Source organism: Mustela putorius, unplaced genomic scaffold, assembly GCF_011764305.1.
Source record: "Mustela putorius furo isolate JIRA1106 unplaced genomic scaffold, ASM1176430v1.1 tig00003863_pilon_pilon_pilon, whole genome shotgun sequence".
Lineage (NCBI taxonomy): Eukaryota > Metazoa > Chordata > Mammalia > Carnivora > Mustelidae > Mustela > Mustela putorius.
This window is the reverse complement of record NW_025422015.1, coordinates 15,007,519-15,079,607: the sequence shown is the minus strand read 5'-3', so window position 1 is coordinate 15,079,607 and position 72,089 is coordinate 15,007,519. Positions and strand designations below refer to the sequence as shown.

Genomic DNA, 72,089 nt, shown 5'->3' with positions numbered 1-72,089 from the left:
TCAAGGCTCGCTCATATGCTCCACTGAATGAGCCAACCAATAGACCCAGCCTTTTTTTTTTTGGCCAGAACTAGTGCTTACCTTAGCTTTCATTCACTCCCCATGCTACTATTAGAGACACATTGAATATGCAAACTCAATATCTCTCTAGTCTCAAGGTCTTAAAGTAATCCCCCCCCTTTTTTTAAAAAGATTTTATTTATTTATTTGACAGAGAGAGAGGTCACAAGTAGGCAGAGAGGCGGGGGAGAGAGAGGAAGAAGCAGGCTCCCCGCTGAGCAGAGAGCCCGATGTGGAGCTCGATCCCAGGATCCTGAGATCATGACCTGAGCCGAAGACAGAGGCTTAACCCACTGAGCCACCCAGGCCCCTTAAAAGTAACCCTTTTGTATGACAAACAGGACCCATTGTGAGCACTACTCCTTATGCCCATCTCTGACTATTACTTAATGACGTCACCACCTAACTATATGGAGATACATATAGTTCTCCAAACATGCCAAAATGCAGAGTCTGATTCAGAAGGTCTGCTTCAGATGCAGCTGAGAGTCTGTACTTCTAATGAGATCCCAGCTGCTGCTACTGATTCACCGACCACACGTTAGGAGCAAGGCTACAGGATCTATTCTTACTCAATTCCTTAATTACCAACTGAGTCACAGCTATTCCTTCCCATTGCCATTCATTCAGGGTTCGCTGCTGCATAGCTTTAGCCATTTTCATTCACATAACCAGTCAATCTCTCTCCAAATCACCTACGTGGCCAGATTCTTCTTACCCTTCAAGTCTCAGCTCAAATACAACTTTCATTTGGAAAACCATTCTGACTCTCCCAGGAAGATCTGGACACCTCTCGTCCTATGTGCATTCTTCTTATCTTCTTCTTACCTTCTTCTTTGATGGCCTTAACGTTACATCGTACATTCTTGTTTGTCTATTTCCTGGTTCAAAGTGTTCTCAGCATCACTCACAGTGCCAAGCACATGGGAGAAACATAGAAAATCTTTGTCGAAAAATGGAGAGATGACCCCCTTGATGACTTTATGATTGTTTTTTGATATCCTTGCAGCATTGCCAGTACTGTCTGAGGAACAAATAGTTCTAAAGAGTCCTGAAAGTTTCATGGATCACAGACCTTAGAGATGAATCATAATCCTATGTTAATAATGATGCAGTCGTCAGAAGCTAAGGGTCTGGGACTGTCTGTTGTCAAGCTTATTAGAGCAGGTGCTGGGCGTTAAGCTAGCATGGTGTTTCCTGCCGCCCACCCCCCCCCCCGCCCCCCGCGCCAAGGCTTGTAGCCCAGGAAGATGATTGAGTGCATCTTGGTTGAGTGCCTGTTTCCCATGGAGAGACTCACACTGAACCAGGTTTTAAGGGGCACCTGAGTGGCTCAGTGGGTTAAGCCTCTGCCTTCAGCTCAGGTCATGAATCCAGGGTCCTGGGATTGAGCCCTGCATTGGGCTCTCTGTTCAGCGGGAGCCTGCTTCCTCCTCTCTCTCTGCCTGCCTCTCTGCCTACTTGTGATCTATGTCTGTCCAATAAATGAATAAATAATCTTAAAAAAAAAACACAGGTTTTTAAGACTGATATATATTTTGACAGTCTATTCATTGTGAAAAGACATGGCATTAAGAACCAGAATATTGGAATCCACATGATTAGCCCTTTCCTTGCTGGTACTAAGTTTTAAGGACAGTGAGCTTTTAATTCAGTTATATATATATATGTATATATATATATGTATATATGTATATGTACATATACATATATATATTTATATGTATATATATATATATTTATTTTAGGATGGAATCTGAAAAGTAGGATTTAGATAAACTGGATGAGCAGCAGCATTTGGTTAAGATACCTTGAAACCTCCAAACCATAATAGGAAAGATCTTGTGAATGGGACCAGAGAGAGTCTGTGTGTATCCATTTCCACTGTAAGGATGAACTCTCAGTGGGACTGGAAATGCACAAACTTACAGTCTGATGAGGAAGAGATAGGGAGTGCCTTCCCCAGAGTACTTGGATGGGCCCTACCACTCTTCGTCGCTGGGACTCTTCCTTTCCCTGGCCATGAACCCCTTTTCAGATTGACTTCTTTTCCATAGAGCAATTCTCCCCTTTTAAAGATGACTTTGTGTAACTCTGTCCCGTTCACCTCACTTGTTGCTTTCCGTTACTACCAAGTCCTAGACCAATAAATCCCCACGTGATGTAAAAGCAAACAAAGAAACAAACCACTCTTCTCTCTGGAGTGAGGACAGACTGGTCTTACTGATGAAGGGAGTTGATGTCTATAAGATGTGATACAGGGGTTCTTGAACATCTTTCAGCCGAACTTCGTAGCATAAAAAGGGAAGAAAAATTAATCTTCTTTACCGAATAGTATGCATTCAGTAATTTCTTTTAAGTTGAATGCAAATGCCTCTGGGAGAGGTAGCACTACTCCCTGTCTCCGGGAGTGGATTTTGTGCGTGGATTTCCCGGACAGAGGTGAAGAGTGGAGTACTCATCAGACTATTACAGATCCGAGTGGGTAAGCGGTCTGGAGGGGGTTAAGTTTCTGTTCCAAAGCCTACATGTTAGACTACTTTTCTTATATTGCCTTGAAGCTGCTGGGAGAAAGAGAGCCTGCCTGTACAGCAAAGACAGTCCTAGTACGTTCTGAAAAAAGTAGTAAGGGAGAGTCTGAGGACGGAAACTGCACCTTGATGCTAGGGCATTCTTGAAATCTGTTATCATGGCAAGTTGAAATTTCCCTCTGTTGGATATAAATGTTCACGCCTCTGACAGCTTTCTTTCCTTTCCTGGTAGTAGGGGAGCGACACAGTGACGTGTTTCTCTCTCCTCTGTGTGCATCTCCGTTATCCAGGAGTCTGGCTAAAATGCAGATTCTGATTCAGGAGGTCTGAGTCAGAGTGGGCACCAAGTTTCTGTATTTTTTTTTTAGAAGATTTTATTTTTAAGTAAGCTCTCTACCCAATGTTGGACTCGAACTTCAAACTCTGAGATCCAGAGTCACATGCTCCATGGAGTTTCTGTATTTCCTGCACAATCCCAGCTGATGCTGCTGGTCCACACAACTGGGGGTGAACAGCAGAGGTGGCACTGTCCCTTGAGGCCACTCCCACCGCCCCCTCCCCACCCTTAAAGATCAGCTGAAGGAAAAGCTGTCCTTTTCCTTGCCATTTGGTTTGTTTTCCTGCTCTCTGGCTGCAGCCATTTCCTTTTGCAGAATGAACCAGGTCACATGGTAGGAACCTTTCTCTGTCCTGTAGGTTTGCATGGTCTTAGACACAGTGAGTAACTGGGAAGTGTTAAACAAAAGGGATTAGGGGAAAATGAGTGGAGGGAGAAGGTACTCTGTGGGGGAGAAAGAGAGTGGTGCATGTGTGTGTGTGTGTGTGTGTGTGTGTGTGTGTGTGGCGGGGGGTGTTGTAGGGAGGAAAAAGATATAATAGGTCTCATTGGAATGTGGAAATGTGCGTCTGTGAGAGACCTGTTAACTCATGTCTAAAACAGCACAACACCCCAGCATGGTTGGGCAAGTATGGTAGCAAAATGGAAAAAAAATCTAGGGAATGTTAAAAAATACTTGGGGATAATATAACATCCCCCTGTCATGGTTTCTTTTCTCTTTGCTGGAGCAGGTTGGATATAGTTCTCTGCTGTTCAAAGTTTGTTCTGTTCCCTCTCCTGCCTTGCAGAGATGAAGGGGAAAGCATTACAAAGGGAGAAATTTCTACTGTTTGTGGCCAAACAGTATTGAGGATGTCATTATTCCAGTTTCACTTAAGTCTTCTTTCCAAAGTATTATTATGTAATTTCTCTGCAGAAATCCCACTTAACACCCAACCGACCTTCCTGACTTTGCTCTTTCGCTTATTTTAAAACCTCATCTTGGTACAAATTACACATCAATGGTGGAGAATTATTTTTTTCCCTTAAAAATAAAACTGTCCCAGATTTCAGTTGTTAACTTTTTATGTTAAGGACAGCCTTGCCACTTCAATTTTCTTCAGCCAGGAATTCCAAATGCATTTCACATTGTTCTTTTGATAGCGTTCTCTTATTTATCAAAGTGTCTCCCACAATTATACCTCCTATTATCAGGCTTTAGAAAATGAAGATATCTTAAAATAATTTAAATAGGGGCACCTGGGTGGCTCAGTGGGTTGTGCATCTGACTCTTGATTTCCGCTCAGGTCATGATCTCAGGGTCATGGCATCAAGGCTCTACTCTCAGAGCAGAGTCTGCGTGGATTCTCTTTCTGCCCCCCCCCCACCTTTTGGGCTCTAAATCAATCAGGGAATAAACATTTAAAAAATAAAATGACATAATGCAAATAATCAAAATCTCCAATGATCACATGGCAGTAGAAACACTTCAAAGAGTTTTCTCTTAGAGAAGTTTTTTTGAAAAACCTAATCTTCCACCAGCCAAAAGACTCAAAGTGTTTGGTAATCTGTCTATAAACTAGTTTTCTGTGATATTTTTTCTTTGTGATGGTGGGAAAAACAATATGCAGCAGCAGCAGCAACAACAAAAATAAGAACGTTAAGATGTCTTGTGACTGTGATACATTTCCAATTTTCAAACCCAGATTTAGCTATGTTTTTCTGTTTTTCTATTGGGTTTACATTGCAAGTCTATTTGTGCAGTGTTGGAGGTTAGACATCTCTGTGGAAAGTTTGTATTTGTTCAGAAGAAAGTGGCTTCCATGGAGATGTCACTGGGAAATGTTACTTTCTATTGCTGGGACTATTTAGAATTTTATATGTGTAAAGTGCTATACAATCCCATTAGTGGTTACATGCATAAATAACTTAATGACTTGGTTTATTATTGCTATATCCATTTTATAGATGGTAATATAGAGGAATGGATGACAGGGGAGTTGAAATGAGAACCTACAATCACAAAAAGGTTCCAAGACCGTTGTTTTTTAACTGTTGACTGCAAATGTGTCTCTGCGTGTCAAGTATCTGATTTAAAAAATGAAATATCTAAGGACTTAGTGTCCCTGGGCCGTGTCTGGGTTTGTGAAGGAAAAATGAGGAGGTGTGAATCAATTACATAATATTACATAGAGAAAAATCGCTGTAGTAAGAAACGTGTATTAGCTCAATGGTCTTCTCTAGTGGGAGGAGCTCTGATGGATCATTGCTTGGCCTATTTGTTTTCATAAATATCACTATCCTGCCTGTTATGGTGCCAGGAACAGCTACCTTCCACATTCTTCTTATAATTAGGATTCTAATCCTGAAAAATGTATCTATCGGATTCTTTTTTTTTTTTTTTTTAAATCATTGTGGGTTGTTTTTTCTTTCCCTTTTCTTTCTGTTCATTAAATTTTTTTTTAAAGATTATTTATTTATTTATTTGACAGAGAGAGAGATCACAAGTAGGCAGAGAGGCAGGCAGAGCGAGAGGAGGAAGCAGGCTCCCTGCTGAGCAGAGAGCCCAATGCGGACCCGATCCCAGGACCCTGAGATCATGACCTGAGCCGAAGGCAGCAGCTCAACCCACTGAGCCACCCAGGTGCCCTATCTATCGGATTCTTAATGATCATCTTAAGATCACACTGCCATGACCTCGGAGAACCAGTTTTGGAACAAGAGAGTCTATCAGTAGAAAACTTCCAATGAACTGAGTGGAGGTATCTTGACAATTGTGTTCCATTTGCTGAAGGCTGTTTGCACTGGCTTTAGGAAATTTAATCTAAAGTGAATGTTCTGATGGGAGCAGTGTGTCTTCATGTGCAGAAGGTGGGTGGGGTTCCTCATCCCTCTACCAGATGGTACAGTACCAGGGGTTCCCAATAACAGCTGGCCTCTAACTTCAATAGGACTCTTGCCGTGGCCTAGTAGAATGTAGACCCTCAATTATTCCTCTCTATGGGGAACAAGCAATCCTGTTGACACCTGAATTGTAGTCCTGTGACACAGTTTTGGACTTCTGACCACCAGAACGGTAAGAAAATGATGTCACTAAATTTGTCCTAGTTTGTTACAGCAGCGATAGGAAATCAGTATGGGTAACTTTTACCTTCACGGGCTCTTTCCTCCATTAAAAAATATTAAAAACTGTATTTTATGATTATGTTGGTACAAAGACATATTAATATCATATAGTAAAACACTCTTTGGCCTAAAGTTCACCCTTTTTTTTTTTCTGATTTTAAAAGAAATTAGAACATTTTTGTGGGTACCTAAAAGTATCATAGGCCAAGTATGCCTGATGAATAGGTTGGTTCTGCCAATGGACATGTCAATCTAATCTTTCCCATCGTTCACCACACTGGATTCAGTGAGCCAAGTACATGCCAACTGGGGAATTTCAGAGATAAAGGCTACTTGTTGGTTTTTTTGTGTTTTTTTTTTGGTCTAATCTCTTTCTGTTTGAATGGGGGAAACTTTTACATTAGATATATATTTTGAACAGGAAGAAATTATTCAAAGTGTCTCAAGTTACATGATTTCAGTATAGCCCCACACTCACTGTATCCACAATAAACCCACAATATATCCTGGTTGAATGAAGACCCTTGTCAGTCCTGTTTCTTGGAATATTATGCCTGATCAATATATCTTTATCTATGTTTGTTGCAAATAGATGATAAAATGGATTATGATTAAAATTTGAAGACAGATGAAATAATATAAATATTCCTTATGTTTAAAGAGCATCTACAGTTTGTGAAACACATAGAGGTACATCATCTCTTTTGATGACATACAAAATCACTTACAATCTTAGGAGGAAAAATATTATATAACACATAAGAAATAGTAATAATAAGTAGTTTTATTTCAAGATAAGTTATTTGTCATTTATAATACTAAGAATGAGTAGTTATATCTGACTTCTGTCACTTTGGCCTATGCTCTCATGTGGAGGCAAAAATGTAAACCATGGTTTGTACTCCTTAGTCATATATATTGCTTTCCGTACTTGGCCTCTATGAATAATGATATATTTCAAGCTTATGACCATAAGCGTTAATGCTGTGAGTTGGAAATTACAACATACCTCATTAACTGTTTCCATTTCTCTGACAATTAGAAGCCAGAAAGGCATAATTTCTAGGTAAAAAGCAAAATTAGGTGAAGGGAAGTTTTGGAGACATGACAAAAAGCTTGTGGCCACAGGGCCTTGCTACTTAGAGAGCTGGAGAAGGTAAAAATAGCCACACTCCTGAATTCTGATCCTAATTCAGGCTTTGCAGAGTCTACTCTAATTTGGCACCATTCTGCATAAGGCTACATCGAAAAGGATTTGTTTCTAGAGATTTTCAGGAAAGTAGCCAATTCAAACCGCTCAACTCTGTGAGATCATTCCTGGCTGGTAGTAAGTTCTTTCTATCACCGTGGAGCTTGCTTGAGAGCAAAGAATGTCTTCAAACCTACTGCTTCTGAATCATACATGTGCTATCTACATGTGCTTACGTCCATCGACACCAGCACCCAGGTCTCTACACCTGCCTTTCACTCCAAGTCCATGAATTTACTCATAAGCCGGCAAGTGTCCCAGTCAGACCTGTTTAGTCCAGCTCTGAGAAGACAGAGAGGAAAGGCAGACTGATACATTCCATCAAATTAATTCCTCATTTCACATTTGAAGTTTTGACAGGGTGCCTGACCTCCAATGGCAAGGAGGAGGTCTTTTAGTCAGCTCAAGGGCAACCTCAGCTGCTGATTCTGTCATTCAGAAAAGTGACTTGCCCTTCAGAGATTCTCTTCCATTGTTCTTCCATCTTGAGATCTTCCCTGCCTGGCCCTGGTGAGGTGCCTTTTAAAAAGTTGCCTTCATTCATGCTACACCCCGCCACACCTCCAGGCCCCAGGATACTTGCATCTGAGTTCCCAGCAGTCTTAAAGCCTTGCCAACAACAGACAGAGGCATCCCGCTGAGCCCTGCGTGGTGAGAAAGCCGCGCCTTGCGCAAGAGTGACCCACTTGGCACAGGGGCAGAGCCATCCTGACGGGCTCCAGAGATTCTTGCATGGGTCCCCTGGGATCGGCCCGTGGAGAACGATTGCAAACAGTCACCCTGCCACAGAGCAGGGTCATCAGCAGAAACCCCAGGAAACAGGGCCCTGTCCCTTGGCATAGGGACTCATTCCTGTAAAGTGATTTAGCAGCTGTCAGAAAAGAGAGAATACTGCTAGGACCTGAGCTGGGACCATGAGGTGTAAAGAGGTCAAGTTGAAAACACAGGGGTGGGGGAGGGGCACCTCCAAGGCAGAGTCCGTGATAAGCTGCTGACTCTTGGCTTGGCTCAGATTGTGATCTCATGGGTCCTGAGATACTGCCCTGAGTGGGTCTGCACGCTCAGCGGGGAGTCTCCTGTCTAGATGTTCTCCCTTTAGTAATCCCCCCACAGTCACAAGCACCCTCTCTTCCTCTCTTCTGCTCCCCTTACAAATAGATAAACCAATCTCCAAAAAATAAAGAAAGAAAGAAAAGAAAGAAAAAAACAAAACCTCCCCCCTCTCCCGCTCCCCCCTTCTCGCCCTGAGAAAATTATTCCAGCGTAAACTTTTCCTTTTAAATTTAGGATATCTTTGTGCAAGAAAAACTACCTTATTACTCAACATTAATAACCCTCACTTTGAACCTTAATTCTGAAAACCACAGAATTTAAAAAATGCCGTAAATAGCTGACATGGGCGTTCTTCCCCTGCTTTCAAAGGAATTGTTTTTGTAATTACTGTGCAGGGTGAAGTTGAATTGTCCCCCACCCCCTGCAGTAAGCAGGACAGTGTAATGAGATATCTCAACTCAAAACATCCCTCATATTCAGATTATTTAATTATGGAAAAGTTTCAGTGCATTCCTAATGCTTTTCTCAATCTTTTATTTTTTAAAGTCGTTGGGTCTCTATTCTAGTTTGGAGTACAAGTAAATGCCTGACATATGGTCTAAGCCAAATTCCAAAATGAAGCAAAAACAGTGCCTGCATATTTGGCAGGAATTTAAACCAGTTCAGGTCAGTGTCTGTTTCTGCCCAAAGAAGAGTTTCTGCATTTACACTGGGCTAGAAAAATAACACAGGAAAACATGAGGAACAACAAGTAATTTTGTAAGTTGCAGTGCCTGGCTGCCCGAAGGATAATGTTTAGAGCAACTCAGGGAATTATGGCCCAAGCTGCAATTTGGGTTTGCATAACATTTTGGGGGGCAGCGAGCAAGAGAAACAAGAGTGCGACTGCATTGTCGTAGGGAAATTGCCTTCTCCCTTCTGAGGCTCTCACCTTGCAAATCACCCTCTCTTAGCAAAAGCACATCTTACTTGTTAACTCCTCCCCTGCTCGCTAACCTTTTCAATCATCCCCCTTCTTCATTTCAGAATGGCCTTCGGAACAAAGCAGCGTTTTAAAGCCTTTCCCACTAAAAGTTCGCCCCTCCCCCCGCTTTAAAGAGGCAGTGTGGGGGTAATTTTCTCTTTTTGTAAATTTGTTTTTCTGCAATCTACTCTTCTGAAGCTGTCATTGTTTGGGGGTTGATGGATATTTCTTCGGAGATACCATCATATCGCTTGTTATTGTAACACTTATTGGTGATAAAGTTCAGACTAAAAATTAAGCAGCTGCAATGTAGCAGCACAAATTAGTTTAATGTAAGCAGTCAGGAGCAGCTGGCTGGCTCAGGACTCGAATTTAGCTGTGGGGGGAAGGGTTCTGTGACGCTGACAGTGTTTTTTTCCTCTACATAAACATTTTTGGCTGTTGCAGCTTTTGTGCTGATCATGTGACAGTGTCCCTAGGCAGATAATTTATTTCTGTGGCTTTCATGAGCAATCATTAACCTTCAGACACCGAGTTTGCTTTTTGCTTTGTGGCATTTGTTATTATTATTATTATTTTTTTGTATACTAACTAGTTTAATTCAGAAAGTGTCAGGAGAAAATTACAACCAATTTATAATAGACTGCAATGCATAATACTTATGTTTCTATTAAAGCAGAGACCTTGCTTACAAAAGCATTCTCATAGCTTAGCTGGCGTGTGTGGATCAGAATAATTATTTCCAGCATGGCTGTCGTGGCGATGCTGCTACCTCAGTGTCCCCTTCTGTTTGTCCGGCTGCTGCAAACTAGCCTTGCAGAAACTCCTTTAGGAGATCAACCCATGGCAATCTCTGTGTGTTCCAAGGAGGGCAGAGCCCCCAGGAGCTGTCCATGAGGCTGGGAACTGGGGTTTGGGGGTGGGCCCTGCTCAGGTCTCTTCTTCCCTCATCAACTGACACACCAGCCTTCAGTCAACAGTGTGGCCGTTTGTATTGAATAACGAGCTAGAATATATGGGGATTGCAAAACAAAGGAAATCAGAAACTGTGTCCTGCATAAATCAGAAGGGGGCAGGAGGGGCAGAAAAGTATCATTCCTAACATCAACTAATCGCGCTGACCTGTTTTCTGAATTTATCTGTTGTGTCCTCTTCAGATCTGTTTGTACTGCTCAGCCATTTCTGCCAACGAGTAATTCAGGAGTAAAATGCACAGGGTCACTCTTTGGTGTCTATCATACATGATATCTTCAGACACTTTCAGAATGCCGATTATCTCGTGGGTATTGTGTGGGCCCTGTTAGATATTCATTTATTCATTCTCTCATGGTGCAGGGTTGGGGGGGGAACACTCAGGACCTACTTGCACAGAGGGATTTGATAAACTGTATTTATAAACCTCAATGGACTGTGTTCGGTGCGAAATAGGAGGAAGAAATGTCCCCGTTTCTTTCTTACTCTGTTAAAATGGTTCAGTGATGAGAGCGGTTCTTAGCTGATCCTAATATTTCGTAGGAATAGATGTATGGGTTATAGAGCGTGGCATGAAAATTCCAATTTTCAAAATTTATGATTAAGAGCTCAAAACATGATACAGTCATTCTTTAAACATTTGGAGGCACGGTCAGTAGGCTAGATGTTTATTGTACCAGCTGAAAGGGAGGAAGAGCTTGACCAAAATGATGGAAGTGAGGAAGGGGACGTGTTTGGATGATCACTGATGTTGCATAAAATGCATGCGAAGGGGCCCATAGGTGTAATTAAAGTCTGTGACACCCAGTGTTCTAAGAGTTACATTGTTGCTGTGGTGGGTGGCAGGGGTGGGAGTGGGGGGAACTGGGGCATGGGGAAGATGTGGGAACTTCTTTGTCTTGCCACAAGAGAGAGATTTCTTTCCCAAAACATAGGACCCTCCTGTTCTGGACTTCTCCTTCTTCCTAACTTTTCTTGCTCTCTGGATTCCAGCTCATGTAACTGGCACAGCTGTCTTGTGACCTTGGTGCTTTCTCTGGTAAGTGGTTCACTTACTTAGCTGGGGACTTTTGTCTTCAAGGGCCCTTCCTCCGCATCGACGATTGGATTTTGTGACTGCGCTGGTATAAAGATGAGTATAATGCAGGCTAGGTTCACTTTTATGTACTCACTTTTATATCCTTGTACTCTCCTGATTTTAAAAGTAACGCAGCTGAAAACATTTTCATACATGACTAAGAACATTGAGGGCCCTGGGCACCTTGTGTCCTGTGGGTAAGGGAGAAGCTGGCCTGGGGGTTGGCACAAACACATGATTGACCTTTACCCCAGGGGAGCATAATTTGGGTGAGTACAAGTGTGAAATGGCACAGGGAGTCTCCTTTCCTCAGGTTAAAGCATGCACAGTTTGTCACAGACTCTCCCGATGGCTTCAACGTTTGGGGGAGGGCCCACCCTGGGCAGCTCACTCTTATCCTTCCCTCTGCCCCCAGATTGTGAGACTGTTGAACTCCTTCCCAGCCCTCCTCAGCCTCTCTTCAGCCCTATGGGCTTTGTCTGAGCCAGCATCCCCTCGGACCCTGTTCTGGAATGCACTTTCCTTTTGCACTGCGTATCCCTCAGTGCCAAGTTTTGCACATTCAGAATCCCTGCACTTTCCCCCTTGTACAAATATGACCCAACATGGTTGTGTCGGAGCCTCTCTCTTTGGATCAGCACACCCTTGTTACTCTCAAATCAGCTTTGTCCTTTTACTCTTTGAAACCCCCTTGACTCGCCACTGCTTTAGCCCCGCCTCACCATTTATGTCCAAGTGATCTTCGCTAATTTTTTCTTTAGCACCAGTTTTCTCATTTATACAGAGTAGATTCATGATAGTCAACGATGCCTTGTGTAGGTACTGTGGGCCAGGTGTTGTGCTAGGGCATTTGCTGATGAATATGCATTCTCTCCTTCGAGCGTGACAAAGACTTGTGAGACATATACTGTCATTAATCCCATTTTACAGGTGGGGACGCTGAGGCACAAAGAGATTTACTAACTCACATTTTCCCAGATGGAATGTGATCATATCGGGATGCCCACCCAGGCGGTTGCGTGGCAGTGCGGAACTTCTCAGTCCTTACGCTGATCTTAGCCTCTTCTGACACCCACCTCAAAGGCTTATTGTGATTCGCTTACGTAGTAAACACGTTTCCCATCTCCTCTGTGCCAGGCATGCATTGGTTGCTGTTTTTAGGAACCTTTCATTACTGCTCAAGGGACGAGTCAGGAGACCCAGAAGGAAAAACAGAAGGGTCAGCTGGTGCATGGCAGGAACCTCAGCAGTAGCAAGCAGAAAAGGTAGAACAGAGGCTGGGGGTCGATGAGGAGGTCGCTGGGAAGGCTTGTTAGAGAAGAAAAGATTTAGACCTTAAAGGGAGGCTAAATTGTAGGTAAGAGACAAAAGTGGCAGGGAATTTCCAGGCTAAAGCGAAGGTTAGGCCAGAGGCCAGGTATTTTTCTGGTTTCAGCTATAAGCTTTAACATAGTCAACACCTGGCAGTTACAGTTTTGCTGAAAAACTTTGCCCCCTTCTCTGAGTGGGTAGTTAACCAAGTGAGGACTTCAGGCAAGTAGAGAGCTGAGGCCATGATGGGAGTCACAGAAGAAACAGGAGTGAAAGTCCAAGTGACACTGTGGGGTAATGTCATTTATTCTTGTGCCGATCTACTTTGCCATCATCGATTACTGAATCCCATGTTCTAAGCAGAAACTTCTTGTGAGATCAAGTGTGAAGAACCAGCTCCTGTTCTTGAGATCTATCCATAGGGCAAAGGAAGAGGGAAATCTGAACATCAGATGTGGTCAAGGCGGTTAGAAAAGTAAGTACTAGACACGGAGGGAGCCCGGAGGACAGTGCGGCTGGCCTCCTCTGGTGTTTGGATCAGGGAACACTTCATGTTGGAGGCGCCACTTGAGATGTGTCTCAGAAGAGAAGTAGGTGTTTGCTAACTTAATAAAGTAGAGAGCAGGGCAGCCTAGGCGGGGAGATCAACAGATGCAAACGAGTGAACTTGGGGAGCGGTGACTCATGCAAAGGAAGGACTCCAGCAGTTTGTTTTCGCAGGAGCTTCTGTGCTCCCTGGGGAATTTGGAGTCAAGGTGTGGCTGCAGGCCTGGGGAGATCTCAAAGGTAGGGTTTCCAGCAGGGGAGAGTCACCGTCAGTTCACAGCGGCAGGAGATGAAGGGCAGGAAAGAAGGTGGACAGAGAAAGTCCAGTTAGGAGCTCATGGTGATCATTTTGGTGCTAGGTGGTGAGAACCCGACCCCAGGGGGTGCGGCCTGAGGAGGAGGGAATGTGTTTATTGAGGCTGAAGGCTGCCGACTGAGTATGAATGGACAGGAGGACGCCTGATCTCTGGGTTTCTGGGACTTTGAACTTTTGGATAAGGTGGAGATTAAAGATGAAGTCAAGAGACAATTGCAGTTAATTCTCTGAGTTTATGGCCGTTACGTTCTATAAAGTTGCTACAGACGCTGAATTAGAGAATATTGAACCCTTGCGTCTTAGGAGAAATACCGGGTTAGGTTCCTGGCAGCCTCTGGTCACAATATTTTTATCAACTGATGAACATCTAGTCTTGGTTTTTTGTGTGTTTCTATTTAAAAACACTGCATTAGTTAGGGTTCTCCAAAGAAACAGAACCAATAGGAAAAAAAAGTCTATCTATATATCTATATCTATATCTATATACACACACACCCCTCCATATATATTTATGGAGATTTGTTATGGTTAACCCAATTGTATAGGCTCAGTCTCACAACTTGCCATCTGTAAGCTGGAGACTCAGGAGAGTTGGTGATGTTATTGCAGCCTGAAAACCAGGGGCATTGATGGAGTAAACTCCAGCCCTAGCTCAGATGTCAGGCAGGGGCAAAAAATGCTGAATTCCCTCTTCTTCTGCTTTCCGTCTCACTAGGGCTCTTAGGGGATTGATGGGGTGATGCCCACCCACAGTTGGGGAAGGCAATCCTTCTTTGGAGAGAAAGGAATCAGGAGCAAATCTCATCCTGAAACACCCTCGCAGACACGCCCAGAACTAATGTTTAATCTGGGCACCTGAGAGGGCAGTCAAATTGACACATAAAATTAACCATCACAGACACTCTCTTCAATATACATTGTTGATTCATTAACACTGAAATGACAGCCAGTCACACTGTAACTTACACCTGAACAAAGCTTCCTAATAAATATATTTTCTCCGAAAGGCATATTGCAGTGTTACACTTCACAGCAGTAGACAACACTTCAATAGTATGTTTGGGGTGTTCATTTTAAAAGTTAAATCCTCAACAAAACACACAAAAAAAATGTTAAAAAGACCAAATAGCACCAAATAGATCGTGTGGAGAACACTGGTTTTGTCTATGAGAGCTTTACCATTGCCTCATTCTACCTCAGTGGGGCTGTGTGGGTCCAGCATCTTTAATTTTTCTCCCTTCTACACATGCCTGTGGTAGACCATGAAAACACCCTGTTTATGGATTAGGAGATTATAGATACATCGCAGCAAATAGACAGATTTGCAATTTGGAATCTATAAATAACGAACATCTATTGCATTCACTTAAGATTTGAAAATTTTGCTTATGAGTTGCCTTTAAGTCACGCAGTTGAACATCAGCAGAGAAGCTGAGTGGAAGAATAGATACTTGAGATACGTTAGTGTTTAAGTGGCTAAACCTCGCTGACTGTGTAAGAGATTATGGGGTGTACGAGATCGTTTTGGTAGAGTTCTGCACATCATGATGAAGGGCAGGGACAGAGGGACAGTGTTTGTTGTGATCCCAGAGTCAGAGCATGGGCAGCAGCCTGGAGAAACTCTGGATTCTCATGAAGTGAGCTTCTCCTCCCCCCACTTCCATCCGCACCCTGTGGAGGAATTTGATGTCAGTGGGCTTCTGGATGACGTCCCTGAAGGAGATGGGATTCAAGAGCTTCTCTGTAGAAGTCACTTTCACAGCTCATTCTTCAAGGAAACCAAAAAGTCTCATGGTGGGAAGGGTATGAGTCAGAACTTGGCAGTGAGCTCTTCGAAGAACCTGTACCCCATGATTTGGGCTGCTCTCTTGATAGGGTAAGACATGTATCAGCTGCTCTGTCCTGGATCCCTTGGATCCCCTTTATATACTACACAGTATAGGCTCAGTCTCACAACTTGCCATCTCACAACTTGCCACAATTTCTTTGAGACACGGGGCTTCAGAGAGCCACACTTTGGGGCCAGTCATCCTACCCTGATGTTCTTCCTTCAGTTTGGGTTTCTGATATTTCCCTTCAAACCTGTCCTTCTCTGTGAACTACATATCCTATGACCCACATGTCTGGTGGCCCTTTTGTCTGAGTCTATTTTTCCGCCATATCTCCATTCTCACAGACCCAGCTACATAAGCTAAAATAGTTAAGACTTTTTTTTAAAAAAAAGTTTTTATTCATTTATTAGAGAGAGAGAGAGAGAGCACACAAGCAGGGGGAGGGGCAGCTCACTGATTAGGGAGACTGATGCAGGACTGGATCCCAGGACCCTGAGACCATGACCTGAGCTGAAGGCAGCTCTTTAACCTACTGAGCCCCCCAGGTGCCCCACTAAGACTTAAAAAAATGAGTTAGATTTGGTACCCAGCCATTCAACATTTCCTTCCCTTACCCCTCACCCCATGCTATGAGTTAGGCAATGTACTAACAGCTACATATATATAGTGACGAGGTATGGTCCCTTTGTTCCCATAACTTATAGCGTAGGAACTATGGTCCAGTGAGAGGCAGGCTGGGAGCCAGGACACCAGGGTTAAGCCCTGGTTGGGCCACCATTTGCAGACATAACACTGGACAAGTCACTTTAACTCTCAGAAACTCTTCCCCATTTGCAAAACAGTAGGTTTTGATTTCTCAATCATTTCGTGGCCCTTTACGTTCAGTGATTCTATAAAGAAAATACTCTCATGTTGTGTTACAGGAGGGTGGCAAATGTTAGCACATTTGATTGCTGCAGGGACGCAAGACCTAATAGAGATCGTCTAAGTTGCTGACAGCTTTGAGCCCCCTACACACAGTATGCCCATCCCCTGCAGAAAGCACAGGGCGATTGTCAATGCTTGCCATGCAACAATTGAACCCTGAAGTCTTGGATTCTGTAGAGGGATTTACTGAATAGAAGGGAAGATGCCAGCCTTGGGGAGAGGATTTGATAATACCTTGCACGACTGAACAGCAGCTGGAGAGGGGCTCCTCTACCTCTCATTGTTATGCTCCGGTTTAGCAGAATGACTCCATTTGGAAGCCACCGCTGTGCCTTTGTGGGCAGTGGCAAGAGCTCCTGTATTGTCCAGAGTCCCCAAGAACATCTTAGAGAGACCAGGAGACCACAATTGAAATACCAACATTGAGTTACTTTACCAGAGGCAAACACAGCATGGAAATCTGTTGCATGTGCAGTAACTTCTGACAGTCAACTCTCGGCCTTCTCAGATACAGATCTATGGAGAGTGTGAAGCGAAGCATGAATCCAAATAAATATTGTTTTTCAAATAAATATTAGGTAATACCCCAGGGGAGGCTGCTGGTTCTTCTTCTGTGTAATGCCCATGTGTGGTTCAGTCTTTCCCTGTTAGCAGAAGGAAGCTTAGAGAGATGTCATAGTGTTTTTGCTACATTCTCTTATGTCTAGGAGGGGATGTTTTTTAAGGAAAAAAAATACCCATCACAAAAGAACCCTCTTTTGTTTGTTTTATGGCCAAAGGATGGCTTTATTTAAATTAAGAAACCCTTGTGATACAGGGAGGGAAACAAGATGAACCCACAAGGTGAGGCAGGGCAGCTGGTCTTGCCTTTGTCCTTGATTGGCTGTTTGACCTTGGAGATGAGAATACATTTGTCTAGCCTGTTCTTTGAATTCAAAGAGCAAATAGCAGTAATTTCTATCCCTTTTTCTTACCTTGCACTTTGATTAATCAGGGTAAAGTAGATGGAGTTCTCCAGGAGACGGTTTGCTTTTTGTACAAGCCCACTGAGTAGTATTCACTGGGTTATCAGTGGATTTGAAACTGTGATCAGAACTGAATTGATCCTGAAATACGCGAGTCATTTAGGTATCTGGGAACACCTGGTCATTATAAAACGTGACCAACATTTTAAAGAAGTGGGTGCAAATACTTCTCTGACTTTAGAAACTCTGGTAACGTACATGACAGAGAAGGGATTCGGGTTCCTCAACATTCTCTGCTGATTATTTTCCGTAGTTGTAAAGTGTTCCTTCTTGTTCTTCTGCTTCCTCTCTCTGGTTTTCTGCTTTTTACCCCTCCAGCCTTTTGTTCTTCTTTCCTTGGGGGTTCCTTTCTTACTCACAAGTGTGTGGAATCAGTACTTTAAAACTTAGGGCCACCAGAGGCTGTGGGAGTCAGGTGACAGTCTTTTGTTGGGAATGGCAGAAAGATTATGTTACAGTGTTCTAGTTCCCCAAGGAAAAGAGGCTTTTACCATTCAACAGTTTAGCTGATTAAGGAAGAGCCACGACTGAGGATCCTGTCTGAAAAGATAACAAACAAAACCCCAAAATGAACGCCATCTAAAATGCCAAGACATTGTAAAGAGTCTGCTATCAAAGCCACAGCACTCGGGAAAGGCCGAGATAGTGTGGTTTCCATTATTAGTGTTAGCATTATTTTACAAAATGTATGGGGCACATATGATAAGGTCCATACATAACACTGGCTCTCTTGTGATTTGGTAGATGAATTCTGCTAAATTTGAGGAAAAGTCGGACGGAAAGAGAAACAACAGAGTAAACGGAAAACACACACACTATCACTCAGTTGAGAAAAGCAGCCCATTGTGAACAAGTAAGTGAAATAACGCCAAATCACCTGGATTTACTTTTAACATGGTATGGAGTTGTTTGCTTTTACTGTTACCAATTCAATTAATTTCACTTATTTTAAAAAAAAAAAAAAACCTTTTAAGGTCTAAATGGTCATCTCCTTCAAATGTCCCCTCATGTTCTGTCCTCTTCCCGGCTCTTCTCCTGGGTCACAGCCTCCTTTCAGGCATCCCAATATTTGCAGGCAGGCAGATCCTCTCCCGTGAGGGATCCTGAGCTTTTTGCTCATCCCACTATGGTAGCAGTTACCCTAGTGCGCATGTCCACTTACGTGCTCTTTGCTGGCAGGAGGCACTTCTTAAAGTCAGTGGTCCCTTCTGAGTCATCTTCACCCTCTGCACTAGCCCCTTCCCCAGCACTTGCCCCTCTTCGTGTGACTGTTGACTTCCTCTTCTTGCAGAAATGTAAGCTCCCAGAGGACGAACACTCTCCTTCACCTTGCATTCTTAACATTTACCACGGTGATTGATCCTTAATGAAAAAAATATTCCACAGGGTGCCTGGGTGGCTCAGTGGGTTCAGCAACTGCCTTCAGCTCAGGTCAGGGTTCCATGGTCCTGGGATGGAGTCCCACGCTGGGATCCCTGCTCAGCTGGGATCCTGCTTCTCCCTCTCCCTCAGCCTGCTGCTCAGCCTGCCTTTCTCTCTGTCTCTGTCAAATATATAAATAAAATCTTCAAAACAAATTAAATATTTCACTGTCAATCCAAAAATGTGTTTTTTTAGAATTGTTTATGAAGTAAGTCAAGTTTTAAAAACCTGCATGTTAAGCTTGCAATCAAATTTATCTCTGAATTGCATTCTAAATCGTAAATAGTTCTATCCTTCCACCAATGGTAACCCCCAAGATTCCTTCATTTCCTTACACATGGTGTATCCTCTGCCTGGAATCCTCCACCCACTTCTTTTTTTTTTTTTTTTTTTTAAAGATTTTATTTATTTATTTGACAGAGAGAGATGACAAGTAGATGGAGAGAGAGGCAGGCAGAGAGAGAGAGAGGGAAGCAGGCTCCCTGCTGAGCAGAGAGCCCGATATGGGACTTGATCCCAGGACCCTGAGATCCTGACCTGAGCCGAAGGCAGCGGCTTAAACCACTGAGCCACCCAGGCGCCCCCCTCCACCCACTTCTTATTGGCAAACTCCCTCCTTCTTTCCATCCCAACTGGCCTCTGCTTCTTTTCAGTCATCTCCTTCTTTTCTCCTGCCCACCCAATCTAAAACAACTTCCCCTAACGGAATCACTTATCACATCCTGATTTTTCCTTAACATCATTTATCAAAAGTATAAGAGAAAAAAGAAAAGATGTAAGATATATTTCTTTAATGGTTTGTTTCTTCGACTAGATTGTTTTCCACATGTGAATAGAGAATTTATATATTTAGTTTAGGATTATATTTCTAGCACTTAGCTCAGTATCTGTATGCAATTAATATTTGTCAAATGGTGATTTTTCTTTTGCTTTTCCTACTGTGTACAAGGTACTGTAGAAATGCATAGATAAATAAGATACTGTTTCTAACCTTAAGGGGAAATCCATATTTCTGATGCCTTTCGGTTGAAGAAGACTTATGGTGCGGAGGATAAGGAAGAATGTGAATCTCTAGAAATTGAGTACTGAAATGTTTTCTTACCATGACATATATAATAGTTGTACATTTGTTAAACATTGATTAAGAAAATTCATGCTGTAGAAAACTATATATTTATTCAGTAATGTTATTAAATAAGATTAGATGTTGTGAATCAGAGCATTACATTATTTTGAGGGATTGTGGTTATATATGGGGAGAGACACATACTACCACTTTTTGCTAAATTTGAAATTTGGTAGCTACATACATATATCAGTCTCCCTGCACTAACAGCACCAGGGTCCCCAAACTCTGGTTTCTGGGTATCTAGGGCTCAAGATGAAGAAGATCAGTGCCTCAGGGATATTGTCAGAAAGAAAGGGGGGTCCCCGAGTGTGGCTGGAAGGATAGCCATTCAGAGATTTGCCAATTTCTAGTCTTCCTGGCATTGACATTTAAGTAGGCCCCTCAGTTTGGCATTTTTTAAAAAAGTCATCTTTCTCTCCAAGGTTATCTGTATTAATTTACTCTTTAAATAACCAGTAGTTGCTCTGTATGTGTTTAGGGATGCCCATGTTTAGTTAAGAGGATACTGTTCTCCTCTATTTGCCTTAAGCTGTGATAGACAGTATGGAAATAAACATTTTGAAAGTACAACAAGCCAAAGCATTATGTAATAGGTAAAAGCAAACCCATAAATCATCAAAAAATGCATAAATATTTATAGTGTTTAGCAGCTCAGGTATTGAAATAAAAAAAAATAAAAGTACTGTCCCCTTTCTTTTAAAATTTTAGTCAGGAAATCTTGAAGTAAAGCAAAGAGGCCTTGTAGGCAATGAAACTGATGTAACAGCCAACACTTATGCTGGGCCAAAGTGTGTCAGATACCATGCTAAGTGATTTGTAGATATTAATTCATTTAATCTTTGTACCAACTGTAGTGGATGCTGTAGTGTGTCCAACAGATCTCCCCTCTAGGACAAAGTGTCTATTCTCTCATTTCCTGAGGGGTTGTTTGCTGACAGCTTTTATCTCAATTCCTCTCTGGAAATTACCCTTGGAAGAAAGGAACTGCTAGGCCCAAGGTTACATACTCATCCAGGAGTAGCCTGCATCCAGCGATTGGTCCATTCAGGGGTACAAAGGTCCGGTTGACTTGCCTCGATTCAGGATATGTCTGCAGGGCCATTCTAGCCTCAGAGATCTTTGTAGGAACAGCTGAGGCTCTGCTGCCACTGTGTTCCAGTTCCGCTTCACTGTTTTCTCAGACTGCCTTCCCTCCCTGCCTTTCTGATGTTTTTCCCAAGAGAACTCACTACACCAATTTTTATCTCAGAATCTGTTTCCTAGGGAATCAGACAGCCACATCAACTTCATAATTTTTCTCATGGTATTGGTCAGGCAACCAAGGCCCAAAGGAAGAGTAATCAGCCCATAGTGACATGGTCAGGGTTCAGACCCCAGTAGTCTAGCTCCAGAATGAGCAATTTTGGTCACTGTGCTCTGTCTTAAAATAGGACAAGGGAAACAGATGGGTTCTGCCTGTGCTGGCTCTGCCTGCTTCTCAGGCTTAGTCTTGCTCTGTGTCCTCTCATCTTTGCCTCTTCCAGTCACGTTGGCCTCCCTGTTGTCCCCCTTTCTGGTCCTGAATGAGGGAGCGAATTCCTGAGGTGGTGGGGTTGGGATATTGGAATCGAGGCTAGAGATGATTAGAATCTTAGAGGAGGAATTTGACCACCACAAAGAGAAGAAAGAAGAAAATGTGACTGATACTATGGTTAGTCAATAATAATTTATGAAATGTAAGTCTGAGGGTCTCAGCTTGGCGCAAAGGATTTTGTGCTCAGCACCGCGCTAAGTTCTTATTGTGAGGCACACAGGAGATAATGCCTGCATTCTTTGAAATTTATAACCTTTTTGAGAAGAGAAAAATGGTGGATAAGAACAAAAGAACAACATGAGATAATATCTGACCAAGAGCAAGATACCGTGACATATAGTCTAGAGATGTTTGTGAGACGCTTCAGATGAAATGAGGGAACTTTAGCTACAGGAGATATTATGAAAATGAGATTAATGACTAAGAGTTAGTGGTGAGCTTGTGTTGCATCTCCCTAAGTTGAAAGGGGAAGGAAGATCATTCTTGGCAGGGAAGCAGATGGGATCATGTAAAGAGAGGTGTTGTCTCATTTAATCTCCCATTTCTCTGAGACGAGTGCCGTAATCAGAATTTATGAGAAAGTGGAGGTGCAGAGAGGTAGAGTCACTCGCTGTGACTGGCCGAACTGGTGAGCTGTGGAGCCAAGACCGGAACCCAGACAAGCTGCTCCCAGAGTGTGCGACCTTAATCACCATCCTTCAGAGCACAAGGTTAGCGGTGGATTGGGTTCAGGTTGTGAGGATGTTGAAATTGCAGGCTGCAAGAGTTCAGGGAGATCCGTTAGGCAATCGAAGACCTTCATAATCAGGGAAAAGCATGGGTTTGAAGGCAAAGTGATGAACATTCTCATTCAGTGCTAGTCATTACTGGAAGGGTCGCTTAGCTATTTTAAGGCTCAGTCTTCTCTGTGATAAAAATGGGAATGACAAAACTCAACTCTTAAAGTTGTAGAGAGGACTAAATATAAAGTATGTAAAACAATGTGCATAGTACCTGGTATGACTGTGGCAGGTCCTCAGCTTCTAGAGGGCCATTGCTGTTGTTTCAGTGTAGACTATTAAGCGTGGCTGCAGGCACCTGGAATAGACGGGACCAGAGGACAAAATACTGAAAATGGAATTTTAGGAAGAGATTGCTGTACAGAGTATGATGGGTTGAAAATGGATGGGATGGGGGAAGGGTGTTGGAGGCAGGTAAATTGAATACCACAAATTAGGGTTTACCAGTAGAAGAAGGCTATGTGCAACTGGGCAGTGGTTGCAGGAGCACAGAGGAAGTCGGGGAGACAGAGCCATACCTTAGAGGGAGAGTTGACAAGCTACTGAACCTAGGAGACAAGAGAAGAGGCCGTGAAAAACAGCTAGATGATCTGATGACCAAAAGGCTAAGAGAAAGGTAATATCATTGAAGGGGAAAATGGGGAAACTGAGGGAGACGCAGTAGTTGGGGACACATTGGTAAAGTAAAAGCTGAAGTGGAGTAACAGATGGGAACACCATTGAGAAAAATCTGAACAGTCGAATGATAAAAAGAATTAAGAAAGGAAATGGTCCCATTAGTTTTGACCTTGAGAAGGTGGAATTTCTGCTTGTGGTCTTTCCGGCTACAACTTGGAGGGAGAGAGTCAGGGAATGTGGCTGTGTAGAACTGTGACATCCTTGCCTACAATGGAGCTGAAGTTGTAGGAAGGGCTGAAATTATGTTTCTAATGGGACAAGATAGAGTCACACATGCAGATGACAGGAGGGGTAGATCCTGCTTGCTTGGAAACCAAATCCCTTCCTGTGCGGGTTCGATGGTATTCTTCCTCGGAAACCTACCAATTCCAAGACTGACTCAGTGATTTTTAAGATTTTCACTTGAGGATTTTTGGAGTAAAATTTCAAGACCACCATGTTTCTTCTGTTCTTTTACTTTAAGAGCAACACGGTGGAATGCCTTGCCTACACCAAAGGGTTCAGAAGAGCTATTTCTGTTTTTCCAAAGGGCTTAATATGGAAGCAGCTTATTCTCTCTGAGGAAAATGACACTTTGCAGAGGCCAAATATATTTCTGTAAATTGTGAAGGATAATAATATTGTTCCAATTAAGCTCTTCATGCTCACAGTATAGAGGCCAATCTGACCTTATACAAATAGGACAGTAGGAGAAAAAAGATGCTACTGTCAAAAATGCTCTCACCTGAAGGATAAATGTCACAAATAGGCAGTTGCCAAAAAACTCTAGAGAGGCTAGAAACATCATTCTATTTTTCCAAAAGGATGACTGGATGAATTTTAAGTTGAGAACCTATAGGTAGCTAGAATCAGGGAATTTGAATGATTTAGCCATGCTGAGCCAAGTGGCCATTCTCAGAGTCTAGAATTTCTTATTTTCCAATACCAAAGCCTTAAATCCCTCAGGCAAATAGTCCTAGAAAAAATTTTTCATTATCGGCTCATTAGATGAATTTAACTCTGAGCTCTTGAAACGTATTTGTTTTACTATTAGTGATGCTTTCTAGAAGATTTCCTCATTTTTTTTTTTTTTGCCCTAAAAATGGTCTATGTCAGGTTCTGATAAAGGCCCATCCTTTTTTTTTCCTTTCCTGTGGACTTATAAAGAAAGATGGAGAACAAAAACCCCAGGAGAAGCCTTTCCTTAGTATATCTGTGAGCCATAATGTTGTCTATTTATGTGTTTTTAAAATACACAGTGAAAGATTATTTCTATATTCAGTGAAATATATTAGCGGTGTGAAGAAGGAGGAACTCACTACCGTACTTAAAATTCAATTAGCTTGGCTTCAGGCTTGGTGTGAGATTAGCTTGCATAGTGATATTTTTTCTCTCCTTAAATGCTCACATTTTATCCTCAACCATTAATATAAATGTTCATGATGAAGGATCAATAAATGCCCTGGAAACTTTTTTTTAATTAAAGAAATTTTGCCTGTTTAAGGAAACAAATGTACTTGGGAAAGAAATATAGTACAATTTCATGCTCATTAACAAGGCATGTACTCATGCTACCTGTGGTTCTTTTGAGAAAACCTCTCATTTGAAGATTCCTAATTTCTGTTCTGTAACATGTTATACAATATTTGACTTCAGAGAGCAATTGTATGGCTTTTTTTGGTGGGTGATTGCAGAGTATGCAGGTCAAGTCTGTGGTGGTAGAAACATTGACCTAGCGTCATACAAGGGCATCTTCCTGAGTGACACTCTTGAACCACAGCAGTTTCCCACTGGAGAATTACCCCTTTAACTTCTCTCGTCTTCCAGGGAAGAAGCTCCAAGATGGCCCTCTTGATGGTCTAGATTCTCTTACACTTGGGTTCGTTAGGAATCTATCAGTCCAAATGTTTAATCCACAGAATTCATTTTAAAAGTGGTACCTTACCGGGAGCCCCATGGAGCAAAGAACTAATAGTAATGGTGGTGGGAAAGGGCAGAAGGAGTAAGGAGCTAGGGAGAGTAGTGTTAACCTTTTGCTGATTCTTTGTTTTTTGTATTTTTTGTTTTTGTTTTTTGTTTGTTTGTTTTTTGTTTTACAGTCTCGAGGTTTTTTTTTTTTTAAATTTGTCATGCCATGAATTCATGGGAAATAGGTTCCAGCAGCTCAGGTTTCTTTCCATCAGTTTCCCCAAAGTGTGCTTCTCTGGGTGGGCAGGCTGGCACTTCCACTGACCTCCAGAGCTTTCTCTTTGGCTTCCTTCTTTTTCTTCTCATTTTCCTTCATGTGCTTCAGGAAGCTGTCTTGGCTCTTTGAGGGCTTAATATGCTCAATACTTACATTGATACTTCTGGCCAGAATCTTGCCCTTAACTTGTTTGTTTACAACACTGCCAACAGCAGGCTGGGTAATACTGTGGACTCTTCCAGTTTTGCCGTGCTAATATTTGCGGGGTGTTCCTCCTCGAACAATGCCCATTCTCTTGATGTCCACAATATCACCTTTCTTGTAGATTCACATGTGCGTGGCCAAAGGAACAGCTCCATGTTTCGTAAAAGGCTGGGAGAACATAGAGGTAGTTCCTCTCCTCTTCCCCTTTGTTGTGGCCATTTTGGCAAATTACTGGAAGTTGGTGGTTCTGGCTGAAAGGCTCTTTTACTGATTCTAAGGCCACCTTGGGCTGATCTCTATTGCTGTTGTCTATGAGGAGGAGAGGGAAAACATCACCCAGATTCTTCTTACCTCATGAGTTTCTGTTTGAAACAAGAACAATTCCAACTCTGAGAATAGCCTTTATCCCTCAGGCACTATGTTAGGAATGGACACCAAATCTTGTTTCTCCATCTACCCATGCATGCGTGGAGTTTCTTATGCCTGGAATAAGTTAGCGGCACTCCTGTCTTTACTCAGTGTCCAGCAGTGTATGAAAAATGACCCACTCTTATAGAGAATAACCAAGTTCAAGCAGATGATGTATTTCGTTTGTGAAGAAAAGAAAAAGCAATTTCTCATGAGAAGCCCAATATTTTTGTAAAAGTTGAACAGGAGGCTACTTAAGAAAATGTCTAGCTGCTTAAATGTAGAATGTGGGGAAGAGTCAAATCCAGGAAGATCCCTTTGCTCTAGCGTCTGTTTATTTTCGCTATGTTATGAATTAGATAGTTCTGTTTGCTTTAAGCTTTTGTGTTCCTGTTTTGTTTTTCTGACTTGGTTCTCCTTTGATGATGTGAGTTAAGTCAAATCTGATGACCCTCCTCTTTTCTTGCCTGTTTTTTCACTCACATCATTGCTGGTGCAAAGGCAGCTTCGTTTTCACAGATATTGGTTCTTTATTTGTGCACATACTTATATAGCACTTTGATGAAGAAATGTTGATGTTTTCTTATACCGGTTTACCTCTTCTATCACTTATCTGGTGGTTGTTATCCCCTCCCTACTTTCTTGTTGATATTCCTTTTCAAATGAAAATATCCAAAGATTACATGAGTTTTTAACCTTGTTCCTGCTTAAGTTTATGAGTATTTTTTAAAGAGGAATTGTTTGTTTGTTTGTTTGTTGTTTTGAGAGGGAGAGAGGTAGAGGGTGGGGCAAGGTGAGAGGGAGAGAGAGAATCTTAAGCAGGCTCCATACCCAGTGTGGAGTCGGCCTGGAGCTTGATCTCCTGACCCTGAGATCATGACCTGAGCTGATAGCAAGAGTTGGATGCTTAACCGGCTAAGCCATCCACGTCCCCCAAGAATTTATTGTTTTAATTTCATCAAAAATATTTCTTGAAAAATTAGTGAAATTATAATTACTTATTGAAATATTTCAAAAATACAGAAGGATAATACAGGGCACAAAGTGAAACTTTCTCTATCCCCTTAATCCCACTCCCCAGAGCTAAGAGTTTGACATATATGGTTCCAGTATTTTTCTATGTCTTTACAAATTTACCTTTATATCTATTTATCTATCTATCTTTCAGTCAATTAATCATCTATCCATCTAGCTATCTCTCATATTTTCTTAAAACAAATGGAATATACTATATACCCTCAGTTATTATTATTTGCAGTAGTTATATTCTAAAAAATTGCTCTAAACACTAAATTAGTGAATACTGAACCATTGCTCCTAGGGGAAATTCAGAGTTAGGTTCCTGTGAGCCTCTGGTTGACAACATTTTCATCAACTGATCAATAAAAACACCTGTTTTATATGTATTTCTGTCTAAAGACACCATATATATAGTATAGTATATATATAGTATAGTATATATATATTATATATATATTATACACTATATATATATAGTATTTTATTTATTTATTTGACAGAGACAGAGAGAGACAGAGAGAGAGCAAGAACGTGCAAGCAGGGTGAGCTGCAGAGGGAGAGGGAGAAGCATACTCTCTGCTGAGCAGGGATCCTGATGCGGGGCTTAATTCCAGGACCCTGGGATCATGACCTGAGCCACCCGGGTGCCCCTTGATCTATACTATTAACTCTTTAATACTGAACTCATGGCCAACAACACTATAACTCAGGTCTGAACAAAGCTTATCTAACACACATATTTTCTTTTATGAACTTTTTGGGCTTAAGAACACCAGATGGCTCTTAAGTACTACTTAGGGGGCCATTTTAAACAGTAAAGTCAGGGGAGCTCAGGATCATTCAGTCCATTAAGCTTCTGCCTTCTGCTCAGGTCATGATCTCAAGGTCCTATGATCAAGGCAGTGCTTGATCAAGCTGAGCTCTCTGCTCAGTGGGGAGCCTGCTTCTTCCTCTCCCACTTCACCCTACTCCTGCCACTGTGCTCATGCTCTCACTCTCTCTCATATAAATAAATAAATAAATAAATAAATAAATAAATAAATTTTTAAAAATGGCAAAATCAAATGCAAAAAAATGTAGCAAAAAGATCATTGGAAGGACATGTGTTTGTAAAGCAAGAGCTGAAATAAGAAGACAGAGCATCACCTTGTTCAACCTCAGCTGGAAACATGCACATTATGTGATTCAAAATTTTCACTGCTCTATGCATATCTGTGAATGAGTGCCAATGTGCTGTGAGCATTGGTTTTTGGGTTAGAAATGTATTTTAATGGGTAGGCAGATTCACAAATACAGAATCTATAAATAATGAGGATTGACTCTATCTCTCTGCAATGTGTTTTTCTTTCCCTATTCAACAATAATTTATAGACATCCTTCCATGCACTTCAAGTTTGTTGAGAACGTGCCAGGTACTGTGCTTAGTGCTGGGATACTATGTTGAACAAAACAGAACAGAATCTGTGTTCCTAAAGCTTCAGTTTCACTATGGATAGATAATGTAGTCCTAGGTAGTGGTAAGTGTTCTGAAGAAAAATAAAACAGTTTAAGGGGTAGAGAATAACAAAGAGAATGTCAGCTACAGTGGTTAGAGAAAATTTTCTGATGAGGTGACATTTGAACAAGATTTGAATGATTTAATAGAATCAGCTAACTAGATTGAGAAATGAATGCAGGTTATGCTTTAAGGCTGATCATCCTGTAGTTCCGGGAGAGGTTCTAGCAGTGGTCTTTGTAAAATTGGAAAATAGAATATTTTAACTGCAGTCACATAAGATCACTGCTACTTTCCTCCTTGACTTGCCCTCTGCCATTCTTTTTCTTAAGTTGGGTGTTGTTAATAATGCACATTTTTGGGTATTGGCTAAGGCTGAGGTGTATTGTTCAATGTTTAACAATGGACTCTGAGGAAATGAAAGCCCTGGTTTGTAACACTTCTCACTTTCCATGGTGTAGATACTCCCACCATGGCTAATTTTAAGCTATCAGCATGAGGTCACAGGAAATGCAGTGGGAAGAGATGTTCACTAGCATACCATTACATAGTATTTCCACCATACAGATACAATAGACGTAATTTCAAGAACGTAAATTAACATGTTCCTTTGAACTTGTATTTTCTATAAAGTGGTAGTTAGATATAGACACTTGGTCAGATTTTTTTTTTTTCTTTTGAACTATGTCAATGGTACATCACACACATCCATCAAGGGATCCATAATGTATGTAGTCTTGCCTTAAATAATTTGAGTATTTACCAGCCTGAAGGGCAAAGGACAATTATAAGCAATTTATTGAACATGCTTCTGGAACAGTGACTTTATAAAAAAAAGATAAGAATAACTTGCATTTGTTGGAATGACCAATCTTTTCAGGAAATAGCATTACTTACCATAGTGATTCAAAGGGGAACATTGGCAGTACAGGCAGAGTAGATTATGTCATTTCTAGTCATTGGTGAATGAGTGAAAAATTTAGTGTTTTGTGTTGATTAATGTTGAGGTTAAAGGGTTGAAACTGTTTATTACTTCTAGATTTCTCAATTTTTAGGGTAAAAGAAATAGTACTGCATTTCCCTGTGCTAAAGACCAAAAAAAAAAAAAAAGATAAGGCTATGGAGGGATGCTTTTTGAGCAGTGTTTTTACCCTTTTGACTACCTATGGGATCTCCTCTGTGGTTTGGCCTTAATGTCACCATGAGTATAATTTTTGGCCTCAGCCATTTCAGTTTCTGCGAGTCTTGCTCTCCCCTTCAGCTGTGCCCTCCTGAGTTATTATTGAGTTGTCTATGTCTCTACTCTACTCTTAAAGCAGACAATCTTTTCTCATTTGCTTCCCAGAATTAACACCACTACCTCCTACTCCCTACTCCCCTCCTACAAACACATATAAACCAGCACATTCTTATTCTTCTGCTATCACAGATCACTCTAACTTCTGATGTCAAAATTCCATGTGCCTAATATGAGACCCCTGATGTAATATGAAGAAATGAAGGTTAGGAACAGTATCCAGCTTCAAGGGATGGATCTGAAAGGAATGAGGAGAGATCGGAGTATCTCAAGAATGGGTCTGGGATCATCCAGCACTCAATGACACAGGCCCAAACACAAAGTAAATATCCAAGAGACACAGGAAGAATAATGACCGAGTAGGCTAAGTGACATTTTTCTTACTAACTTTGGGGTCAAGTTTACGAAAACCTTATGTCAATTCTTTGAAGACATTTAAGGTTCTGTAAATTCCTAGTATTTCACCCAATGGATATGATTCCAAATCTCACTTGCTGGTTGGAAATACTGGAAAGAGGCAGTGAGCTTGTCAAACTGGGCTCTGAGGGCAACAGAGCAGTCTGTGTGACTGCCAGCAGCGGATGTAGGGGAAAGCTCACACCCTGCACCCATTGCCCAGTGTTACCCATGTCTGAGTCAACTCTCCAAGTCCACATCTGTCAGCAGCTTAGCTCTATTATACTTGGAAGTAGCAAGTAATTTTTGAGATGCACACGAATGACGTACAGTGTGCTCACAATGACTAGGCCCATGGACATCCTCCCAAATTATTCTTTACTGTCAATTAGACCCAGAATCTTGAGTATAGGCATGAGGTGGCCACTATTAGTACTTGGCCCAGAGCCCTTCAGAACACTTTTAATAGCCCGTGTCCTCTCCTGACTTCTGTGTTATCTTCTCATTGTCAAGTCCAACTTGAGACTGCCTTCAGAGGCCGCCTGAACCATTTTGGCCCTAAGTGCAAAGAGATACAAATGCCTGGAGGCACAGGTTCCTCAGGGACGGTCCAGAGTCAGTGATAGTATGATAGGAACAGAAGAGGCAGCTCCCTTGCCTCTAGTTGGGACAAACTCTGAGGCAAAATATAGACTAGGAGATGTGTAGGATCCAGCTGAACCTACACTCTGGGACTTTGCCTGAAATGGTATGTTGGGCACAGCAAAGATGGCGCTGGCCTGCCTTCTCTTCCAGCTAGAAAAGGCGCCACCGTGGCAGTATTGGCGCCAACGTGGCGGACTCCGGTAGGTTTTGTGGGCCGACAGGCACGAGGAGAGCGTCTGGGCCAGCCGGTAGCTCCCTTTGGGGCTGAGTGGGATGGCGAGTGTCGCGAGTCCAGGCACATTAACGAACCACACCAGACTCAGGGGATCTGTCGAAGCAGGATCTCACTTTATTGAGCGGGGTTGCAGCTTATATTGGGTAGGGGATGGGAAATGAGGTCAGCGGGGAGAGAGCCTATGGGGTTTGGTTACCTAGTCAGTAACTGGGTAGGGTGTGTTGGGCGAGAGGAGGAAATATCAGAGATATGGGGAACCGAAACCGCCACGTTGGCGCCAATACTGCCACGGTGGCGCCTTTTCTAGCCGGAAGAGAAGGCAGGCCAGCGCCATCTTTGCTGTGCCCAACAATGGTACCCTTATTTGGCTGTTGAAAAAGAAGTTCTTTTTCTTGCCTGTTCCAATTTTCTTCATTCCCTGCTTGGTTTCTCCCGGGAGAACGTCTTAGGAAGTCACCTGCACAGAAGGAATTCTTGTCTCAGGGTCTGGCTCTGGGGAACAAGTGGAATGTAAGGGGCTGCACTGAACACTCAAACAGCTGCTGTGGTACAGGACTCCCTGCTCCCATCCTCCATGGCCGAGGTCTCAGAACTTGGTTCTGACCTTGATCATGCAGTAGTTTCCCTACTTCTCGTGGCTGGAAGCACAAACCCCTTAGGACTAGGACACTGCCGGTGTGATTAAACCCAAATATCTTTTATTTTATTCTTGCCAGTTATCCTTCCTGGGATTACAATCTTCCCCTCATTCCTCAACTGTTTAAGAAAATTCTTACATAGGGGGACAGAATTCAGGAAGATCCTCTCTTGCTCCCAGCTGGTTTCTACACAGTTGATCATTGCCTGGAGTCAGCAGGCAATCCCATTCCAGAGATGGGATCTGCTCCTTGGTTTGGAGCTAACTAGTGCCGATGGCTTCCAGAACCATACTTGAATTGGCCAGATCCTGGACATACTGTATGGTGGCCACTACGGGGTTGGTCTCAGAGGACAGATTGATCAGCTCAGTTCCTCTTTCTGCTCTACTTGGCATCATTTGCCTCCTAAGCAGCTGGATGGTAGAACATCAAGCATGGTGCCTCATCAGTGAATTTGTGAGGACAGTAGCTGTGTCTACTTTAACTTAGACACAGTAAGTCCCTAACATCTATTGCAGCATCAGTCTCAGTAAATGTGTATTGAATGAACAAATGAATGAGTATTTGCCAAAGTTACTGTAGAAGATTCTATTAACACCTATATTTCTCAGCATATTTGAAACTCTGCTGCTGATACTTGAACACAGTTCAGGATGTGTCCAACAGGGTGGACAAAGTGGCTTTGGCAGAGGGTACGAAAAACCTGATACACATCCACACACACACATGATCCTCAGGGCAGCATCATGGGGGATAATAGGCTCTGGTTCAGCTAGTTCTATCACTCTTTAATAATAAGCACTAATATTTACATTGTGTCACTCTGCACCAGGGGAGTGTCCTAAGCATTTGAGTTAAAATAACTCACTGTTTAACCTTCCCTACAATCTTATAAGGTAGACTTTATTGTCATCCCCATTGTAGAGATAAGGAAATGGAGGCTAACTGGCTCAACATGGGGTGGCAGAACTGAGATTTGAACCTGGGAGAGCTGCTTAATTTCTACAATACCCACCAGAGTCTTGGCATAACATCATGAGCATTTGATGTGATACTGTAGACCTCGCTGTAACAGGAGGTGATCTGAGGTAGGAGTTCAGTGAAAGCAGTGCACCTGCCTCCTTCTGCTTTTCTGTCTCCAATGCTGTCTTTGTTTTACTCTTTCAGTTAATCTTTTATTTAAAAAAAATCAAATAACTAACTCTTTTCAGAATTAAATAAATTACCATCCATGTACTCTTTATACATCTTCAACAAATACCAACTCATAGACTTTCTGGTTCCATTTACACATCTTTCTGCATTATTAATTGAATTCCCAGCATATTATATTATTATTATATTATTTCCTCCATAAATATTTCAGGGTAGATCTCCAGGGCTTCTGGATGGCTCAGTTGGTTAAGCATATGCATTTGGGCTCAGGTCACGATCTCAGGGTCCTGGGATGGAGTCCCACCTTGGGCTCTCTGCTCAGCAGGGAGTCTGCTTCTCCCTCTCCCTCTGCCTGCCATTCCATCTGCTTGTGCTCTCTTTCTCTGTCAAATAAATAAATAAAATCTTAAAAAAACAAAACAAAACAAAAACCATACAAAGTACCATTATCATATCCAAAAATACCTAAAAATCATTCCTCAACATCATTGAACATCCCATCAATGTTTACATTTTCCAGTTGTTTCTCATACAATCCCCCCAACAACCTTCATAAATTTGTATGAATTAGAACTCAAACTAAGTTGCTTCAATTGCAGTAGGTTGCTATGTCATTTAAGTTTCTGATAATCTATGGCTTTCCTTTTCCACAGTTAGATTGGGAAAGAATAGAGTTGGTTGTCCTGCAGCTTTCTCAGGAAACTCTTCTCCGTGTAGCTGATTGCATCTTCCTGGTGATGTTTCCTTTTCTCCTCTGTCCCTTGTTTTTACTACGTACTGATGGATCTAGAAGCTTGGTCAGATTCAGTTTGGGTTGTTGTGTTTTGTTTTGTTTTGTTTTGGCAACACTACTTCATAAATGGTGGTGTTGTGTCTAATTCTTGCAGAAGACACACACTTTCTGGTAATTCTCTTTTCAACAATTTGGCAGTCATTGATAATTATGCCTAGATTCATTAAGTCATTAGGGGTTGCCAATGGTGCTACTCATTTTTTATACAGAAGGCTTCCATGTAGAGAAACTTCCCTAATTCACTATTTGTTTATGCTGAGTTACAGTTCTTTTAGGCAAAGCAGAATAAATGCTTGATTTCTTCCCTTTACCAGTTTTCAAATAGTGTATTGGTTCTTGATCAACTCATGGATTCAAATAAGTCTTTTTTTCCATCACTTTAAAAAAAATGAACCACTTAAAATTTGTAGAAAAGTTGACCAAGGAAATCCTTTACCTAGATGCACCAGTTGTTAAAATTTTGCCATATCTACTCTCTCTTTCTGTCTCTCTCTCTCTTTCTAGGAACTCCTGAAAGCAAGTTGCAGACATCATAGCAGTTCATCCTTAAGTAACTTTTTTTTTTTTTTTTAAAGCCGTCTCTGCACCCAACATGTGGCTTAAACTGGCAATCCCAAGATCAAAAGTTGAGTGCTCTATCAACTGAGCTGGCCGGTTCTCCTTTCCTAAAATACTTCAGCATATATTTTCTAAGAACAAGAATACTTTTCTACATACTCACAATACATTATCCTAAGAAATAAATTTACTATTAAGAAAATAATATTTAATAATCCACATACCTTCCCATTTGTCCCATAAATGTCTTTTAAAACTATATTTAAAACTCTAGGAACCAATGACAAATCATGCACGATACTTCACATTCCTATAGTCTTTTAAAATCCTTTTGGTTATTTCTTCTTTTGGGATGGGTGCCAAAGTTTGCCTGACTCAGAACCCATCATCCTGCATTATGCTGCCTGGGGACAGGTACAGTGGGAGAGGGTCCCGTGTGATGCTGTTTACTTCCCTTTGCATCACATCAGGAGGCATGTAAAATCACTTGGTCCCAACACCAGTGATGTGAAGCTTGATTCTTGGATTAAGTTGAAGGATGCCAGATTTCACAAAAGTAAAGGAAACTTTCCTTTTGTAACTAAGAAGTAACATGTGGCATAGTGTTTTGAGAGTGTTTGGACCTCTTACCCTCCCCAAAGGTGTAAGCATCCACTTCTGATCTGGCTGGAATCAGTGATTACATTCCTAGTTACGCAATGGTGATTTTCTAGTGTGAATATATCTTCTATAGTTGTTGGATATTTTTCTGTGAAAAAAAGGTTTCATTACTCCTCCATTTTTTTGAGTTAACACCATGGACTCATGGTTTCTTTTTTGATTCAATGTATTGTAATCTGTTACCACTGTTATTCTTTTTCAGGTCCAAGTTGTTCCAAATTTGACCTAAGTGAGCTCCTTCAAGATAGCTCCTCCATTTCTTTACCATATCCTCACTGATCTTCAGCTCATCCGGGCTTTCTGGCTCAGTCAGATATTCGGGCTCACCTTGTGGCTCAGTCTTCGAGTAGGCATGTTCTCCAATGAACCCTGGTTCTTTTCTGTGGATGATGGACTTTAGAGATGGTGACTGGGGGGTCATGTGTCTTTATTGCTACTGGGATGTCATTAGCTCGGGCCCTTTCAGGGAGAAAAACTAGAAGATACCTTTCTTTTTTCTTTTTTGTTAAGTCAAGAATTCATACTCGTCAATCACAGGACTTCTCTACTGTACCACTCCATATTTGTATCTTCTTTCTAGGGCAATGAGAACCTTGGTTCTCAACAGTATGGATACATTTGTTTATTCTCTATATCACATAATTGTCACAGAAGTTTTTCAGAATTGTTACATCAGTGCTTCTCCCAATGAAAAACCTATAGTAAAGTTCAAAATTTGTTCACAATTTTTTGGGTTTTGTTTCTTCAACTCTCTCCCACCAAAATACTGTTTCTCAACTTGGATACTACTGACATTTTGAGCTGTGTAATTATTCGTTCTGGGGGCTGTCATGCGCAACATGGGATATTTAGCCCCATCCCTAACCTCTAGATTTTGGATGCCAGTACTCCCTTTTCAACCTTCAGTTGTGATAATAAATATCTATAGACATCATCAAAAGTCCCCTGGGGGCAAAATCCTCCTCAGTTGAGAACTGCTTCACAAAGAGGCTACAGATGGCTGAGTTACTATTTTCAAAAACTACATAAATGAATATAATTATGTTGTTATATTATCAATTTGATACTGATTTGTTTCAATTTGTGTTCAAACCGGGATTTGCTTTTCTTTGATCGTTTTCAAATTAAAATTTATTTTCCTAATAAATAAAACATACATGGTTCAAAAGTAAAAACTTGTAAAAAGAAAAAAAATATATATTGTGAAGTCTCATTTCCATCCCTATCCTTGCTGCTATTTTCTGCTGACCAACTACAAATAATTGTTTTCATTAATTTCGGGCTTATCTTTCTTACATAAAATGTAGCATATTATATACATTCTATTTGTAACTTTATTTATGCACTTAAAAATATGTCCTGGATATTACTCCAAAACAATTAAGGGAGATTTTCCTCACCTTTTTTTTTTTTTTTTAAAGCTGCTTAGTACTCCATTGTATGTTTGGCTGTTGCATAGCTTAATCCCTTATCTCTCAGAGATGGGCATTTAGGTTGTTTCCAGTATTTTGATAATACAAAATTTTTCCCAGTGAATAACCTTGTGCCTATGCTGTTTTGGATTTGTGAAGACATGTCTTTGGGGTAGATTCCTAGAAATGAAATTGTTGGATCAAAGGGAGGGTGTATATGTGGATTTGTTAGATAATGCTAAGTTCTCCCTCACAGAGTTTGTACTAGCTTGCATTCTCAGAAGCAAGATGTGAGGGAATGTATTGTCAAGCTTTGAATTTGCGCCCATCTGATAGGTGAGAAAATATCTCAGTATATAGTTAGTGTAGCACTGACTTGTATTTCTTTCATTATGAGTAAAGTTGAACATCTTTACATATGTTTGTATTCTTTTGTATCTTTGTGTGTGTGTGTGTGAACTTTTATTTTTTGCTCATTTCCACGTTAGGTTTTGGGTTGTTTCTGTCCTGGTGTTTTTATAGACATTAATATATTAGGTAGATTAGATCTTTCTTTGTGACACATATTGCAAATATTTTCTCTCAATTTGCCATTAGTTTAAAAATTTTATTTATGATTTTTTGCCATGCCAAGTTATTTTTTTAAATTTATTTAGCTATGCTTCTCCATGTATTTTTTTCATGTCTGGATTTGAATCCTAATTAGAAGGCTTCCCCAACATCAGATTATAAAGATATTCACCTATGTTTTCTTTCACTACTTGAATTACTGTTTTACATTTAAATCTCCAATGTATTTGAAGTTGATGTACAGATCTAGCTTTAATTTTTTCTAAATAAGTTACATTTTCCTTAACACCATTTAATAAGATCAGTGACCTTACCTTTGGCATGTATTTGATTCTGCTTTTTTGTTCTATTCTTTGGCCTCTCTACTCATATTAGAGTATCATGTATATATTTTTATAATTATAGAGACTTTCTAGTGTTTTTAAATCTGGTAGACTAGTCCTCCCCTGTTCCCACCTGGCTATTTTTTAAATTTTTTCAGAATTTTCATAGCTATTCTTGCCTTTTCTAAAAATATGAATTTTAGAACCAACTTGACTAACTCCAGCAAAGGCTTGTTGGCATTTTTATTGGATTGCATTAAACTTATATAACTCAAGGAGAACTGATCAATATCTTTGTAATGTTGAGTCATCCTATCCAAGAGAAAGGGAAATGTTTCCATTTTTTTAAGTCAACTTCATGTCTTTTAGGATTTAAAACTTTAAAATCTTCCTCATGTAAGTTTCATTTAAGTTTGTTACTTGTGTTAAATTTATTCCTGATTATTTTATTTCTTTTTTGGCTCTTGCAAAAGCATTAAATTCTCTGATAAGTTGTGGTTGTATATTTAAAGGGCACTGATTTTTATGTATTAATTTTATATGCTGACAGCTTATGGATTCTACTGTTTCGTCTTATCACTGAATGGTTTCCCAGGGATTCCATCATATCATTTACAAATAGAGATAATTTAATTTTTATTTTCAAATTTTTATGACATGTCCACCTGGACATGTTCTTTTTGCTGTTAATATAGATTCAAGTTATCTTTATCTTTTCTTTTTCAATAATGCACCTGAATGAACCCAAGTATGATGAACTGTAGGCTCTACAGCCTCTCGGGTATGATCCTAGTGACTGTGTTATTGAAAGTAAGAATGTGTCAGTATGTCTTCAGTGGAAGTTGTCACCTTCAACCCCAAGTCAGGTCTTTCACTGCATTTCTAGGTATTTCTCAGATGCTCCTAAACCTGGCTTTGGCTCTGACCTTTTCTTTCTCCTTTTACCTTATATCACGTCACCTGACAATTCATGAAAATTTCACTTCAACAACTTTTTTCCTTTTCCCTACATCCAATAGCTAATCCAGTTGGTGGGTATATGGCCCAGATCCATCGCTTCCATTGAAGACCTCTGAAGGGCCATCACAGCTTCAGAACCTCCTCTGGGATTGGCTCAGTCCTCTGCTATGAATGCATTTCAGTTTTCCTCTTCTCTCTGCTCACTGCTAACTTCTCCACTGCCTTCAAGATGCTTCTGAAAGCCATCTTGAGTGAAGTCCCTGCACAAACATTTCAGGGTCTTGGTATGTCTCCTGGGGAATCCCACCTGTGACATCTCTTTTTCATGCAGACTGCTATACCCACGTTTAGCACTCCCCCGCCCCACCGACTTATTTCTTGCTTAGAATACTGCAAAAACTTTCTAACTGGTTTCTGTACTCATGGACCCCCACCGCCTTCTATAATTGGTCTACACAACTGTAGACAAATTCTTTATACTCAAGCATAGCTCGAATCAGGCTGCTTTCCCGCTCCAAAACCTTGGTGGCTCCCTTGTCCATTTAATAAGTTCTTATTCTTTATTGTGAGCTTCAAGGCAAGTCCTAATTTAGCCTCCACTATTTTCATCTATCATCCTCAACTCCAGTGTAAGTAACCAGTGCTTGACTACTTGCTGTGCTCCAAATATACCATAAAGATTTCTCCTTCCAGAGAACCTGGGTGGCTTAGTTGGTTAAGCTTCTGCCTTCAGCTCAGATCATGATCCCTGGGTCCTGGGATGGAGCCCCATGTTAGGCTCCTTGCTCAGTGGGGAGCCTGCTTCTCCCTCTGCCTCTGTCCCAATCCCTCTGCTTGTGTGTTCTCTCTCTCTCTGTCAAATAAATAAAATCTTTAAAAAAAAAATTCTTCCTACATTTGTCTTGGATTTTTCTCTCTTATATTATCTTTTTTAAAAAGATTTAATTTATTTATTAGAGAGAGAGAGAGATTACAAGTAGGCAGAGAGGCAGATATAGAAAGAGGGGGAAGCAGGCTCCCTGCCTTGCAGAGAGCCCTATGGAAGGTTCAATCCAGGACCTTGGGACCATGACCTGAGCCAAAGGCAGAGGCTTAACCCACTGAGCCACCCAGACGCCCCTCTTCTTTAACGTTCATAAAATTTCAACTGTATTTCAAGGTCCAGTTCAAATAACACATTCTCTGTTAAGACTTTCTTTATACCTCAATCAAATAAAAAGTCTTCATTGGCCATTCTCAATGCATTTTGTACTTTTCCTTGATATCTTCTTGACTATATTTACTTGTGTGCTTATTGTACCTCTTTATCCCCATTCCTATCCTACTGCCTGCACTGATGGAATTCAATCTCCAGAGCAAGGTCTTCCCTAAATCATCAATGTATTTCTTGAAGCAACAAGCACAATTCTTCATACTGGAACTCCATAAATTATTAATAAATACAATTGAATGTGAACTACTAATATGTTTGACATTTGCATGAACGCTTTTTCTCTTCCCACCTTCTCATGTTTGGGGGCAGAGGGCTTCATATGTGGGGCAATATTTCACTAAGGTTTTTTGGATGAAATAATATTTACACTATGTTTCTCAGTATAGTTTTCATTGAAGAAAGATCCTTGAATTTTTCTTAAAAAAGTATCTGAAACTAAGGACAAAAGACTGCCCCTCTAGAGTAATGGCTATATCTTTTTAGACATAAACAAGAACTGCCCAGAATTCCTGAGGGTGGAGAGGAGAACCATGAGACCAGATAAATCAGATGATGTAACATCAGATCCATGGTGCAATTTCAAAACGCAGCTGTGGGGCAGGAATCTGGAACCAACCATAAGTTTCTTTCCTTTTCTGTTTTCCTTCTTGTAACTGAGGTGATACGGGTTTTAGTTTCCTTATTGTGTATAGCCGTTTCACCCATATAAAAATAGAGTTTTTCTTTTCCTATGCATCCTCTCCTCATTTTATTAATGAAATCTCTTTCTCAGGCCGATGAGCGATGTAATCTAAAGCACTCTCAATTAGTATTCGATATTGCTCCTAACACTGCAATCAGAGACACTGAAAGTAGGGTGCTAATTAAAAATAAGCTTTTGGTGTTAAAAATAATATTTATGAAGGCAATCTGTAGAGAGAAAGAAAGAAAATTGAATGAGATATCATACACCTCAAAATACATTTTTTAATTTTATCCATCTATTTATGTCATCCTATTACTCAGAATCAGCTAATTACAAGTAGTATAGGACTCGAAATGTACGCTTCTCCTTTTTGGGGTATAGAGGTTTTTTTCAACAAGCAGAGTGTGGTTATGGTTGGATAGAACAGTACAAGGTGGTGTTTACATAGGATATTTCATTGAAAGGACTTTGAGTGTTTCACAAGCATTGCCTCATGAATCCTTCCAACATCCTCAGGAGGTGAATGGAGTTACTGTTCCCATTTAACTAGTGGAAAACTTAGAAAAGAGAGGGCGAGAGCTTCATATTCATCAGTGACCATACAAATATGACCTACATAGCTTTTTGGTTCTTGATGTTATAGTTATGCTTGTATAAATGCTAGATTTCTGCTTTGATTTTATGCTGTTGTCCTTTTTCCTTGCTTTTGCATTAGACTGTTTAAAAATTGTCAGATAAAAACTTTGATAAAACTTTCTGTATTATGAAGTCTCATCTTAACACTTCTGCTGTTATAGTAATCATACTGTAACAGAACTTTGTTTTACCTCGTTTATCAAGAGGGTACATTTCTGTTACCTTAGCCACCAAGAATATGGCCACAATCCCAGATTTGAACCAAGACTGGTGCTAGGTGGGGAACTGCTGCCACAAAGCCCATGAACATTGTTTTGTAGAAAACAGCTCTAGCAGGGGCGCCTGGTGGCTTAGCCGGTTAAACGTTCTGCCTTCAGCTCAGGTCATGATGCCAGAGTCCTGGGATGGAGCCTGGTATCTGGCTTTCTGCTTTGTGGGGAGCCTGCTTCCTCTTCTCCCTTTACCCCACCCCCCCGCTTATGCTGTCTCTATCTCATTCTCTTTCTGTCAGATAAATAAATACAATCTTAACAAAGAAATAAAGAAAGAAAACAGCACTAGTTGAAGCACTCAAGCGATATGTGAAAAGTAAAGCAAGTGATAACAGGACACTTATCCACTGGCATCAGGAAGAGACCATTGTAAGGGGGCGGGGGGAGGGGAGAGGTGGATGCTGAGATTATACGAAAGATTTTCAGTATTCTCAGGAAAAACAAATTTGTTTAAATGACAGCAGCCAAGTTATTGAAACTGGTTTCTAGTTCTTTTTCACAGTAGTTTGGGAATGTCCTCCACCTTACATAGCTCTGAGACAAGGAACAAAATGGCAGTTCTAGATACGCAAGATTAATTCGCTGTGTTGAGAGTTCTTGGTGAGATTCATTCAGAATTAAGATGTGGTCTGTATATTGAGGAGACACTTCTATTTGTAACTTTATTTTGAAGACAAATATGAGGAATGGTTAAAAAAAATAAAAAAGAAAGAAATCCCTGAAGTAATATGTATCAGAAAATGAAGATCTCCTCCTTCCCTCAGAAGGAAAATGATTTGTCTTTTATTCAGCTTAAGTCTAGAGTCTAAACCAGTCAGTGAGTGAGATACACGTTGGCCCTCTGACAATTGTCAGGTCTTAACACTTGCTCATGATTTGTTGACAGGAACACCTGGTGACGGCAACAGAGGTGAGTGTAGGAGAGAAGGCATGGGAGCCTCACTGAGCTCCTGTAGCCCTGGTGGAGAGCAGTAGGCAGGGTGCCAGCCAGACCCCATTAAATGGCCCTTGGTAAGTTGCAGGATCTAGATTTTTATGGACTCCAGTTGGCATGAAATAAAGATGAAAAAAGGTTCAGTTTGATCGTCTCCTTTATACCTATATATAAATATATCCCAAGGAGAATACCTGATTGCACCATTTCTGAAATCCTACACCTGAGTCTTTAAAATCAGTGACTACTCTGAACCCAGGGCTCATTGGTTCATTTGTCATTATGCCAAATCATTTTTGGCTCTCAGAGTCCTTGAAAAACATGTTTTGGAGATTCTGTGTAACATTCTGGGTGGGGTGATTTCTCAAAGGCTCAATCTTAAACACAAAACAGAGCTGTAAGGCCAGTGATTAGTACGGATGCAAGAAGTCTGCAGCTATGCTGAATCTGCATAATGTTCAGAAGGCTCTAAGCCCACGCAGGCTTGACCTGTCTGTCACCATGTGCTGACCCAAGAGGGCTGAAGGGTGTGGCTTACAAAATCTTTACCCAAATAAACTCCGTTTCTGCAAAAAATGATGAGAATTTATGTAGATTTCTCTTAATTTTCTCTTAAAAATTACAAGTAGTATAGGACTCGAAATGTATGCTTCTCCTTTTTGGGAAAGAAGCATTTCATACATATAGAGTAAGTGTAAATTATAACAAATACATTACTACCCCTGTGTTTATCATTTAGTGTGAGAAAGAAAACTCCTCTAATCCTTTTGAAGCTCCCTATATTTTTTTTCTTCTTTCGCCTCACTCGAGATGTAACCACTGTCTTGATTTTTGGGTTTATCTTTCCCATCCTTTTCCTGACAGTTTTCCTTACAGTCCACAAATATATTTGCTGTAAATATATACATATATATACTATATGTTTGTAAAAATATAGAGTAAAACTGTAAGTAAAAGGATATTAGTATACACATATCCCCAACAAAAAATGGTGTTAATTTCATGAGTGTTTTAACTTTAAAGGAAAAGTATAATATTTTGTGCCTTTTTCTATGATTTGCTTCTGTGTTCAGAATTTTATTTGTGAGATTCATTCATATGTATGTAGCTCATGGGTTCTCTCTGTTGTTGAGTATTTGGTTGCATAAATATACCACAATTTATCTATTTACTCCCTTTTTGAATGACAGCCATGTTGTTTCCATATATATATATATATATATCATGATGTTCAAAGGCAAAATTTTCTCCAGGGTATAAAAAGTGGAATCACCAGTCAATGGAATATGAACATGCGCAACTTTGCCAGGTACCGTCATCCGTTTTCCAAAATCAGTAAATCAGTTCACACACCCACCAACAGTGGCCCATGGTTCCTATTGCTCCATATCTTCTCCAACCTTTGGTATATTAGACTTTCAAATTCGTGCCAGTTCAGTGGGTGTGAAATGGTATCTTGTAGTGGACTTCGTATTATTTCCCTTGTTTCTAAAAAGTTGGGGCTTCTGATTTTGTGTTTCTCCTTTTGTTAAATGTCTGTTTATATTTTATGCCCATTTTATTATTTACTGGGATGTTGACTTTTACTTGTCTGTTTTTAGAAGTTATTTCTGGATACAAATGCTTGTTTTGATTATGCATGTATGTTGCAAATATCTTCTTTTGATTCTTATCTTTTCAATTTCTTTTGACATAGTCTGTTATTTCTTTAATTGTTTTTAACCAAGACAAACAAGTATTTTCTGTTTAATGTTTAAGAAGGTAAAACTAAATTAATTATGATACTCAGAATTTTTATTCAAATATAAGAATTAGAAATGGTGAAATATGTTTGTGTTCATTATTTTATTTTATTTATTTATTTGTGTGTATGTGTTTAAAAGACAAAATGGCAGATATATGTTTTCTGTTATTCTCGGGCACGGTCTATTAAGATGACTATATCTGGTGTTAACCAAATGGATTTCTTTATTTATTTAACTGAATGCTATTACCATTTTGGGCATATCCAAAAAGTCTGTAAAAAAATAAAATAGCAACACGTGTCTTTCTTTTCAGATCCAATTTCTGGGGAAAGGGCTCTATCCTTGCCTCCCTTTCCTTATAATTATTCTCTCCTTTTCTTCTGGTAATCTGGCTTCCCCTCAACTCATTTGGAAACTGATCTTTCAAAGATCACAAAGACCTTGTAATTTCCCAGTTGAATGGCCTCTTATTTAGAATTGCCAGATTTAGCAAATAAAAATACAGAAGTTGGAGTTAGATTTGAATATCAGATAAACAGAGAATAACTTTTTAGTGTGTGTCCTAAATATCTCGATGTATGTCCCCAATATTGTTCCTCATCCCCTATCTCCAAGCACATTCAGTCAAGGGCAAAATACTGTCAGTGCCTCAAGTATTCATATTAATAATTCTGTCCCAGTGACTGTAATTCTACAGTGAAACAAAGACAGGAAATACGGGTATTCAGCTCATATGATACCCTTATAGAAACAGAGAGCTCTAGTTATGTTTTTTTCCTAATCAAATGCTGTTCTACCAGTCTCCAAGCCTGAGATTTCCCCTCCTGCGGGATTCTCCCAAGGCAGTATGATTGGGGAAGAAGAGGCAGCCTAACATAAATTATCCTAGTGGAAAGTGTTAGAGCCTCCGGGAGTGGTTCTGATGAAGAGAATTCAGCTATGAGAAAAACAGAGAAAATTAGGGTGGTGTGTGGGTAGAGGATGGGGAGGAAAAGCGTGGAATTGGGTTTGAGGCTCTCCTCCTCTCGTACCCTAATGCTCCATCACATACAATTTAGTCTTTCCCTAACTTTTCCTATCCTCAGGAAAGAAATGCTAGAGACAAATAAATACAAACTCCAGAAATGGAAATTAAAGCAACAATAACATATCTTGAAGGGTTTCACACAGGTGAGAGAATGTGGTCAAAGCCTTTCTAAATGAAAGACTTATGTTTGATTTGAACTTTTAAAAATATATATATTTTATTTATTTATTTGACAGAGAGAGATCACAAGTAGGCAGAGAGGCAGGCAGAGAGAGAGGGAGGCAGGCTCCCCACTGAGCAGAGAGCCTGATGCGGGGCTCGATCCCAGGACCCTGAGACCATGACCTGAGCCGAAGGCAGAGGCTTAACCCACTGAGCCACCCTGGCGCCCCTGATTTGAGCTTTTAATTGTAGTAAATTTCCTGATGTGAATGAATTTGAATTACAGATTTTTCATAACTTGAAATTAGACTAGTATACCAAAAAAAAAAAAAATGGCAACACTTAACACTTAGAAATAGCCTGGTATGACAAAAACCAGAATTCCTAAAACCAAGAATCACTACTTCCTTCAAGGTTCTGTCTTTAGTCATTGCTTTCAGTGTGGAAATTCAGTTCTTCATTGGAGACCCCTTTAGAAGTCATTTTCTTCTTGAAGCCCTTGTCAGTCTCATGTTTCAATGGGAAGCTCAGAGCAAGTTGGCATTCTGATTTAGGTCTCACCGTGCAGTAGACTACAGTTTTTCCAAGTCCTGGTCCCCTTGTGCAACCCGACTTCCTTATAGCAGGAGCCCACACCTTATCTGTAGTCACTTTTCCACTGTTCTTGGCGCTGGGTTGAGCTTAAGTTGACTTAAACCTCACTTAGCCTTAAATAAACAATTCATTTTGCTCAGCTTGACAAACATGTTTCTTGCAGGATAGTTATATATTACTAGTAAAATAAATTGGTAATATATTCTATCTGCAGAATTATACTTTGATAATCTGTCTTTGAGTACACATACATTCAAGTTTTGGAACACACTTGAAAGCTTCAAAGGAGACAGTTGAGTACTTGAGTGATAAAGACGTATTTAAAAAGCATGGGTCTAAAAAATGCTTGACCAGCTAAGCAAATGATGGGTCTTTCTCTTGTCTGGAAAGCCAGAAGACTTTTAACACAACCTGACTGCAAGGAGGAAGTTTGAAATACAAGAAAGGTGGCCTTTCCTCCAAAGACTTCAGCCATATATTATCATGGATCCCGATTTATACATGTGGAAACTGATGACATTGAGCAACTTGCCTAAAGGGAGTCACTGACGAGAGCTGGGAAAAATCTCCCAGCTTGTGCTGTAACGCATAGACTGTGTTGACAGAAGTCAGGCTCTGCAGACTGTTTTGTAAGTGTAATGTTAGCATAATGTTAGCAAACAATAAAGCAACATCTGCTACAGACGAGGCCAGAGAAATCAGTTTTTTAAAAGAACAAAATGACCCAAGAGGGAGGAAGTGAATCTGAGAAAGATGAGCCCTATGGTTGCTAACATTTTCATTAGAAACTTATAGAGAAATAAATGTTCGCCCCCAAAGAGTAACTCTCGGGGAACATCTGAGGCACCACAATTATTCCTGCACAATACCTCTCCATTCCTTGCCTCTAAATAGCCCAGTTTTCTGGTTACCTGACATGGACAAGCTTTACTGAAATGATGGGAGGAGAGGGAAGGAGCCGCGTTTCATGTGGGGAAAGGTGTATGGACACAAATCTAAAATAAAAAATATGCGTGGCATCAAAGAGTGGTTTAAAGAGTGTTCCCCCATAATGTTTCTATGAAGAAAGTAAGCATGCCATTTAGATCATCGCTAGAATATTGAATTGCTACCATTGGCTTTCACAGTTTGAATAAAATATGTAACCAAATCCTAACACTCATTATAAAAACACATATGGAAAATCCTTTTTCATTCAGAGCAGACAACATAGAAACACTATTTTAGCCACAAGAATGTGTCCCAGTGAATATGACACCAGAGCCCCGGACTGCTGTGCTGCTTTAATTTGCCACACAAGAGCTAGGATTTTTTTTTTTTTTTTTTTTGCTTCACATTCCTCACAAGGCTCTATTTTAAAGCTCTTAGGCAAGGGGTGATGTGGGGACAGCATTGTATTCATAAAGATTTCAAAGATGTGGAGGTTCCCACTGTTTGACCTATTTTGCCACTCATGCGTTATATACTGTAGAAAGTTTTATGCATACAGCAGACTCATTAATGCCTAATATGTTCTCATATCTCTGCATTCCTCTGTGTGAGTGTATATACATACATGTATATTTTGGGTGTAAATGCATACTTTTTCTAGGTGACAAGATGAATAATCTGAATTGTATCAATTATCCATACATTTTCATTTAAGATCTTAGTCATAGACCTTAAGAATTTACTTTTCAAATCCAGAATTCCTTAAACAAAGAGAGTTAACTTAAAATTCAAGAAGGCACCCAAAGAATACAAGAACAAGAATTTGAAAAGATACATGTACCCCTATGTTTACTGCAGCACTAGTTACAATAGCCAAATTATGAAAACAGCCCAAGCATCCATGTATAGATGAATGGATACAGATACACACACACACACACACACACACACACACATATGTGTGTGTGTATATATATCTCAACTTTATCCATGTATGTATATATGTATACACACACAACGGGATGTTGTTGCTTAGGTATTGTATACTCTCTCTATATATTTTATTATATATATTGTATTTTATACACACACACACACATACACACACACTGGACTATTATTCAGCTGTAAAAAGAATGAAATCTTGCCATTTGCAACAACATGGACAGAACTAGAGTGTATTACGCTAAGTGAAATAAGTCAGAGAAAGACAAATACCATATTATTTCACTCATATGTGGAATTTAAGAAACAAAACAAACAAGCAAAGTTAAAAAAAGAGAGAGGCAAAACAAGAAACAGAGTCTTAACTATAGAGAACAAACAGATGATTACCAGAGGGGAGGTGGGTGAGAGGAAGGTGACATAGGTGATGGGGGTACGTGGATGGCTCAGTGGGTTAAAGCCGCTGCCTTCGGTTCAGGTCATGACTCCCAGAGTTCTGGGATCAAGCCCCATATCTTTGCTCGGCAGGGAGCCTACTTCCTTCTGTCTCTCTGCCTACTTGTGATCTCTGTCTGTCAAACAAATAAATAAAATCTTTAAAAAAAAAAAAAAAAGAGTGCACTTATCCTGGGGAGCACTGAGTAACACAGAGAATTGTTGAATCACTGTATCATATACCTGACGCTAATATAACACTGTATACTGGATTTAACTATATTGGTACTAAAATTAAAAAAAAAAAACTTTAAAAAAATTAATAAAATAATGAAGGAGAGGGGAAAAATAAAATTCAAGAGGGCAACAGGAGTTAATTGTATAAAATATAATGTGCCAGGTTCTCTCTATCATCACTGCCTTGCTAGTCATGAGAAATGTATTTTGCAAGCTTTGTCGATTTTTTTTCAGGCCACTAATACATTAGTGTAGTACAAGCCTAAGAATTGATGTGACTATTAAAAGTAGGTAATTTACAGCTTGGATCAAATTATCTACTAGCTGAATCTCACTTGATATGGTATTATTGCCTTAACCTCAGAACAATCAGAGAGTTGTTTTCTTGAGAAATTAAGGCAATAGTAGGGGATTGGGTTCTGCCCATCATGTCAGTCATTTATCGATTCTTTCATTTGGCACATCTTCGTGAGTACCTACTCTAAGCGAGGTACTGTCTTATGTGATGATAGAGAATGTTGAATAAGTTTGACAAGTCCATCTCTTAGGGGTCCATCTTTGTGTTTTAATGAGGGAGACAGAACAACAAGCAATTACAAAGATGAAAAGAAGATGATTTCCACTAGTAAGGGGTGATATTAAAAACAAAAACAGAATGGGGCAACTTTTTATGGAGAATTAGGGAAGCCTTCTGAAAAAATAACACTTGAACTGAGCTCTGCATGGTAAAAATAAAGCATCTTCTTGAAGGTCTGAGAGGGTGAGTGTTCCAGGCAGTGGGAACAGTAAGTTTCAGGCCCCACACAAGGCCGCACCTGGAAAAGTAACCAGGCCTGAGTGGTGGGCCAGGAGGAGGCATGGGATAGAGGATGATGGCAAAGCAGTGGGAGGGACTTGGCTTTGAAGACCATGGTAAGGAGTCCGGCCTTCTGTGACAAAAAGTCACTGGAGGGTTTTAAATTAGGCCTCTAGCTTGATTTATGTTTTGAAAGATGACTTGGATTTTTATGTGGAGAACACATTGTTAAGGAATGATGGTAGAAGCAATAATTTTAGCTGACATTCTATTGAGGCATACATTGGGAGGATAGCAATGGAGATGGAGAGAAGTATCAATGGACAGAACAGGGATGTGTTTTGGTGAAACCTACAGGATGTTGGGTTAAGGGGAAAAGCGTAATTCAGATGGCTCGAATATCTAGGTGTGCCCTGCAGTTCATTCACAGGATAAGTTGGAGGAGTGGGTTGGGGTGGGTCATGTGGAGGTGATGATGGTCTGGGCAAAAATACAAAGTTCTGTTGGTTAAGTTACATTTGGGATGTTGGTGAAACACTCAGTTTGAGGTAAGTGATTGGAGGAAGAAAGCAGGGGAGTTTCTGGATCACTGAGTCAATGACAGTGCACTGGGGAAGGTGGTGGAGATCCCAAAGAGGTAGAAACCATCCTCAAACCAAGGTTTGAAAGCCTGGAGTCAGAATTACTAAATCAACTCCTTGCTCTGCCTTATCATTAAAATCTCATTTTTATCTTTAAAATCCTTTTGGTCCCTCAGGAGGGACAAGTGCCTGGGGCCAAAGAATTAAGGACAATTTGGAAGTGTTTGTAGACTCAACTATAAAAAATACAGTTTCAGCACAACATCCCCACCCGTCCCTTGTAGTGCACCTCGCCCACCAGTCTGTTTTTTTTCTAATCCATTTTAAACCACATTCCATGACAAATGCGCAAGGAAGAAAGCTGGTTGTTCTTGTATTGCTCATTCCACTCATCCTTCCAGGAGAACAGACTATATGTTTGTAACAAACCAGTAGAACTTTGGGTGGGAAATGTTTTTCTTCCCTGTTATCAGAATGTAGCCAGACTTAAAGAAGACTGGTTATCTATTAGTCTTTGGTATTCTAAACACGTGGGTGTGGACTCCCCACCTGGCTGTGGCTTGCCTGAATTGTAACCAAGATTGTCCCAATTAGGTTGCCTAAATGCCTGAGAAATTATGCTTTTTGGCAGTTCTACCAGAAGCCCAGTGATTAGGCCAGAATATTAATAGTGTTGTAAATTCATAAAGGACAGAACTGACATCTTCTAAGAATGAAACAATGAAGTGAGTGCTTTAAAGATGAATGTAACAAAAACATAAACTCAGAAATGAGTAAAGGATCACTAGGGAAACAATGCAAATCTAAAGGGTTTTTTAAAAACTCCTTTAAAAACTCTATCAGGCATAGTTTCAGTTGCATATGCAAAAATTCTTTTTTCTTGACATTTTGCATTTTTGATCAAAATTCATTTATCAGAATGGGGAAAAAATTTACAGGATTTAGAGAGTCACAGACCTGGTTAGATCCAACTTTTGCTCTCTGGGTTTATGACCTTGGAAAGCACTTCTTTGAGTTTTCACTTACTCACCTAAAAATAGAGGAAATTGTAACAGCCCCTAAAACATGCATGCCTTGAACCCAGCAATTCTGTTTCTAGGGAATTAACTGAAGGGAAGGATCATAGAAATCTACAAAGACTTATCTATGAAGAGGGTTCATCTGAAGCACATGGGAATTCTTTGAGTAGATTATGACATATCCAAATAAGAGAATACCAAACAGTGAGTACAGATGATTTTGTAGAAGAAATTTAGTGACATGAAAAACCGTAGTGAAAAATTAGAAAGTTACGCACAGTATGACTAATTTTGGAGGTCAGAGCATATTTATATACTCATTCAGAGAAGAAAGACTAAACCAATAAGTCTGGTACTGTGGTCCAGGTTAGGATGGAGCAGTGGGACCTGGACCGAGGTTTGGTTTCTTCTTTCTACTCTTCTAGATTTTCCAAACTTCTCTCTGTGAATATGTACTAATTTTATGATTATTAAAGAAGCCTTAGATGGAGACAATGATATCCACCTTATACATTTGTGGTAAGAATTGAATAGCTGAGATGATTTACAAAATACACGGAGCTTAGTGCCTGGGATTTATCTGACATTCTCAATAACTTTTACCCAGTTTAGTCACTAATCGTGGATTCAGCTCCAACTGATTTTTGACTTAAAACAAACCCCCAGATATTGCACTTTAAATGGTGAAAACTTGCCACCATGAAGGATATCCAACAGAACGTACCACGTGCTGTGAAGGCAATGTCGTAAGAGATGCACCTGAAATGCTTTACGTACTGTGGTGAGGACTCTACAATTCGCATTTAAACTTCAGATGACTAACTACTTTGGAGTACTGATTTGGACACATAAGCTATGGATTGTTTGTTTAAAAACCTGTCATTACTATGTAGTCACATAGGGCACATAGATAGATGGAACAATATGTACCTCAAAGTGAGCAATTAGTCTGTCATGATAAATGCCCCCTCTTCCTCAGGCTGATCAAAAGTGTCTTGACAGAGCCTCTTGTGTCATCCCCAAAACACTGTGTGAGCCCTGCTGCTTTTTCTTAGGAACATTCTTCATCCTGCAGAAACGTAGAGGGGACCTTTTGTGGCCATGGCTGAAAGACAGCTGATATGACCCCTACCTCTCTTCCTGGACTGTTTATCCTCCTGAACTCCTCACCCACCACCCAGGTTACACACAAACACATGAACACACACAAACACAGACACAGGCACGGACGCATACATGCGCAGTCCTTCTTACCCCTCTGTCCCCTCCTATCTCCCTTCCCGTCTGCTGAGTTAGGAACTCCTCCTTTTTTTTTTTTTTTTAATCTCTGTTTTAGCATTTGCCACAGAATATTGTAAATACTACTTTGCTTATCTCACTCTTGCCCTGGAGTTCCTTAAAAGATCTGTCACTTTTATTCGTTCTCTCAGAGTCGTCATTTCTTCATCTCCGTTTTCCACCGGCAGAGTTGGAAACAGAAAGCCTCGTGTTGGTTGCGGGCATTCCTCTGCCTCATGGGGATCGAGTTCCTGGAACATATTAGGTACCCAAGACTGGAAGCTATTGTGACAATTATATTGTTTATTCACTTATGTATCCTCGGGGCCTGGTGTAGTGCCTGATATGTAATGAGTGCAAAATACATGTCTGGTGGATTAATGGATTAATTTATAAGTCTATAGGATATGGCTTTCAAATGAAAGAAGAGTGTCTTTTTGTAATGTTTATAGACTGGGGCTATAGTGCATTTGCCCTGCTCAACCCTTTCCCTGTTGGGTGCTCATGCTGGGGCACTGTCTTTCCTTGGGAAATTAATTGCTGTCATATAGGTATGGCAAATCTATTGACTGTTAAGTCCATGTAGATATGGCTTAATAGAGATAAGAGAATTTCCTCCCTTGATCGTCAACCTCTTTAATTTACCCAGTTTTTATTGTCCAGGGCCCAGCGTTCCTGTCCTGTTAACCTCTCCGCTCTCTGAGTCCAGCAACCAGCTCCTGGCTGCAGTAATCTGATCAAGATGACATCAGTTCTACAGCTAACCCCAGATCCCTCTGATCAGTTAGTCCCAATCTATTCGCTTCTCTCCGTGTTGACAAAACCTGTGAGCTGATTAGCATTCCATCTCCTACTGGCCCCCTACTTTCTCTGAGGAAGATATTTGTGACTTATTTTAAGCCAGTGGAATCGCTCTAAGAGTTAAGTGCTATTTTTAAGCCTTTGGGGAGCAGGCGAGAAAGAATGATTTAAAGCTGGGGACCATTTCACAGTAATATTCCACAGACATTTCAAATTCGTGGTACGTTTCGGTATATTAAGATACTAGAGGTAAAGGGGTCACCATTCTTGGATACTAAACGCTAAAGCACTCAGTAGCAAATGGCTTTCTTAAAGCAATGCTATAAGGAGCAGGTGACACACATCAGAAGCCATTTGCTGCTTAGGAGAATGTCTTCCTTTCCAGCATCTCTGGAACAGACTGCTGTCTCTTTGCTGTTCGTCTTCACATGGATGCAGAATCTTGTGTTCTTTAATCAGGACCTCTGTCTCTATGTCCTGGTCAGACTTCTTGCCTCCTACCAGTCCTTGCCAGTAGGTAGTTGACCGCTGAACCGTCCTCTCCTCCAAAGATCCTGTATTGGATCTGGGGCTCTGGGTGGCTTTTCAGGGGGAGCAGATCTCCATATGCTGTTGGTGAGGGGAAAGCCCTCTTGATTAATGATCTCACTTGCTTTTATGTGCTTTATTTAATTGGATCCTGGGTTCAATTAAATAAATTTGGTCCACCTACCGAAGCACATTTCCTCACTGAAAAATCCTACCAGTTCCAGGAAGTCTTCCAGATGGATAAGAACACAGATGTTTTATCTTGTCTGAACATTTTCAAACCTTGATATTGATTGTTCCCATCTCAGTATGCGTCTAATACTGTGCCTGCTCCTGCTCCTTTTTTTTTTTTTTCATACTCATACTTGTGTGTAAGTCTATGCCTCCTTGATTAACCGCTGTTTTTGTTTCGCTATCTGTATATTCCTATCATTGCTGGTACAGAGGATTATTCTAGTAATAGACTGCATAGTTAGAATGGAAGGACTACTTTTCTTTTCTTTTCTTTTTTTCTTTTTTCTTTCTCTCTCTCTTTCTCTTCTTTCTTTCTTTAAGATTTTATTTATTTATTTGACAGAGATATAGGGAAAAAGCACAAGTAGAGGAATAGCAGGCAGAGGGAAAGGGAGAAGCAGACCCCTGCTGATGCAGGGCTTGATTCCAGACCTGGGATCATGACCTGGGCCGAAGGTAGCTGCTTTACCTACTGAGCCACCCAGGTGCCCCTCTGACCCTCCCTTCCCCTCCCTTCCCCCCCCTTCCCCTCTCTCCCCTTCCTTCCTTCCTTCCTCACTTTCTTTCCTTCATCAGTGAAGCACTAGCTATAATTACGACTTAATATCTACTTTTCTGTTGAAGATAAAGTGTTCCTTTACAGTGACAGACTCTCCCTTCCTATAATCTGACACTGTAGGTCATGGGGACACAATGGTGGGATGTTAAAGCTGATAAAATTTGAAGTCATGTCTTATCAGCAAACTGAAAACTTGAATACCTTTTATTTTTTTTATTTTTTTTTCACTTTTTTTCATTTTTTTCACTTTTTTTTCTTTTTTCACAAAAATTTGAATACCTTTTAAAACAATTTCTTGATATATGTGGAACCAGCTACTATTGGGCTGGGACTGAAAATAAATCCACAGTTTTTGACATAGATTGTGGAGTTTGAATAAAAACAAAGAACTTTCTAAAATGCCTGAATTCCTGCAACTTTGAGGGAAGGTACTGCTCCACAAATAAGGTAACATTGATTTTTTTTTTTTTTCTGGTGGAGGCACCAGATTTTTTTATGTACATATATATTTTTTGACATATTGAATAGTGAGAAAAATCTACCACTAAGTTTTGGAGATATTGCCATAATCACTGATTTCACAGGGAAGAAAGATGATTGCAGTCATATTTTTGTCACTTTGTTGCTGTCATTCCTGGTTATAATTCATAGCACTGTTGAATAGGGGTTGATATTTTATCAGGACTTACCAATAGGAATATGCACATGGAGAATGTTAAAGCTAGAGGGGACCCAAGAGCACTTTTGTTCTCTAAATAAGGAAACTGATCTTTAGAGAGGTGACGTTTAAGATTAGACAGCTGACATACTGCAAACCCAGGCCATTGGATTCCCAGTCTAGTTCCCTTTCCAGCAAACCTCTTTGAGCTCTTGGCACTGAAAATAAGGCAGGCTGGTAATGTTGAGAAATCACCCCCAAGTTTGCCTATTTACAGAGAAGTCTTCGTAGTGCTTCATTGATGCCTTCACTTTCTACAGAGGTGTTATTGTGGGCCTAGTCAACACGTGCTTGTGTATAGGGAGCGTACCTAGCCGGTATGTAAAGTAATGAGACACTATACTGGAAACTGTTGTTCCAAATCAAGCTGAACCATCACTGACCTGGCCCATAGGCTTTTGTGATTGAAGAAAATTAAATAGGATGGCAGCAAACATTTCATATGGGGGGAAATGATCGAATATTGGAGAAAGGTGCAAAAACGGACAAATTTCCAACTTTCTTTGCCTTTCTTAGGCAATGTGAGTCCAGTGGCTGGGCTCATGGCTTATTGGCAGGGAGAGGGTGTCCCTCTATTTTTTTTAATGCTCTTTTTTCCATCTCTCTACCCCTTGACGAGTTCCAGAAGCTTCCATCTCCAAATAAATATAAAAGAAAAAAAATAATGTATATAACCTTTTCACGATCTTATTTCCTATTTCTTGTAGGGACTAGGCTATGGAGATGGTTGACCCATCCATAGATTAAAAACCAGAAATGAAACAAAAACTCTCAACTTTTTGTAAACTCTCTCTCTTTATATTTCCTTGTAAGTAAGTTTTACTAGGCCTTGGCTGTGTCCCCCGCCCCCCAAACATTAGCAGTCACAGGACTCCTCTTCTGCATCACTTAGAACTACTGAAGTGAGGGCAGGTCTGGTCTTCTGCTTACCAGCATTGTAACAAGGTCCTCATTTTATTCCACTTTTAGCGGCAATTCCTTGCCCTGAAGCACAGGGCTTCCCTTCCCGAGAGAGTCTGAAATGTATGTCCTCTTCCAAAATTATGGGAATCTTAATTTGTAATAAAATCACATGAATGAGTTGTGGTAAGTTTTTGGCAGGATTTGGAAAATAATGGTTTCATTTAAACATGAATCACTAAAATACTGCTTCCTTCACATAGTTAAGTCAAAGCAGCCCTTATTGTTAGAATTAAGAGATTTCTTCCACAAATCTCTGTGCCTTACATAGACTTTTCAGTATGGAGGTCTGGGCACTATAGCACAGAAAATGGTACTCACAAATCATCTTTTCTCTAAAACAAAGAAGAAAGATGCATTGCTTCTCATTACCTTCCTGTGGAGATTTCCAGAGTATCAATAGGCTGATTATGACATGCATGAGTAAATATACCAGAGGTGAAAAAAGGGAGAAGTTGAGGAATGTTGTTTCCCCTGAGGGAGATTTTTTAGTAGTGTGGAGGGCACTGTGGTTGGGAGCTTTGATGGGATAGGAGCTTGGAATGCTCCCCAGGTACCCTTGTCTTACACAGGACTGCAGTCTGGTGCATATGGCAGTGGTGAGTCCAGAGATCCATTGACAGTATGTGGGTTTAATGAAATATCACTGGGAACTTTGCTTTGCTGTGGAATCCATTGTTACACCATAGTGCTTCTTTTTTTTTTTTTTAATTTTTTATTTTTTATAAATGTATATTTTTATCCCCGGGGTACAGGTCTGTGAATCGCCAGGTTTACACACTTCACAGCACTCACCAAAGCACATATCCTCCCCAATGTCCATAACCCCACCCCCCTTCTCCCAACCCCCTCCCCCCAGCAACCCTCAGTTTGTTTTGTGAGATAAAGAGGCTCTTATGGTTTGTCTCCCTCCCAATCCCATCTTGTTTCATTGCTTCTGAGTCACATTAAGAATAAATACTGTTGTTTTCAAACAGTATTTATTTTTAAACATAAGTAGACTTGACCCTGTTTAAGATAGTGAAGAAAAGGAAAATGCTTTCCCCTTTGGGAACTCCAAGTTTGAAAGACAACATGATTGGAAGTGTGAAGAGTAACTTTGGTTTTTCTTTTCCAAATGAAGGAAATTAAGACACTTTTTGTTCTTGTCCCAATGACACCGATTTTTCCCTTCTGTTGCAAGTTAGTCTTTGGTGATGAGGTGATAAGGAAAATTAAGGAGATGTATGACCTACTTTCATGATAGAGAAAACCAGGCAGCTGACTAGAGAAAATATACCTGATTGGAGCAGAAGGAAAGAAAAGTTTATGACATAAGTACTTTTTTCTTTTAGAGTAGGATGGACCAGTTATAAAATATCAGAGTTTCACTTGTTAGCACATCCTACCCTGTTTTTATTAAGACAATTTTTAGTAATTGTTGGGCTTGATTCTTTCTTTGAAGTAGGATCCCATCTACTCTTCAAGAAGAATGCCTTTCACACTGAATGATGTCCAAGGGGTAGAGTCAAGTCCTAAGTGATGATTACCCCAATGGTAAAGTTTCAAAGACTACGTTAAAAAATCACATTTTATTCTTCTTTGATTTGGTTAAACATCCAGATGATACATAGTGCAAAAGAGTACACAGTGAGAAGTCCACTTCCCTTCAACATTCCACAACAATCTAGCTTTTCTCCTAGAGACAATCATTGTTATTGTTTTGCTTTACTGCTCTGGAGATGGCCTATTAGAGCCTTCTTTTAAAAAATACTCTTTTAACCTTTCTAGTAATATCAGGTCATGAGGCTCAAATTTTCCCATCAGTGAGAGGTATTTGGACCCCTTTTGGGGGTATAATGTGAGAATTTTGGCAGGAGGGAGGGGTATAACGTGAGATTTTCCTTCCAGGATGACAATGCCTCACGACCACCCTGAAAGGTAATACAATCCCATTTTCCAGATGAGGAAGGCAGTGATCCCAGAAAACTGTGATTTGCCTGGTCCAAGGAGTTGTTACTGGTGGAACCAGAGTTCCCACCCAGGCAGCCTGATCTGCTGGCGCCGCCTTTCCACCATCCAGTGATGCTCAACCAGCCCAGGTGGTGTCTTTGGCACGTTAGTCTTCTCTAGCGAGGTTGCATATGGGCGTTCTTCTTTTGAAAGCACATTCCCAAACAGTTTATAAGAAAACATCAGTCTTATGCTAGCAAAATCCAGAATTCCAACAAAATAGTATTGAATGAATTTAGATATACATAGACCCGCAAACCTCCTGACCTCCTCACAGCCCCCCTTCCCAACTTTGATGCCAGGTTTAATGGTTGTCACCACTCACAAGATCTTTCAGGAAGAGGCTGGGCTTAATTTCTTCCCTTCAGCCACCGTAAAACATCCTAAGGCAGGTGATTCAAGGCAGACTTGCTGGAAGGGCCAGGCAATTAGTCATGATTTTTGGTGGTTCGTATCAGCAGACTTGCCATTTTTGCCCCCCTCAGTGCACCCCATTTCATCTTTGAGGTGGTGCTCCTGGCCACATCGACTCTGAGACATCCAGTGTTGTCAGGGACTCTCTTAGTTGCTGGTTTCACTGTCCTGATCATTCTGACTCGTGTACATCCTGATTTGGTTATAGGTGGCCAGATTTCTTCGAGGCCCTCTGTGAATTTGGACATACAACATTTTATTTTAGAACCCTTTTAAATTTTTCATTTTTAAAAAAAAGATTTTATTTAATTACTTGAGAGAAAGAGAGCACATAGAGGGGGAGGGAGAAGCAGACTCCCTGCTGAGCAGGGAACCTGACACAGGACTCCATCCCAGGACCCTGGGATGATGACCTGAACCACAGGCAGACATTTAACTGACTGAAACACACAGGTACCCCATAGAATTATTTTTTAAATAGTGATCATAAACAGTTTCTGAAGCATTACTAGAAGGGCTTGTTATTCCCCTGTTTGCATCACTGAATCACTTTGAACTGTCATTAATAGTTGTTTTGCATTATCTGTATGCTACTACCCCCAACTCTTTAGGGGTAATAACTTGGCGTACATTTTAGTCCATGTACATAGTTCTAAAAATGATGAAGGAGGGAAGTACTCTTTTTTTTTTTTTTAAGATTTTATTTATTTATTTGACACAGAGAGACACAGTGAGAGAGGGAACACAGGTGGGGTAGTGGGAGAGGGAGAAGCAGGCCTCCTGCCGAGCAGGGAACCCGATGCAGGGCTCGATGCAGGGCTCCATGCAGGGCTCGATCCCAGGACCTGGGGATCATGACCCGAGCCGAAGGCAGACGCTTAATGACTGAGCCACCCAGGCGCCCCTGGAGGGAAGTACTCTTAAAAAAGATTCTTTCTGAGCGTTAGCATATCATCTGTATTCACAAAGAATGAAGTTCTGCTATTTATTCCTGATCCTGTTCCACAGAAACATTCCTTATAGCTCTAAAGGGGCACCTAAAAATTAAAGCCAATTACTAGCAATGTATATAGGATGCACTTTCTTTTCCTTGTTATGTTCAAAGCACAGAAACATGTCTGACCCAGATTAACATTTCTCATGATTAGAATGAATAGTCATTTAAATTGCTTTGTAACTGTATCAAAGTTTGTTGAAATACACTATTTTCTTTCCTTTTCTCAGTCATGTAAAAAAGAGTAATCTTGAGAGTAATATTCCTCACTTGTAACGTTAAAACAGACATTGTATGTAGCATCTCAATTTTCCTCCTAGAAAACATGCCTCAAGATTGCAAGGGATTTGTCATAGAAATTCGGCACTGAAGTGCATTGGTGTTTGAGGCTGGGCATCTCTGGAGACCCATTTGCCTGGGTGTCCTAGGGGAGAGGCCGGGATTGACTTCTCTATTGAAGCCAGACCATTGGCTGTGGTGGGAAAGCTATGGTCTCTGTACATAAGACAAAGCGTTCCCAAGTACGCTCTTGTAGGATGTTCTTACCAGCTGTTATGGACTGAGTGTTTGTGTCTCCTCAAAACTTATATGCTAAATCTACAATGTGATTGTATTTGCAGGTGGGGACTTTGACAGGAAATTGGTTTAGGTGAGGTCTTGATGGGAGGCTCCACGATGAGAAGAGTGCCCTGATAAGAAGAGAAAGAGTTACTGGAGCTCTTTCTCTGTCCACGATATGAGGACACTGAGAAGGCAGCCATCTGCAAACCAGAAGAAGCCCAGAAAACTGGGTCAACTGGCCCCTGGATCCTGACATTCCCAGACTATGGAAATAAACTAAATAAACCTAATAAATAAATTCCCGTGTTTAAACCACCCTGTCTATGGTTTCCTGTGATGGTAGCCTGAGCTGACTAGGACAACTGCATACTTTAATGCTACTCTAACAGTGACATTTTGACTTATCCTCTTACTCAGTGTTACTGTTTGCTAGACAGCCTTTCAGGTTCAAAGTCCTCGTGTTATTCCCTGAAAACTGTTTCTCCTCCAATATCTCCTAGTTCAAAGATTGAATCCTGGTAGATTTCCCTAACCAGGAGTATTTAGTGTTTTCATTTTTGTTTTTAAATTACATGTCCTTGATAATTTATTCATTATACTCAATCAACAACACTATCTTAAAATTCTTTCTTTTCTCTTGTCCATGCATCTCCATTAGAATCTTATCCCTGGGAAGGTTAGGGCTTGTTCTTTTTTGTTCTTCCGTGTATTGCCAGCAGCTAGCTAAGCACAGTACCCAACCCCAGCAGGTGCTTAGTGTGTGATGGAGCGAGGAGCACTGCCAGGGTGTGATGAAGGTCAGTGGGTGAGAGAACCTCCGATTAAGGAGGACCCATTAACTGGGTCCTTGAAAAGAGCTCAGGAATTCTTCGGATGGTGTTTTTCTCCAGGGTGTCTCTTTCCAGCCTCCTCTCCATTCCTTGTCGAGATAACTGTCAAACTCATTTCCTTGCTTTGCTTTAAATGGGCTATTCTAAACTGACCCATGACAAGAAGACTGAACTAATAAAGTGGGTTCCCCAGAACTTCTTTGAAAGAGTTGGGTAATCTTAAACAAATTATAATTTACACCCAGAACCAAGAAGAAATCTAGCACAGATCCAGAAGATTATGGTTTCTGATTCTTCTCTGCTTTAGATAGACTATCACATTGGATCACTCAGCACTCATATAGAAAAGAGGGGGAAAAATTTCTCCAATAAGCAATTAAGAGCCCTATATAATTGCCTTGCATTATGATGTAAATTTGCATGCAGATAAGGAGAAAAGTGTGGGTGGAGTATATGTAGATTTTCATAATGTATTTGAAAATTCCATTTTCAGTGGCGTATCCCAGTGATTTCCTCACTGGGGGAAAGAGAATGATTAGTCACCGTTGGGGAACCAACTTAAAAATAGGAAATGAAGGGTACTGTAAACAGACAGTTTAGAACGGGGAAGTCGAAAGGGAGCAATGTTCAAGTCCTGCTTTTCACCAGACTTCTTACAAACGAATTTTAGTGTCTACATTTGTGAGAAAAACATAAAACTTCTTGGGGCTGGACAACAAGCTAAAAAAAGAGACGAATGCAGAACGTTCATAAATTGATGTAAGTATGACTACAAATGGCAACTGGGACAATGGAGAGGTTTTAGGTAAACACAGAAACAGAAATGGATATTTATCGAGAGTTTACCATGGGCTGGCCACTCTTCTAAGCCCTTGACACCTATTATTTTAGGTAGATTTGTCATCACCATAGGAAGTCAGTGCTTTTGTTATCCTTATTTCATTAATGATGAACATCAGATAGTTAGTTTGCTGAAGATTACACAAATAGCTTGGATTTCAAGCTGGGGATCCCAGTCAAAATTTGTGTGTCTTACCACTACTCTGGGGAATCCTTCAGATACATGGAAGATGAAGGGAGTAGAAACAAGGAAAGAGACTAAAGATCAAGAAACTATTCAAAGAGAAAACTCCAAAGAAGAAAGAAGTTAAAAAAAAAAAAAAAGATTGTGAAATACCAAACTGAATGTTGTCCTATTGTCTTGTGTTATAATTAGGATGCTATTACATCCGGACTTTTGTGGGCAATTCTAGTCAGATTAATTTAAGTTGGAACCAACCAACAGAAGAGGATTGGTGATAAAAATGGTGAAAGGAAAGGAAAAATGAAAGCTTGTGAGAAAGACTTTATTTCAGAGATAAATTTTGAGAAAAGGCTAAGATGAATATCTATGACATCATAACTGGCCAAGCAAATATGGGATATGAAAACGATGTACTGACTTAGGAATAAACCCCCAGAGTTGGTGTGGGTGGGATATATGATATATATTGCTGTGTTTAAGAAATTACTAAGAATAATTATAAAAACTCCTGAAAATAGAAACAGGTCCAGCCTACAAGGCTGATGCCAAGGAAGGTAGTCATGGGTCTTACCAAGCCAAGCATTTCTCAAGGAAAAAAAAAAAAAAAAAAGAGGGAGAGAGAGAGCACCTAAGTGGTCAATCATGGCTTTGAAGTCAGACAGGCAAGGTTTAAGTCCTCACTCTCCAGTTCACTGAGAAGTTATTTAATCCCTCTGAGATGTGGTTTCATCACCTGCCAACTGTAGGTAATCATATTTCACTGGGCAATTGGGCCTGGCACATAATTGGCACTGAAAAAATGTTGGCTGTTGATATGCTTCAGATGACCCCATGCATTTCTTCATGATGTGCTCCCCAAACACTTTCTCTTCTCTGAGGCTGAAGGTTGTTGGGGGTTTCAGTTGGAGTCTACCTTGAAGTGAGATTCTTTGGCTCAGCTCTGAGCTTCTGTTTGTATCTCTGTATGGACGAGGGGAAATCGCTGTGAACTCTCCAAATCTTGAGACAGTACATACTTTCATTGCCTTCTCTTGTCCAGTAGAGTGGCTTACCTATTTATTACTTGAGTCCCTTTTCTTAATAGCTTATAATTGGTGGTCTCCTATGTATCTCTTCTGAATTTTGCTTTTTAGTTGCTTGGTTTGTTTTGATGATCCTTTTATGCCCATAAGGTGAAAGGAGAAGGACACTATGTGTTTGCCTTTCTTGTGGGGAGTGGACTCTTTCTTGTTTGCCATCTCTTATCTCCTAGATTGAGAACTCTTGAGTCCAGGGACCAAACATACTGCAAGTAACAAAAACAAGCATTCTCAAAGAAGCCTTCTGCAATGGAAATGACAAGCTGAGTCAAAGACAAAGTAGAGTGTGTTTATTATGACTCACATGTTGCCCTAGAACTTCAGAGTCTCTGCTCCATTTTGTTTAAATCAAGCATGTCAGGTGATCTGGCCACAAGGACTTAGTGTGACACTAATGTGCATTTTGCTGAAACAAGGTCAGCAGTCAGGGCTGGAAGCTGCACCCTAGGGAATTCAGCTGCGAGAGTTGCCCAGAAAATTAGAATTTAGGAAATTATTTCCTAAATTTCAACATTTCTCATTTCTGGGCAACGTCACTTTTTTTTTTTTTTTTCACTTGCCTTGCGAGGAGGTGACTCTTTTTCAGTTGACAACAGTGAGGATTTGACCAAAGAGAGAAACAGGAAGAAAGAAATTGTCTAGAACTTTGAAATTATGTATTTCCACTTCTATTATATTTATAATTTCAAAGAACTAGAGAAATATTTTGAAAAAGGGAGCACCGGCCAAAAAAAATTTACAATGAAAAGCAAATAGTTGATTAGAATTTGAGATTATGACTATTACTTTATTTGTTATTTTTGTAAGCTGACATCCACCTTAAAGACATAACTCTGGAAAAATGTATAAAATTAGAAACACATTGACAATAAAGCATGCTCACCCGTCTTCTTAATTTTTACCTCAGCTTCAAATTTTCTGGCCACCGTCACCAAAAAAAAAAAAAAAAGGGGAGGTCACTAAAAAACAGCAGTTTTGCTTAATCTTCAAAATTTCTTTACATGCCTTAGATGACACCTACCTGGATCCTGGGGCCCACCAACATAGACACCTTGGAAATGATGCTTCGACATGTCTGGCAACACGGGTTTCTGAGATGGAATTCACCCAGAAATGCAGTCAACATCCATGTTTGCTTTTGATTAAAAAAAAAAAAATTGAATTTAAAAAAGTATGTTTTTAATCCATTAGGGAAATATATCAGAAAATTTCAGCTACATATTAAAATTTACAGAGAGACAGAAAGAGAGAGGGAAGAGAGAGGGGGGTGGTGGAGAGTTACTGATGGGGACTGAAATGTGCATATTGAATTAATGAGACTCTGGACCACTACATTTATAGCTGTGTTACCCAATACTTGCAACTATGTTTCTTCTTATCCTTCACAATTGCTAAAAAAGTTGCCAAGGTCACTCATTTTCACTTTTTCTCCCTGAGTTTACCCTTATCTTTTTAAGGCTGGCTTGGAAGTAGATAAGGTACACCTCATACCCAACAATGACAAACAGGAGACAGATAAAAAGGATGAGGGGGGCTGAATCTCATCTTTGGTCCATGAAGCAGATACTACATTCTGGGTGAAACCTTTGTCAGCTGAAGCAAAATGCCTGAGCATTTGCTTTAAATTTTTTACATTCAGTTTTTAAAATTAACGTCCATTTTGGAGAGACTAGATGAAGTTGTTAATGTGTTCTCCAGCAGTGAAGGAAGGCTCCAGAACTGCCCCAGGGCTGCTTTCCTCACTCAGGGCACCTGCTTTGCAAGGTAAGTTCAAATTCCAGGTTCCTTGTTCAACTTGAACAACACTCGAAAGCTGATTGCAAAGTTTTTTTTAAATTTCTCTCTCTCTCTTTGCTTTTTGTTTTGTTTTGCCTTGTTTTTAATCATCTAATTAAAGAATTCTGGATATAGATTAACTTCTTTCCTTCCCTCCCCCATCCTCCTAGCTGTTTTGACTGCCTGGGACTAAGCACCACAGTGCTTTGATGGATTTCCCATTTTGATGGTAAAATCTTTGTTTTTCTTACAAAAAAGATTTTCTTTGCTTCTAATAAAACTCTAATCTTGCCCTTCTGACTCCCCATTCCCAGCATCCCTTCCCTCCATGTTTCAGGAAGGAGCAATTAAGCAATCCTGTCATGTTTCTTCTGAAAGTAGCAAAAAAAAAGTGTCTCTAAGGCCCCTTGTGCTGCGTCACGACATAAATGCCTTTTCTACACCACCCAGAACGTTTGAGTTAAGACAGGAAGCCTGATTCTAAGCCACTATTGAACTAATCCCTGGAAAAACAGAAGTGTAGAAGAAGGGAAGAGCATTGAAGGAAAACAACCTTTTTTGAGTAAAAAGTCCAATCTTTCTGCCCGTTTATAGTTTAAAATGCTGACTCATTGGAATACATTTGAGGTTGAGGTTACAGTTTTCTTATAGGGGAATTTGTGATTAAATTCATTGAATAAACCCTTTCTAACGGTTACATGGCATATATGTGGAGATTAAATTCTGTCCCCTTTCAACCCACTCCCCTTCCCATCTATCAAAACCATTGTTATCTGATTTCTTTTTGCTGAGGGACCCTGGAAACACGTTTGCCTTGGAGTCTGAGCACTTGAGCAGCTGAGGGAGGCCTATGTATTCCTGGGCCCTGAGGTGCACAGGGAGAGACAGCTCCAGAGAGCCCAGGGAAAGTGGCATCCCACTGAGTGTATAAGGCCCAAGCCCATGCCACACCTTCAGAGACAGGAGGGAACCAGAGACAAGGTTTACCCAGGGAAAGAGATCTCCCTTCCTTCCCCCTACCACATTTCCTTCCTCAGGTGGAGTCGAGCCACCATTACTGTTTTTCCTGATGACAGGAATTTGGCACTTGACCTGCTCTTCTCCTTAAGACTCAATAAAATGTTGGAAGTAGGGGCCGTTCCTGACAGCCATGACTACCCACTTCTGACTCCAGACCTCAGTCTTCTCCGTTTTATCCTCTCCTTGTACCACCATCTTTGTTTGTCTCTCTACAGAGGGGACACTACTCCTCCTAGACACTGGACTCCAGAAGTCTTGGCAACTCGTTGTAGCCTCCTGTCTAGCACTTAGGAGATGCACAGTTGTTAACTGAATGAGTAAGTAAACAAACTGTGGGAGCCCACGGAGCTCTTCTGACTCCCTGACCGTGCCAGGAAGCCCCATTTATGCTGAGTCAGATAGAGCATGTCAGATACTTCTTAAAACAGGAGATCCGTTGGAGGAGGTGATAGAGGAAAACAGTGATAGAGGTGGCCTCCTGGTAAACCAAGTGAAAGCCTTTGTAATGGCCAAGAAATAAATGTAAGCTGGGAATCTCTGTTTTCCTGGAAATGGAATGTTCTCAACCCAGATTCAGGGCTGGCTTGTTTTCTCAGCGTGGGCCAGTCACAGATGCAGTCATGTCAGCCTCTGGAGGTATTTTCCCCTTCCAGTTCTGTGCTGGAGTTGAAGCCATCAAAATGCTAGTATGATCTATACCAGTCATCCAGTCATCTCCACAGTTTCTAACTGTGCATTCTAGGAGTAAAAAATTTATCAGCTCCCATCTCCTCTTTCTACATAGCTATAAATTATATGCATGCACTACTTTTTGGCTAATGCATCATGCACATTATAAAATATGACTCATATAAATTAAAAGATGAGACAAAAATATAAATAGAAATTCCAGTGTTTCTTCTCAGCCATGGATGGATCATTGTTGCACCCTCTGTGGCTGGCACACCCCGGTTTGGAGGTCACTATGATAATGTGAACTTCTTCCACCTTCTTCAGTGTGACTTAATGATTTGGTTCAAGTCAGAGCATGGGGCTATGGGCTACTTATGCTTCTTTCTGCCTCAGTTTACCTTTCTTTTTTTTTTTAAGATTTTATTTATTTATCTGACAGAGAGAAATCACAAGTAGATGGAGAGGCAGGCAGAGAGAGAGAGGGAAGCAGGCTCTCCGCTGAGCAGAGAGCCCGACGCGGGACTCGATCCCAGGACCCTGGGATCATGACCTGAGCTGAAGGCAGATGCTTTAACCCACTGAGACACCCAGGCGCCCCAGAAACATAGAGATTAATGGATGACAGTACACTTGACTCTAAAAGTGAGGTCATTTGTTGGGTCTATTGTGGATTGATTCCTTCTAACCCGTACTGTTTTCTGGGAAAAATCTTATTTCATTGAATCATGCTGATTTTTCCATTAAGTGCCGACGAGGGCGTCATCTTCATCTTTGAATTGTGGAATTCTGGCCATTGGAAGAATTTTAGCTGTGACCTCTAGTCTAGTTTTTACCCAGTGACAGGGAAAATAAGCCATAAAGATGATAGGAGGTTTCTTGATACGGCAGATAATCCCTGTTGCCTGCCAAACTGACCTTTCCTCCTTTTCTCTAATTTTGTTTACCCTCCTCTGAGTGGCCACATGCTTGAAGGCAGCCTGGGCTCCTTCTTCAGCCCCAAGGAGTGTATCTTGATTAGGGTCAGTCAGTCATGGAAATTGCATTCATGAGCCTTGCTAAGTGATTGGGTTTATGCTTAGGCACAAGACATGGTCAGTCCAAACTTCTTAGAAATTTCATTCAGTTTAAAAAAGGGAAACAACTGGTAGAAATCGCTTTGCTGTCTCTGCATCTCATCACCTACGTGTGACCTGGATCATTCAGTAGCCACCTGAGGGGAATGGAGGGACACCCTGTCCAGAACGCATGGCAGAGTAGAGACATGGTCACAAGTCACAGAGCAGCCATAGTGGGGCTTCCATAACTCTGGGTTTTGTGCAATGAAAAATAATAAATGCCCTCATTGCTTATATCACTGTTCTTTGCATCTCCTGATATTTGTAGCCAGATGCATTCTAACTAAAACACGTAAGTGGAGGGTTAGAAATGGCAGAAATGGAACACGAAGCCAGCCACCTGCTTTAAAATAGCAGGTAATACACTGCTTGGTTTTATTTACAAATAGCAGCTTGAAAGAATTAATTCATCCTGCATGAGAAGGTCAGTTTGTTCCTTTCACTTTAGGAACTCTAGTCCCTGTATACTTAGGATGTTCTGGAAGAATATAAAATTATTTGATATAGGAATGCTCTGCTTCTTTGTTTCTACTGAATGTTTGACTCTGATGACATCTTCATGGGTTTCTTCTGAGAAAACATTTGCTTTTTAATATTGAGCTTCCCATTCAGGAATACCGAGTTACAGTATAAATTTCATCTATTGGCAAATATAATTTGCCTACGGAGGCCCTGGGCCAACAGTCTCTCAGTGAATTAGTGGCAAAACGCCTGAATGTGGAATCGAGGTAGTTGTATGTTCAAACTAAAACTCCATTTGCTGCTGGTCCAAGCTGCCTTTGCTGCTGCCGATTAGTTGGGACACTCAGAAATAACCCAGAAGCTTATAAACACAATGAGTGGTTTCAAATCACCCATAGACACCCATAGTAAATGGAAAGCTTTTGTCAACATCTTTAATGGTTTCAGTTGGTAAATTATTAACAGAATGTATGTGGAGTCCTCAGCGTTTCAGATACATTTCCTTTCTGAACAGGAACATTGGAGAACAGTCTCTCCTGCCAGCTTGCAAGCAGCAGGTGCCCACTCCCAGCCCGTTTCCCTTCCTCCCTCTCTCAAATGGTGTGGAGTCTTCTCTTACTGAGTGGTTTCTCTTCACACGGCTGAGGGGTCTTCACTTCTCATAAGTGCTTACCCTAGTCCAGGCCCTGTCATGTGATTAGTTTCATTCCATTCAACTCCTTTCCTGGCATGTGGGGGAAAGATCACAATTTGTGGGGGGGCGGGCAAGCAAAACTGGATTGCGGTTAAGAATCTGCCACTTACTAACTTATTAACTTTTAGTAAATCACTTAACTTCCCTCAGCCTTGTTTTTTTCACCTGTTAATCGGGGACAGTCCTGATGTATGTGTTGTCTGGATCTCCTACGTGTCACAATCGAGAGATAAATCCTCTTGGAGCGGCTGGGAGCCTTATGATTCTCAATATTTACAAATTTTATTGCTCATGTTGATATTTTTCCTTCGAGGGAGGTTGACACACAGCCACTCAAGTGTTCCAGTTCTGACTGACTCAGTAGGCGGGAAGAGTAAGTCCGCATGCCAGTGAGTGGAGTGACCCATTTGATACATTTGCTGGAAAATATAGAGTGTGTTGTGGTTTTTACACTAACAGACGCTGAAAAGCTGATCCTGTTATTTTTCACAGTAACATTTCCTGGCTTGCACCTGGCATGCTAGGTAATGTCCATATGTTGGTCAAACCCAGTATTCAAGGTAGAAAGGCGAAAGGTTCAGTAGAGTAGAGGAAGGGTGAGTGGGAGGGACAGATTATACTTTTTTCTTTTTTTTTTTCCAAGAGCAGTAGCTATTATACTGTTTTGATTGTATCTGTGGGACAGGAGACACTATCTTGAATCAGAAAACAATAAAAACTGTAGTCTGACTTGATAACACTGGGCAAAATATGGAAATTTTCCCCATCAATGAGGCGGAGATGGGAATCATATCTGCCTATGTGTTACATAGGGCTGCTGTGAGTATTGAATGGGATAACACACAAAGTTACTAATGCTCCATGACGATGCCACTTGTGTGTGTATGTATTCATATAACCCAGTTTTGGGTGTACTGAGAAGCCACACATTCAACTGATCACTTACTGATCACTTGTAAAATCACAGTCCTAGGCTGTGAGACAATGAACTCTCAGGTGCTTCATATCTAGATAAGAAATGGAGAAGACAAGGGCCCAGAAAAGAAGGCAGAGTACAGATGGAAAGGAAATAAAGATGCTAAATATAGACTACCATTGACCATAAATCCTGAAGAGTACAAGTTCCCTGAGACCTGAAAAATTTGTAGAAGTTTACGGCATAGGGAAGGCTATGGAGAATGACTGTGTTTTGAATTGGGGAAGACAGTCCAGGTGTCTGGTCATCAGGAGCAAAGGCACGCTGAGGAAGCAGGAAGAAAGCCAGACCGGCAAGAGCCACCAGCAAGTGGGGACTGACTGTGTAGCGAAGTTTGCTCATGCATTCTTTTTGTGGGTGCTGCCATTGGCTCCAATAACAATGGAACCTACCTAGTCATTGCCCATAAATTTGTGCTTCTTAGGACAGCAGCTGTGATGAACAGTGCTTGGGGACACCTCATTAACATGTGACATACACTGTGGGCTGGCCTTTCTCTTTGTAAAGAATTACCTGTCGGGGTGCCTGGGTGGTTCAGTCCATGGAGTGTTGGATGCTTGATTTTGGTTCAGATCATGCAGGGTCTCGTAGTTGTGGGACCGAGCCCTGTAACAGGCTCTGCACTCAGTGGGGAGTCTGTTTGAGATTCTCTCCTTCCCTCTCCCTCTGTTCCTCATCCCCCAAAATGAATAAAGAAATTCTTAAAAAGAAAATTTACCTGTTTCTCAGTGACATTTACTGGGCAGTTTTGGGGTGCTGGGCATCAAGAAAGGTTATAAAGAAGGTAGAGAGCACGCAAGATACCTGGCCAAATCATTCTAATTATGCACATCGGATAAAACACAGACGTAAAGAGAAGACATCTTTATAGAACAGGATAGCTGCCTGTGTTAAGAAAGAATGTCTTTTCTTGAGAAACAGCATAATAGAACACTGGGTGACATTCCCTGTTGTCCGCACAGGTGGGATTGTTAAGAAGTTGGTGTGTGTTCAGAACAGTGCTTGGAAAACCTGAAATCATGGTTTGACTGTGCTTCTCCTGCAATACAGAGGCCCACTCAGCCTCAGTGAGCAGTCGGCATGCCTGGCAGGTTACCCATCATATCCTTATCTTGCTGCATCAGGGCAGCATGATGTGTTCAATGATTTCTTCTTTTTAATCCTCTTGCTCATCTTCTTTTTTATTCATGGAATGCGTGTCTCCATTTATTTATTCCTCCTTAGCCTGGCTCTTGGTGTAAGTTGGATGGTTTCTCTCCCCCGGGACTGATGATTCTTTTTCCTTGGGACCTTCATAGTGTTTTGGAGAAGGACCTCCGGATGCTCCCTATTTCTTGCTAAGTGTTGGGGCAGACAACACCCCAAGAGGTGAGTTAGCTCCACCTGCAATTCAGAATTACGTGCAGAGAAAATATAAATGGAAATACAAAAAAAAAAAAAAAAAGGTGTCAGTCTTGGAAAACGAGAGGAAGTCCCAGCTGTAGATGGTTTTCTATGCGCTCATAAACACAACTGATAGCAACAAGGAGAGCCACCTGTTTCCGGTAACATACCTGCCAAACCTTTTGGAAGGTGAAGAGGAAAGACTGTTGGGGGTACTGGCTGCAGAGGAGTTCCCCACAGCGCGAGCTCCCGGGACCAGGGACTGGGTCTCTTTACTTCTCGGCCTAGTACAGCCCTGGGCACGTCCTAGATGTCCTCTTAAGGCTTTGTGGACAGGAATAAGTGAACAAACTCCAAAAGACTCCAAAAGATGGACTGGAGGTAGCTTCAAGCCTAACTTCCGGATCTAGCAGAGAATTGTTTTGGCTCTGTATTGTCCTTGGCCCCATCTCACATTTTGGTAGTTTGGTGGTTCCCCTGGAATAAAACCACTATTTGAGACCTGAAGCCAGAAAGTAACTGTGCAGCTTCTGCTCACGAAAAACTATTGGTGGCTACAATGTCTTTTTATTCCCAGAGTTTTTTTTTTCCTCTCAGACTCCTTGCTATTCATATTAGACTTCACTTTAAAATATCTTCAGAATTTTAACATTTACATTTTTTGTATGAATTATAGCACTTAGCATGTGAAGCATTCAAAATCCATAGCTACTTATTTTCTAGATAAAAGATGCATAATTTCTCCTTGGACTAAATAGAAAAAAAATAGAAGAAAATTCATATTATAACTTTGTCATTATAATGTCCTGGGGGTTATTGCTTTTTTTTTTTTCCTTTTTAAAGAAAGATCTGTTTGTCTCACACTCTATGTAAGAATGGACAGAAGATATTGACACTTTCTTTGACTACAAAGGAATCATAGTTCGTGTCACTCAAACATTTTTTTTCTCTCTCCTTTTTACCACCCAAAAAATGGAAGAGAACAAAACAAAAACTTTAAAAAGAAAACAAAAGTCACAATAATAGCATCAACAATAAAAATAACAATGAACAAGAGGATTTAGGTGGAATGATACCAAAATTAGATCAGCAAATGAGATTTCAGAATTTCATGTGGCATATATAATTCTAAGTAAGAGAAGTTTTCGATATTGCTACCAAAGGAAAGTGGGAGAGAAAGAAAGAAGAAAAGAGAAAAAAAGCAAAACAAAGAATAAGGTGTGTGTGGACCACTTTTTCTCAGCAGGAACACCATGAGCATTTGGGATAAGGTGGTCAGTCATATTTTACAAATACAATAAAAAAAAATTCTGATAGAGATTGAAAATAGGTTGGATTCCTCTTAATTAATTGTACATTTTATCCCCACTTCCAAAATTCCTAATGTTTTAAACTTTTTTAAGAGAGGATTTCTTTCCTGTGATAGTTTATAAATGTCTCAAAGTGTGGGTGTATGGCAAACCATTCCAAATTTACCCTCAGAGAAATATTCTTTAATTTTGACTGTTCCGGTTCTCCATTTGACTTTTGCATGAGAATCCTCAAGCTTTCTCTGCTCTTCTGTCTTTAAACACACATTCTCTTTGGGTAAACTAATTCATTCTCACGGCCTCACTGCTGTTGATGGCCTACCTTTTACACCCATCACAGACATTTCAACTGCTCTTCAGCCCCATGTCTTAAGCAGGGATAAGAAGTCTGAGTTTAGACCCATTTTCCTCATTTAAGAAAAATATGATAAAACTCGAATTCAGCTGCTTTTCTCTAGCTCCTTTTAATAAGGTCAATGACACCATCATTTATTGAGTTTTTTAATTTCACAAATATGAGTAGCTTTTTTTTTCTAACCTATGATGCTAAAGTTCTAGAACCAAATAGCCAGAGTCCCCAAGCTCATAGAGTATTGTAGTCTATTGTAGTCCAGGGATAGAAATGTACTGATAAAATATTCACACAAATGTATAATACTAATAGAGATAAAGGCTGTG

The 72,089-nt window shown here is 40.6% G+C and overlaps 1 long non-coding RNA gene and 1 pseudogene across 2 annotated transcripts; one reads left to right on the top strand and one right to left on the bottom strand.

The window, feature by feature from the left end:
* Window positions 1–18,053: 18,053 nt before the first annotated feature.
* On the top strand, window positions 18,054–59,385 carry LOC123387852. 2 transcript variants are annotated; one of them, XR_006602348.1, is made up of 2 exons: window positions 18,054–18,159; window positions 59,130–59,385. It is a non-coding gene; the product is annotated as an uncharacterized LOC123387852 (long non-coding RNA). The 2 variants fall into 2 exon arrangements; XR_006602347.1 differs by lacking the exon at window positions 18,054–18,159 and adding an exon at window positions 51,457–51,574.
* Window positions 24,994–25,477, bottom strand: LOC106006844 (annotated as a pseudogene).
* Window positions 59,386–72,089: the final 12,704 nt, after the last annotated feature.